The sequence below is a fragment of the Tiliqua scincoides genome, chromosome 5 (genome assembly GCF_035046505.1).
Source record: "Tiliqua scincoides isolate rTilSci1 chromosome 5, rTilSci1.hap2, whole genome shotgun sequence".
NCBI lineage: Eukaryota > Metazoa > Chordata > Lepidosauria > Squamata > Scincidae > Tiliqua > Tiliqua scincoides.
In genome coordinates this window covers 107,812,678-107,883,456 of record NC_089825.1, presented here as the reverse complement: position 1 = coordinate 107,883,456, position 70,779 = coordinate 107,812,678, and the positions used below count along the sequence as shown (strand labels likewise).

The 70,779-nt window shown below is 46.3% G+C and overlaps 7 protein-coding genes and 2 pseudogenes across 7 annotated transcripts in view; 7 read left to right on the top strand and 2 right to left on the bottom strand.

Annotated features, from left to right (window-relative positions):
* LOC136653044 (olfactory receptor 14A16-like) overlaps positions 1-10 on the top strand; it is a 942-nt gene extending 932 nt beyond the window's left edge. Inside the window, exon 1 of the mRNA XM_066629969.1 lies at positions 1-10. This exon is cut by the window's left edge and continues 932 nt beyond it. Within this exon, the coding sequence (XP_066486066.1) occupies positions 1-10 (10 nt within the window).
* A 4,588-nt stretch (positions 11-4,598) lies between these two features.
* LOC136653043 (olfactory receptor 14A16-like) lies at positions 4,599-5,540 on the top strand. The gene has a single exon (XM_066629968.1). The coding sequence runs from the start codon at positions 4,599-4,601 to the stop codon at positions 5,538-5,540; it is 942 nt and encodes a 313-aa protein (XP_066486065.1).
* A 2,579-nt stretch (positions 5,541-8,119) lies between these two features.
* On the top strand, positions 8,120-9,524 carry LOC136653042 (olfactory receptor 14I1-like). Its single transcript, XM_066629967.1, has 2 exons — positions 8,120-8,129; positions 8,554-9,524. Exons 1-2 carry the CDS (start codon positions 8,120-8,122, stop codon positions 9,522-9,524), a joined length of 981 nt encoding a protein of 326 aa, XP_066486064.1.
* An 8,904-nt stretch (positions 9,525-18,428) lies between these two features.
* LOC136653041 (olfactory receptor 14I1-like) lies at positions 18,429-19,364 on the top strand. Its single transcript, XM_066629966.1, has one exon. It carries the CDS (start codon positions 18,429-18,431, stop codon positions 19,362-19,364), a length of 936 nt encoding a protein of 311 aa, XP_066486063.1.
* An 8,561-nt stretch (positions 19,365-27,925) lies between these two features.
* LOC136653040 (olfactory receptor 14C36-like) lies at positions 27,926-33,048 on the top strand. Its single transcript, XM_066629965.1, has 2 exons — positions 27,926-28,112; positions 32,072-33,048. The coding sequence occupies exons 1-2, from the start codon at positions 27,926-27,928 to the stop codon at positions 33,046-33,048; spliced, it is 1,164 nt and encodes a 387-aa protein (XP_066486062.1).
* Positions 33,049-35,846: 2,798 nt separating this feature from the next.
* On the bottom strand, positions 35,847-35,964 carry LOC136654994 (5S ribosomal RNA; annotated as a pseudogene).
* Positions 35,965-43,120: 7,156 nt separating this feature from the next.
* Positions 43,121-44,083, top strand: LOC136653039 (olfactory receptor 14A16-like). Its single transcript, XM_066629964.1, has one exon. The coding sequence runs from the start codon at positions 43,121-43,123 to the stop codon at positions 44,081-44,083; it is 963 nt and encodes a 320-aa protein (XP_066486061.1).
* Positions 44,084-47,616: 3,533 nt separating this feature from the next.
* Positions 47,617-49,029, top strand: LOC136653038 (olfactory receptor 14A16-like; annotated as a pseudogene).
* Positions 49,030-62,011: 12,982 nt separating this feature from the next.
* Positions 62,012-70,159, bottom strand: LOC136653037 (olfactory receptor 14C36-like). The gene is made up of 2 exons (XM_066629962.1): positions 69,538-70,159; positions 62,012-62,988 (listed from the first exon to the last, which is right to left on the bottom strand). The coding sequence occupies exons 1-2, from the start codon at positions 70,157-70,159 to the stop codon at positions 62,012-62,014; spliced, it is 1,599 nt and encodes a 532-aa protein (XP_066486059.1).
* Between the last annotated feature and the right edge of the window lie 620 nt (positions 70,160-70,779).

Genomic DNA, 70,779 nt, shown 5'->3' with positions numbered 1-70,779 from the left:
ACTTCTGTGACCTTTGAACTGTGACTATTCTTTTTTTATTAGCATAGTGGGAAATGTTCTAGAAATTGTGTTATGTTTATAGGGAAATGTTAGTTTGCCACGCATATGCAGATTATTCTCCCACTTTAGCTGCTGTAGAGATCTGCCAGGTTCTTGACAGAGAAGGTAATGTCCCCTTGCACTAAACACAAACTTTAATTGTCATTTAATCTTTTATGTAGTGTTCTAAGTTGTGAATTAAAAGTAGTGCATGTGTTATGCCTTAGTATAACCAAGATGTATGTATTGTTTAAAACGTAAATGTGGGGGACATTGTCAACTAAGACACTCCTGTGACTGAATAAGTCTCAATTCATAAGGCGTGTGTGTGTGTGTGTGTGTGTGAGAGAGAGAGAGAGAGAGAGAGAGAGAGAGAGAGAGAGAGAGAGATTTGGTTTTATAGATTTGGTTTTTTTTTATTATTTAATGGGTATTGCATGGGTAATGACTGTGGCTTTGTCTGGAGCCCACCAGTGGGTTGTGACTCAATTTTTGGTTGGTTACAAAACTGACAGGGCAGATTAGGCTACATGCATCAAGGGTTAAACAAGCTGCTACCTGGGCAGAACACTGCTGCCCAATCACCATTATACCCACACCCCATCTAGGGCTTTTAAAAAGTTTGTGAACCAATGCCATAATCCTTTGCACACTTACCGGGGGGGGGGAGTAAGTTTTACTAAATACATTGGGATTTACTTCTGGTTAACTATGCTGTGAATTCACTCCATGTCATCTAACAGCTCAATCTGATTTCGACCTTGTGGTGCCAGAACTTGTGTTCCAGCAGCACAAGGCCCTTTGTGGTGCTGCAAAAGCTGGACTGCTGTTGTGCACTTCTGGGGCCCTGCAAAAATTGGCATTAAGTGCAGCACATACACCAGTGGCTCCTGGAGGGTCTACCATGAGTTGGAGGTCGGATGAGGTACTGGCAAGGGGAGGGGAGGTTTGAGAGCATTCTAGGGTGGGGAGGGGGAGGGCAGGGAGCAGCCTGGAGGGTTTAGATCTCAGCGGCAAAAGTGTATGCTAGACCCTCTCCTCCATTTTTCAGCCTACCCCACACCCGACTTCATAGGCCATCAGGACACATATGGAAAGGGAAAAAGGGAAAAACTCCTGATTGTCCCCACCCCCACTGGATGCATAAGAACATAAGAACAGCCCCACTGGATCAGGCCATAGGCCCATCTAGTCCAGCTTCCTGTATCTCACAGTGGCCCACCAAATGCCCCAGGGAGCACACCAGATATGCAGCATGCATCCTGTTGATGTGGCCGCTTTGTCACCAAAGATGGGGGATTGGATTGGGCTGCTAACTACTGAACCCACCAATGGCTTTATTTCCTCTGCAACCTGTATAGCTGTTACTAGGAATGCTTGAGGACACATATAAGAACTTGCACACATCAGAACTAAAAATGTTTGCAAGAACCTTTTTATAATTGGCTTGTGGCATACCTCAATCAAACATGGTATTCAACAAGAAAAAAGAAAAATATACATGCAACGGGCAGCACAATCCTAACTTACACTGGAACAGGCAGGCCTGCGGGCCTGCTCTGTATGCAGCACAAGTTTGGGGCTGGCTGAGGCTTGGACCGAGGCATGGGGAAACTTTTCCCCTTACCCCAGGAACAGTCACAGTGGCCCCAATGGATCTACTCAGATCTACGCCACCCAAAGAGGTGATACAGATCTGAGCAGAATGGAGCAGCCTAAAGCTGCCCCATGCCATCTGTGAACAGGACAAGGATCCAGCATAACTGCTAGTGTTTTCCTCCTAGTGTTTTCAGGTGTCAGTCCTTTGATAATACCTTTCATAGTTAAGGGCGAGAGCTGAACTAGTTGAATGTGATCTTAAAGCCTGTTGAAAGAATTTTGTACTCCATGACAACTCCAACCAGAGAAGCCTCTGTTCCTATGCTGAACAACAACAAAGGCTATGAGGATACAGCAGAATGGAAAGAGACAGGAACAATGAAAGGGTCTCACTGCAGGGAACTGGATGGAAGAGGCTGTTTAGAAGGTATTTCCTTGAAGTGGACTCTCCCAAGATCAATGTCCAGGGCACGCAAAGCAGTAGCGGACCTCCCCAGCCCCGCGCCTGGGGTAAAGGCCCATGATGGCGCCCCCCCCCGCAGGCTATCACCGCCCCCGCACAGAAATCCGCCCCCCCTACTCACCAGAGGCTCATGGAGCTTTGCACGACCTCCACCCACATCGGGAAAACCTCTGAGGTTCCCCAACGCTATAAGCTGTGCTTCTGGAAAACCGGAAGCACAGTTTTGGCCCCTGTTGGGAGCCTCAGAGAGGCTTCCGTGGGGCCCTAACGCCTTGCGCCTGGGGCTTTTGCTCCGTCGGACCTTGTGGTAGGTCCGCAACTGATGCAGAGCTCATAACAGGCTTCATAATTTCTGCCTGCACAAGGCACAAAGCCCCTGCTTGGAGCCCCTGCAATTTTGCCATGCCCAGCTGCATGAGGTTAATGTTAGTGCTCTGGGCCCCCGCCCTTACTGAGCAGCCACTTGAGGCAAAATTCTGCTGTTCTCAGCTAAGCAGGTGACCAGTCATATTTATCACTTTGCATAGTTTCCTCCTCTGTGTGTGTGTGTTTCCATGGGGCCAGATCTACCTGTCCAGAGGATGGAATGAGGCTCTCCCCCTCACCCACATGCAGAACAGTTGTACCCATGGCCAAGGCATGCCCCCACCCCCTGCTGTCAGTCATGGCAGAGGAGGCTCTAGAACCCAGGTGTATCTGGCTTCCCAATGTGGAACCCAGGTCTATCCCCCCAGTAGGACTGGTCTCCTGTATGGTGTAGTATGGGAGGAAGTCCATGGGGTGACACCATGAGTTACTCCACAGGGTGATAGCAATTCTAGTTACATGATGCACTTCTGCTGTGATTTTCCATCCACCTCCAGGGAACAAAATCTTAGTGCATGACAAACATGTATGTAGCTCTCATGACAATTAACTTTCTCATGTCCTCAAATGCAGGTTGCTGGTGCCAATGATCTTTTTAGGACTGTTAAGAAAAGAGGGGGGGGGGAAATCAGTCACAAAAAAAGGTCTCAACAATTTTTTCCCCCCAGATTTGCTATTCAAGACTCCTGCGAGCAGGTCTCAAGGGAAACAGATGTTACTACAATTTCCTCCCCATTGCAGAAAATCATTATATTGCCAGTGGAAATAGAAAGAACTACACATGAGGTTATTGGGGGGAAAATGCTTCAAGGAACAGAATTCATCCTGACCAAACAGCTTCTGCAACAGGGATGTCATATACTAAAAGACAATAGCAGAAAGTAAGCAAATTTTTACACACATTCTCAGCTGTCTGTTGGTTTACACTTCTGTCTAATCATCCGTCCATTGATATTCTTTTCTATTTTTTCTCCATTCCATCAGTCTCTCAACAACTAATATCACTCCCAGCACATATTGATTCTGCATGATGAAAATGAATTCTGCCTGACAGAAGCTCCACACTGTAGTGGGAAATTGATGCAAAAGGGGAATATTTGGGTGCACCAGACCTTCTGGTTCTTTCTCTCTCTAGTGCTGCTAAGTCACTCCAGATGAGATGAAAATTTCCCCACTGTTTTTCAGCAAGTGTAGAAGACCCCACCTTTGGCAGAGAGCCAGGGTGGTGTAGGGAGGTAGACTTAGACCTGGAAGATCTGGGTTCAAATCCCCCCTCAAACATGAAGCTTCCTGGTTGACCTTGGACCAGTTACTTTCTCTCAGCCTCACCTACCTCACAGGGTTGTTGAGAGGACAATAGCAGCAGCTGTGTACACTGCCCTGAGCTCTTTGGAGGAAAGGCGGTATAAAAATGTGAAGAATAAATAAATGTCCTGCCCTCTCCTGTTCACACCTGCTTGGGGTAGATAGGAAACCTTTTGCTGTATTATTTAGAGAAGTGGTTATATTGTGTATGATTTCACATTGGATTGGTAGCATAAGGATAAATACAGACAAAATCTTTTTCAGCCTATACACTTATGGAAGCAATCGCTCACATTTAGAGCCTCGCCCTAGGCATATCTACTCAGAAGTAAGTCCCATTATAAGTAATGTAGTTAAAATTCCTGGTAGGTGTGGATAGGATTGTAGCCTTAACAATTTTTTAAAAGCTGAATTCCTGCTGGTTGGTAATTACAGCAGAGGGCTGAACTGAGCCTTCCACTTCAACCCTTCGTGACTGATCAGTGGAGATCACTTTTTTTTTTCCCCCTTCTCTTTGGCTATGTGTGTTCAGTTGCTTCTGCTTCCTCTACGCATCTTGCCAGGATTGTGTTCCAGCTTAAAAAAAGAAAGAAAGAAAAAGAAAAAGTTTGAAACTTGATGAGAAAATGATGTACAAGTTGTGTGTTGTTCTTTCCTTATAAAGAGATGTATCTTGATAGAGGGGGTTTTACTGCTCATTTCACTGTACGTTGAATAAACTGGTGCAAGCACAAATTGATTTCAGTGGACTGAAAATCTGATCTTAATACAATTAAAGTTTGCTCTACTTCCCATAGGTGACATGAAATTTCCAGCTGAAGATAAAATGTCCAATCTTACCTCCAGCTCTGACTTTCTCCTCCTGGAGTTCTCAGAAGCCCGAGACGTACAGATCTTGCATTTCTTTTTGTTCCTAGTTTTGTACTTGACTGCCATAATTGGAAATCTTCTCATCATTACTGTAGTCGTCTTGGATCATCATCTGCACACCCCCATGTACTTCTTCCTAATGAACCTAGCCGTAATGGACTTTGGCTTAATTTCTGTCATTGTACCCAAATCTATGGCTAATTCACTCATGAACAGCAGACTCATTTCTTATTCCGGTTGTGTTGCCCAGGTCTTCTGCTCTATGTTCTTTGCAGGATCAAACATTGTCCTCCTGACCATAATGGCACACGACCGCTATGTTGCCATCTGCAATCCACTACAATATGAAGCTATTATGAACAAAGCGGCCTGCATTCAGATGGCAATCTGTACATGGATTTTTGGTGTTCTCTATGGTATTATACATGTGACTGGCACCTTCGCCATCAGTTTTTGCTCCAATGTTGTTGATCAGTTCTTCTGTGAAATCCCAAAGATAATAAGACTCTCCTGCACTGAACTGTATCTTATTGAAGTTGGGCTTCTTGTGCTTAGTTGTAGTGCAGTATCTGGATGTTTTGTCTTCATCATTACAACCTATGTCTCCATCTTCACTGCTGTGTTCAGAATTCCTTCTGCACAGGGACGTCAGAAAGCCCTCGCCACTTGCCTTCCCCACCTCACTGTTGTCTCTGTGCTCATGTTCACTGGACTCTTTGCCTATACAAAACCTCCCAGGAATAGTTCATCAGATTTGGATCTTAGTTTAGCTGTGATCTATACCGTATTTCCTCCTATGCTGAATCCATTCATTTATAGCATGAGGAATAAAGATATTCAGACTGCATTGTGGAATTTATTACACCAAAGAAACATTTCTAACAAGTTACTTATGTGACTGTTGAAATGTTAATGTTCTTTTTTAACCAGCATAGTGGGAATGTTCTAGAAATTATATGTTATGGTTATAGGAAAATGTTTGCCACACATATGCAGATTATTCTCCCACTTTAGCTGCTGGGGAGATCTGCCAGGCTCCTGACTGAGAAGGTAACATCCCCCTTGCACTATACACAAACTTTAATTGTTATTACACTTTTATGTAGTGTTGTAAGTTCACATGATGCTTCACATAAAACTGAGGCTGTTTCCAGGGTAATTATCCCTGAGTAATTTTATCAGAGAGTACAAAGTTTCCTTTGGGCCCCTTTGCAAAGGGAGAGGGGTGAAACAGAGCAGGGGAGGGTGGTGGGCAAGCAGAAATGGGGTCAGGGTGGGGCAAAACAGGGTGGGAGAGATGAGAGACAGCTGGAAAAGTCTTTGGAGCCCAGGTCTATCTGGAGCCCATGTGGCATCAGTAGTTTCCCCAGCATCACCAGTCGCTGTAGTGTCCCCAGCATCCCATGAAGGCAACAAGTCTGAGTAGATAGGAAATGTAAGAGTCAAGGAAATTTCTGGGCCCCCTGCTTTGGCTCCTGGGCCCCCTTTTGACCCTAGGGCCAGGCACAAATTACCCCCCTCTCCTAGGCCCTGGCTGTTTCTTTCACCCCCCCCCCCCAAAAAAAAATAAAAATAAATGTAGTGATATTTTCTATAGGTGGAGTTGGTGGGATAAGGAAGGAGAATCAACAACAAGAATGCTATTGGACAAGTTAAAAATTAACTTGTGAATTAAACGTAGTGCATGTGTTATGCCTTAGAATAACCACATATTTATGTATTGTCTAAAACTTGGAACGGTTTGGGGCCTCTCCCCACATGATATGTACTCACAGCATTGTTAACTGAGATCTGTTCAAGCCATTCCTGTGACTGAATAAGTCTCAATTTACAAGACTTGTGTGTGTTTGAGTGTGTGTTTGAGTGTGTGTCCCACTTCCTCACTCCCTGCCATTCCCCCCACCGCAGCAAACCTCTCTGCCACCCAGAGCTCTTTCCTTACTGATCTAGTGCTGAGTGTCATTTGTGTGCCTTACCGCACATTTGTGACACCCATTGCCAGCATAGGCCAGTACTTGAAACTAAGGTTTGGACTGTTAATTAACCAGTCTGGAGTACAGAAGAGGAAATAAAAACATGAAAAAAGAGGAAAAACATGAAAAATCAAAAAAGGCCAGGCAAGTTTATTTCATCTTGTCATTGTTTCAAAATCATCACCTAGCCACGAGGGAGATACTGAAAGTCAGTTCTTGGATGTCCATTATTAGAAGAAGAAAAAGCAAATGAGGAGAAATTTGCAGTGGTAGAAGAAAAGAAACACAGTAGCACTACTCAGACTAAGTTATCCAACTCTGATAAATGTTTTCATTTAGTTTCAGGGCTGAATCCTATCTGACATTCCAACACTGATGCAGCCATGCCAAATGGTGTGCGCTGCATTCTGCAGTGGGGGGGGCAGTCATGGAGGCCTCCTCAAGGTAAGAGGCCTTTGTTCCCTTATCTTGAAGCTGCATTCAGCACTGAAAAGTCAGTTAGGATTGAGTTCTCAATCTTGCTCATAATCTTGGCCCTCCCCCCAAACACAAACACACCAGTGTAGGAAAATTTAGGAAGGGGGGAGCCAATCAGTCTTCTTGCCCTGGGCCCAATTCCAGCTCTCAGTGTCCCTGTACAGGGGTTTACAACAGCAGAACAAATTCCCCATGATGGACCTCCTCCCATGCAGTGGGCAGGGCAGTGCCCCGGATGGTGGGCATGGTGATGTACCATTGTCCCACCCCAATTGATTTTTTTGCTATAACTTTTGATAGAATAACACAGCAGAGTTCTACTGTCATAAAAGGGTATCCAACAATGTATCACCACCATGATGGACCTCCTCCCATACAGTGGGCAGGGTAATGTTCTAAGTGGTGGGCGTGGTGATGTACCCGCTGGTGTTCTGGTTATGACTTTTGAGAGAATAAAGATATTTCAACACAGTTTGTTTCATTGCATTCTGCACATAATTATGCATCCAATGATATATGACAGTATTATTTGAAAATGCCAAGATTTAAAAAATTTTGGCCAGAAGTGGTGTCCCCCTCCTGTGCGTGTCACCTGGTGCGGCCTGCACCCCCGCACCTCCCTATTGATGCAACTGATAACATATCCACATCTTATGGTTTGGAGACATAGGTCTCAATCTGCATGTCATGAAGAAATTGTTTCACTGCAATTTTCACATCTTGAAATGCTGCTTTGCTGAGCAATGTAGAAAAAAATCAGCTGGAGGAAAAAATTCTCAACCTCCTCCCCCCCCCCCCCCCGATCTACTGCACTAAACTCTAGGGAGCAAGCTTCCAAGAAGTCAAAAGGATCAGTAATAAATTTCCTTCACATGCAGACAATCTTCATTGTCTATGAGTGAAAGAACTGCAGGCATCATGTCCAATTTCAAAGGATGTAAAATGAGTAAGGGAATACCAGATTGTTCACACGTAATGATGGAAAAGATTCTGGGATAGGAATGTTATCTATTCTTGACAGATCGAGATGGCAAAAAGTAAGTACATGTTTCTCAGTTGTGTGTCATCTTGCCCATCCATCTATTCATCTTGTTTCTTCTCCAAAGACCATTATATCACTTTTCCAAATTCTGTTATATCACTCTCTCAATCCTTGAGGCACTGTTCAAAGAATGCCTCATTTATTTTGCTCAAAACACTGCCTTATCAAAATGCTGTAGCAAAAGACCTCCAATGGAAAAGGCTTGTCTCAGTGAATATCACTCACTAGTTCATTTTTCCACAAGTACTAATTTTGGTGATGCATTAGATTTTCACAGTTCACTCTCCTACACATAATAATTATGACCTAGTAGAAGGGATTATACAGTTCAACTACAGTAGTTTAAGTGCATGTATTCTTCTTTCAGTTGACTTGATGTTCAGTTTGAATAGACTTAAAGTTCATTCTTTCACCCATAGGCAACGTAAGATGTGTGAATGGGGACAGAATTCTCAATCTCACCTCCACTTCTGATTTTCTGCTACATGAATTCTCAGAGGTCCGGGAACTACAGATCTTGCACTCCTTTGCGTTCCTCACTTTGTACTTGACAACCATGATTGGAAATCTTCTCATCATTACTTTAGTGCTTCTTGATCGTAACCTGCACACCCCCATGTACTTCTTCCTGATGAACTTAGCCCTGGTGGACATGGGCACCATTTCTATCATTGTACCCAAATCTATGGCTAATGCGTTTATTAGCAGCAGAAGCATTTCTTATTGTGGATGTGTTGCCCAAGTGTTCTTCTTTCTGTTCTTTGAAGCCACAGATCTCTCTCTCTTAACCATTATGGCGTATGACCGTTATGTCGCCATCTGCAATCCACTACACTATGAAGCTATTATGAGCAAAGGGGCCTGCATTCAGATGGCATCCTGTGCATGGATTAGTGGTTTTCTCTATGGTGCTATACATGCGACTGGCACCTTTGCCATCAGCTTTTGCTGTAATGTTGTTGATCAGTTCTTCTGTGAAATCCCCAAGTTACTAAAACTCTCCTGCACTGATTTGTACTTAATTGAAGTCGGGCTTCTTGTGCTTGGTTCTAGTGCAGCGTTTGGATGCTTTATCTTCATCATCACAACTTATGTGTCGATTTTCACTGTTGTACTCAGAATTCCTTCTGCACGAGGTCGTCAGAAAGCACTCTCCACTTGCCTTCCGCACCTCATTGTTGTCTCTGTGCTTATGTTCACTGGACTTTTTGTCTATGCAAGGCCCCCCAGTAATAGTTCATCAGATTTGGATCTTAGTTTAACTGTCATATATAGCATCTTCCCTCCTATGCTGAATCCATTCATTTACAGCATGAGAAATAAAGAGATCCAGACTGGATTGTGGAATTTATTGCACCGAAGAAACTTTTCTAACAAGTTACTTCTGTGACTGTTGAAATGTTCATGTCCTTTTTTATCAGCATAATGGGAAATATTCTAGAAATTATGTGTTCTGATTATAGGGAAATGTTAGTTTGCCACACATACTCAGATTATTCTCCTACTTCTAGAGATCTGCTGCTCTAGAGAACTGCCAGGCTCTTGACAGAGAAGATAACGTCCCCATTGCACTAAGCACAAACTTTAATTGTTATTGAACCTTTTATGTAGTGTTCTCAGTCCAAATGATGCTTCACATAAAACCAAAGCAGTTTCTTTCATCCCCCTCCCCCCACAAAATGGTTGTGATATATTCTATAGGTGGGGATGGAGGGATGAAGAGGGGGAATCAAAAACTAGAACAAAGTATTGCTATTGAACATGCTAAAGTTTAACTTGTGAATTAAAAGTAGTGCATGTGTTGTGCCTTAGAACAATGTTTCTCAAACTGAGTCGAGACCCACTAGGTGGGTTGCGTGCCAATTTTGGGTGAGTCCCCATTACCATGCATTCCCCAAATAAATACAGCCGACAACAGGTATGGAATTAAAATGGGCCACTTTATTGAATACAAAATATTGCAACAGGGCAACAAAGGGGTAAACAAAACCCAACCCAAGTGTGGGGTTCTACATGGGGAAAACGGTCCTAGCCGTCTTCGTCCCCCAATCTCATAGGGCGTCCACCTGACTCCAGGCGTAACTCAATTGTTATTAAGCCTGCCTCTCAACATCGACCAAAGAGGGTAAGTCAGCCAAACTGCTAAGCCTTCAGTTCACCCCTGCCAGATCCCCAAGTTTGAATAAGAAGCTAGCCAGCCTGCCTCCCTTAGGCAGTCAGGCATCATGGGAGTGGTTCTGGTTCACCCCATGCCCATTGCTGACTTAGATTGGACACCGAGAAAGTCTTCTGCCTACCCACCCCGCACTTCTACCTCCACAAGGGAAGGTCAGCCTAGCGCTTGGCCTTCCCTGCACCCAAAAAAGGTTCTCAAGCCCTGTTGTAAGTCTGTTAAAAGAGGCCATAACTCATAGGGGAAAGATGCACTCCATCGCCACGGTAAAGAGCAGGCTGTCCAAGTCAAATTCCAGGATGATGCTTAGCCACTCTCCCGAGTTCCGTGACAACCCTGCCCAGGTAAGCATTGAATCTTTTGTGGGCAATGTCTATTCTTCAAATGTTGCGCATCCACCTCCCAATCCTCCCAGACAGCATATCAGACCACAGGATAGTAATCTCAGGAAACTGACTAATGAGAGTTGTAAAATACCTGCGGGCCTAGAGCTCAAGGACATAGACGTCCTCTGGCCCAAGTCATTCTCGCCTAAGTGGACAACGATTACCTGGGGCAGGGGGTTGAGTGCAATAAAATCCAGAAAGGCTGGGAAAAAATGACTCCAATGCATACCCCTCTTGGCCAGCCAATCAATGTGCGCAACATCCCCCAGCTCCGGCTGAGAGCCAATGACATGGGTGCTTCCAGGCCCAAAAAACTATGGAATGTCCACAGATCAGGACCCTGGCTGGGCACCTCCCTCGCAGACCTGTTGAAAGAAAAGCACATCGTGAGGCGAACTCACTTAACACCCACTTAGAATAGCTCACGGTTAAAAGTATAACCAATTCCCTCAAACTTGTGAGGAAAACATGTCGCCCCACCCAAATGGGTCTGGGCAAACGCTTGCGTGGCCAGTAACCTGGTCATCACAAACACATCACCCCCATCTGAAAAGGACTGGGGGCAAACACGATCCAGGCCTGAGCCTGATCAACAGGGTTCCTTATAGATCAAAGACGGCACCTACACATTGCGCCAATGAGGCGCAGCACCTTGGGGTTAATGCAACTGCAAATAACTACCCCCCCATGCTCACCCTGGGAGTTATGGCCTATACTAACAGGCCTAGCATTAACAAACATAGTATTTAAAAGCGCCAGAGAGCCATCTGCCAGTGCGCTTGATGTCTTGGGGTGAAAAAACCAATGCGAACCGCTGCTGTTGCTGCCCCAATTCAAAACAAATGAAGCCCAGATAGTTCTGGCCTCAAACCTAAGTGAGCCAACGCCCACTCAAAAAATGGCCTGAAACGGATGAATCGTGAGGGGGGAACGATCCAACTGTCTAAATAGCGGGCCCGCTCCTGAAAGGAGCCAACAAGGAATACTGTTCCATGGCAGATACAAGGCAAATCCACTGCCCATGCCCCGAAGTTCCCCCCCACTCTAAAGGGATAGAGGCAGGGCATCCATTAGGTGGGTTGATAATTTCAAAGACACTAGCCTTGTCAAAGGTCAGCACTTCTGTGCCTCTCTGCACTGGGCTACTACACTTGGTCAATGTGCAGCAGCACTGCCATGCCTGTTAAGCAGGGTACTAAAGGCATCATCCCACTTATGAGGAGTAGGAACAGCCAACTGTCAGGCGGGGTTGGTAACAGAACATAGCCCCACACTCTCAAGGAATAGAGGCGGGATACCTATTAGGTGGGTTAATAAGCAAAGACACTAGCCTTGGCACAGGCCATTACACCTGTGCCTATCTGCACAGGGCTATTGCACCTGGTAAATGCGTGGCTGCACCACCATGCCTGTTAAGCAGGTTACTAAAGGCATCACACTACTTTTGAGGAGTAATTGTGAAGACCCTAGCCTTAACTAAGGCCCTTGCATCCTCGCTGGGGGAAGATGCCCCCACTAGACGGGGCTAAAACTTCATGGTAATCCTTGTACATGACAGTGGTCAATAAGCCTGTGGCGAGCAGCCACCACAGGGGCAGCTTTAATAAATTCCCCTTGCCACATTAATTTGAAAAACCCCTGGTGAAGTCCTGCCATCCTGATGCACCCTACTGGCAGGAACTGATGGCCTGTGTCAGAGACCAGTGACAGTGGGTAGAAGTCCAAGTGCCAATGTGCAGCTATTAGACAAAAGCTGACCTGGCATGGACTAGGCAACTATACTGATAGGGAATACCTCGTCCTCAAGTGCCACCTGTGCACCCTTTACAGTGTGGTGGCACTCCAACTTTGGGACCGGGACCCAATTAAAGTTAAGGCTATACCAAACACGCAAGCCTCCGTGGTTATTTGCTCTTCCCCCAAATAGGCTTGTTTCAATTTTTAATGCATATAACCTAACCACTTGTCAGTTTTATGACCAATCAAAATTGCGTTAGGACCTATTGTGGGTCATGAAGTCATAGTTTGTGGACCATAGTTAAAGAGCATTAATGCCCAACCTGCAACCGTTGTTGTAACACAAGGCAGGTAGGAGCTAGCCCACGGGAGCATCATTCCTCTAACCTGCAAGCATCTTTCCAATCCCAACACCCTTGGTGTAGCCTCTCCACCCTAAGGTTACAAGCAGAAAGGATGTGGAAGCCAGGTGGGCACTATTTGACCAAACTGCCGGTTCCCCTTCCCTTTGTTCAAGTAGGGATGATGATGGTTTGAGGAGTTAAAGCTCCATTTTTTAGTAGGGGAGCAGACTATCAAAAATGTGCTGAAGTCAGTGATTTACTCAGGTAGCTGACTCAGGTGAATGAAACTTGCAATGACCAGGTAGCATCTGGACCCTGTGCGGGCCAGGCTCAGAGAGCAGTAAAGGCATGCACTCAAGACCTTTCATGGGCTTCTGGAGCTAGCAACTAAAAACACTCCTCCTAAAAGTGAGTGTTGGTATTGCTACTATGAATTCCCAGAACAAGCTGGGTTAAAACCTTGAAGACTATAGCCAGGTGGAAGGAGAAACAGGGCTTGGACCAGATTCCTAACTAGGGGGACCCGAAAGTCCAATGATTCATAACATGCCCCATTGCCTAGTTGCTGCACCTGTGTCTGTCCTCTCACTTAACAACTGTCACCCCATGGGAGGGGCAATGCAGGAGCATTGTCAAACTGCAAATTGGGGAATTTAGGGAAACCCGAGATTCCCGGTATTTCCTGAGGGAGGAAATTACTCCTAAGCGCTCATTAACCCATATGATCCAAATCTGTAGGGGGAGGAGGGGATGATACTGTCGACATCTGAACAACTAAGAAAAGGCTCCCGAAGCCCTGAGGCTGCCAATATCACACCCCTTACTGGGAGCAGGCCTCATAGACCAAAACGGGGCCTACTTGCGAGAATACCTGCACAGGATTGGGCTCTTAAGTTCATTCTCCCCAGCAGCTGAGGAAATGGGGGATGAAAAGGGGGGGGGAGGCCGCCACCCCATTGAGAAACGAATCCAAAGTCAACCTCAAAAACTGGTTAGCATGTCAGGATGATCCAACTGAGCTGCCATATGGGATTGATGTGGTTGTGAGATGACTTGCAGCTTGGAGTCAGGATTGGGTTACTCCCCACAAGGGTAAACATAATAGCTGTCTCATCAAAGGAAGGAACCCATAAAAAAAGAGAGTGCAGGGTTTTTGGATAGTTAGGACCTGCTGCAATACAGTTGTGATCCATTTGCAATCCAAATTCCCTGTCTAAAGTCTTATTAGGGTACTTGGTCAGAAACAGGATGCTGAAATGGGAAACACAACTGAAGTGGAAGCAAATATTCCTGATCCTGGTAAACCAGAGAGAGTGGACTAATTACCGCAGATACATTGCAGGATTCCGACATGTTGTAGGCTCAGAGAAATGAACAGCCTGATTTAAATGGCAGTCTCAGGATTATACAGACAGATGGCTTGTATTTGTTATTTGGAAGAAAGAAATATAAAAATGTCAAAAACAGCAAGCAGCAACAGTGACAATCCTGGAAGCCTTGGCACCATTAAATTGGTGTGGGGGATAGGCAGTGGTGGGTGGAACGGAGAGGGGAAGGGCAGAACAGGGCAGAGACCAGAACAGAGAGGGGGTGCATCAAAGGCAGGAAGGGGTGTTTATCAGTGACTGTAGCTCCATCAATATCCTATTCCCCCCCCCCCAGCCTCAACCCACCTCCCCAGGTCTAGTCAGTGTTGCTCCAGTCAAAGTGTAGGTTGGAGTAGACCTATTAAGGATGTGGAGGAACGCACGTTCCTTTACCTTGAGGAGACCTGCAAGACTAAGGGCACAATTCTAACCAGGTCTACTCAGAAGTAACTCCTATTTTATTCAAGGGCTTACTCTCAGGAAAGTGTGGTTAGGATTGCAGCCTAAATCCCCAGAGGATACAGCACTTGGTTGTATTGGCAGGTGGGGATTTTGTAAGCATTGGACTGTGAGTGGCTCTGATCATTTTTGTTAAGAGAGTACTACAATCCTGTGCACATTTACCTGGAAGTAAGCAACAGTGAACACTATGAGACTTGCTTCTCAGTAAACATGCCTAGGATTGTGTAAATGACCAAACATGTTGGAAGCCTGAGCCTGGTTTTCAGATGTAGGTTCAGCATTGGATGACTCCAGCATCTGTTATGTGTATTTGTGAATGAATGCACAATCACAGATACTGAGTATAATGTATGTACAGATAATGTGAATGCTCCTTTGTTATGGAGAGAGCTTTGTGAACTCTTTTTATGGAGGAAGGTATGTCAATATTTTTATAATAACATTCAAGTTCAACATAATGTTCAACTTTTGGTAAGAAGTGATTTTCCAAAACTTGGAGCATTGGTCTTCTATGAGCATGTTAGATAGAGCTTTGTGAAATCCAAGGCAGATTTATGCAATCTGGTACTGTGAAGTTGTGCATTTTGGGTACCATCTGAGGAAAAAAAATGAATTCTGAATAACAACCATTGAAAGCAAGGAGACAGCTTGGATTATTTGTGACCTCGTCCCAGTAATGTCCATATATTGCCACCACAGGTTATGTTGGAGACCTCAGGCTCCATCTGCTACAGAGTCATTTCCTCATGCCATCCAGAACTTGTGTCAATGGTTCCATACATCTCAGTGCAGCTTCTGCTGTGGTATTCCATCTGAGTGCACGGCAAACTTTGATTTAAGTCTCAGGAGCATTAATTTTCTCAGGTTTTCAAATGCAAGTTACTGCCAATGATCTTGTTAGGTTTCTTAGGAAAAGATTGCAGGTCATGGGAAAAACATCTCAGCAGCCTTCTAAAATTGTGGTTAGCTGTGCTGGACTCCTGAGACCAGGTTCAAAGAAGACAAAGGAGACATTGATAAATATTCATGCACAAGCAGAAAGTCTCTCACTGTCAGACCGATGCAAAGGACCACACACATCATGCAACATTGCGAAAGAGAGAACAAGTTTCAAAGAACAAAGGGATCTTGGCACATAATGATCTAAATTCTTTTGCAAAAAGAAAGTTATCTACTATTGGAAGAGACCAATGGGAAAAAGTAAGTAAATGTCCATTCATTGTTTCTACTGTCTCAGCTACCTGTTGATTCTTCTTTCCACCCATCCAACTTTTTTTTGTCAGTTACTATTTTGTGTGATATCACAGTCACAACCCTTGAGGACGGATCCAGCTCATTGACTTATTTATGTGATCTCCAGGAAAAAAAACTGTTTCTATATGAGTGAAGCATCACATTGTAGTGGCAAATTTATTCACGAAAGAAACACCAAACTGCATTGTCGTTCTTCTCACTAGTGCTAAATGACTCCAGATCAGATGTCACTACTTAGTTATAAAATTAGGAAAGTAATTACATTACATGCAATTTTACCATAGATTAGGAGTGTGTGAATGATTAGAGACATGGCCCAATCCTGTGGGCCATCTGCACTGCCATAACTTGTGTTCTGGTGATGCAATGTGCTTTACAGCCATGACAAAACACAATGTGCCACTCGGCACAGCCTGGCCACACAAATGGTCAACAGTGGCAGCCACGCAATAGCAGCCACTACGAGAGCCTCAAGCTCCAGTAAGTTGGTACAGGAGACAGGCAGCTGGCAGAACAGGGGGAGGAGGGGGTGGAACATGGGGAGTGTTGTTGCAGGGATGTTGTAGGTCAAGGGTATGAATGGACGGTTTTTATCTGCAGTGGCTCAGCAGATATCCTATCCATCTACTTGACTCCACTCTGAGTTTCATTAGCAAAATCACTTGCTCAAGTCTAAGTAGAGCCATTTGAGCAGTGGGGGCTTACCTCAAGGCAAGGGAACAAATGTGGCTCACAGCTGTATCGGTGCAGAGGATTTGGATAGGACTGAGCTGACAGTCCTTCCACCGTTGTCTACCAGAAGAAGCAAGTGCTCACATCTAGCTACACTGTAAAAATGCTGAATTCCTGCTGATTTACAGTTGGAGCATAGAGTTGGATTGACCCTCTGTTCTGCCAAATCCCCATCCACTGGGCCTTGTGCCCGCTTAAGGCTAATTAGCTTCCCTTGTTAAACTCACAAGTGCAGCAGGCAAAAGTCAGAGTCTAGTCCCAGTCCAATAAGTGCAGATTGCCAGAGCAGAGTCCAGAAACGATATGCCAGGTCACAGTCCAAGGTCAAACTCCGGTCAGGTCAGGACTCCTCTGGATCAGGTAGCGTCTCTCTCTGGGTCAGGGTAGCCTTTGGTCCTTCTGAAGCTGCCTTTTATCCTTGGATGTCTCATAATCCAAAATGCAGCTCAGCTGTGAGCTACCTTGCTAGCCCCTTGTTAAGTCCAAATTAGGCTCAGCTGAACCATCTCTTCAGTCCATGTCCATTAAAAGTCCCATCAAGGTCAAATGAAGCTCAGGTGTCCATCAAAGTCCCATTGGCCTTGATTGATTACAGCTGTGGAGCCAGCCCTGCCCTTCCCAGAGCTGTCAACCAGCTGTCAAAACATGGAATCGCTGTCAACACCACATCATCCACCTGATGATCTTTTGATCTTCCATTACACCCTCCAACTTCACCCTGTCATGGCTGATCAATGGAAATTCAGAATATTTTTCCCCTATTGGGTCATATGTGTGCAATTGCTTCTGCATTTATCTATTCTAGAATTCATCATATTATATGTTTAAGAAACAATTCAGCTTTAGACTGAAACCTCTGATCCCCTCCTCCCCCACGGTGCAGATTTATAAAATTTAGGAAGGGTGCTCTCTGCTCTTTAGAAGAACCCAGTTGCAACTTGATTCAGTAGGTTTATGGGAGGGTAGCATATCAGGTAGATGACTTGGTTCATAACAATGAGCATGTGTCACTTTTGAATAAACCAAATTCAGATCATGCCCCCCTCCCCCCAAGAATTATGAATCAAACCTTGACCAGTCAATGCAGATTGGAATAGATGGACAAGCCTAGCTTGGGTGCACCAGTCTACTAGCTGATTTAACTTCCAAACTTTTTGCACAGTTCCTTGTATTGATTTAGTATATGTCTGTGAGGTGGTGGACGGGGAGGCAGTATTGCAGTCCAGGGATAAAGAGATGCATTCACAGCCCCTTGACTCTGATTTAATTCTATTTTGCTCAAATCATTACCTTATCCCAACAGTATGTCAAAATACTCATCGTGGAAATAACTTATCTCAATAAATAGGTAGGCCAGTGTGGGAGGCAGAACAGGGTGGGGAGAGGGTGGAATGGGGCAGTGTCAGGGCAGGGAGAAGGCCAGATCGGATCCAGGAAGGGGGTGAGCTCGGCGGCAGTAGTGTTGGCTGGATCCAAAACCTCTTCCTGACCCACATCCATTTTCTTGGCACTCATTCAAGTGGACCCTTCCAAGCTCCAGAAGCTTACCCCCAGATAGGGGAACAAATGTTCCCTATCCAAAGAAGAACTCTAGGACTGCTCCTCAATAGGATGCAATGCAAGCTTTTTCGGTGCAACTGCATTGGCTGAAGGGAAAGGATAGGATGTGGCTGCAAGATTGTCACAGTCTATCCAAGCGACAGAGGTCTCTGGATACAGCTGCGCTATACTATTCATTATACAGGGATGAAAGTGGTCTAAATACAAGCATTCTGGCTTCAACTGACTGAAAATTTAGTTATAACAGAATTAACATTTATTGTTCCTCCTACAGGTGACATGATATTTCCAATTGAGGGCAAGATATCCAATCTTACCTCCGTCACTTACTTTATACTACTGGAATTCTCAGAGGTCCGAGAACTACAGATCTTGCATTTCTTTTTGTTCCTAGCTTTGTACTTGACAGCCATGATTGGAAACATTGTTATCATCACGTTAGTAGTCCTTGATCATCACTTGCACACCCCTATGTATTTTTTTCTAACAAACTTAGCCCTTCTGGACCTGTGCTCCATTTCTGTCACCATACCCAAATCCATGGCTAATTCACTCATGAACAACAGTCTTATTTTTTATTCTGGGTGTGTGGCCCAGATCTTCTTCCTAACATTGTTTGCGTCATCCAATATTGCTATCCTGACCATAATGGCCCACGACCGTTATGTTGCCATCTGCAACCCACTACAATATGAAGCTATTATGAACAAAGGAGCCTGCGTCCAGATGGCAGCCGGAGCATGGCTGTGTGGAATTCTCTATGCATCTGTGCACACAAGTGGGACATTTGCAATCAGCTTTTGCTCTAATGTTGTGGATCAGTTCTTCTGCGAAATCCCCAAGTTACTGAAACTGTCTTGCTCTGAATTGTACCTGGTTGAAGTTGGGTTTCTTGTGCTTAGTGCAAGTGCAGTATTTGGATGCTTTATCTTCATCGTTTCAACCTATGTGGGGATCTTCACCACAGTGCTCCGCATCCCTTCAGAACAAGGGCGCCAGAAAGCCCTCTCTACTTGCCTCCCCCATCTCATTGTTGTTTTTGTGCTTGTGTTCACAGCAGTCTTTGTATATGCAAGCCCTCCCAGCAGTCCTTCATCTGATCTAGGTGTTGCTTTTGCTGTGATCTATACCATCTTCCCCCCAATGCTGAATCCCTTCATTTATAGCATGAGAAATAAAGAGATTCAGACTGCATTTCAGAGGCTTGTATATTGAAAACATTTTTTGAATGGGCTTGCCAGACTTCTCATTTGATTGTTGAGACTGTTTTGTTCTTTCCTGGAAGGAATTTTCTTCAAAATGTTTAACTTTGGAAGGGAGTTCCAAAGTTGCAAAATCACCACAGAGAAGGCTACTGCCTCACCTAAATCATTGCCGAATCCTGCTTAAATTTCACCCTGCCAATACAGCAGTGCCATCCTGTGGGGGAATTTAGCAGGCTGAAAGCCTCCTTGGGCCTCCTTGCCCTGGGAAACCCCCAGCTGCCATGGGTGTTACTCAGACCCACACCAGCGTGCACAATTGATCCATGTTTGCAGATCAGACCCAGGAAAGGGGAAAGAATACAGTGTGCACCAGTGCTGCAGACCCCGCCCCCTCCCAGACCCTATCCATCCACCCCTTGCCTCTTCCCTGCCCTCCCCTGCCTCATTCCACGCCAGCTCTGCCCAGCACACATCATTCCTTGAATGCCTCTCTTTTGGCCTTCCCACTGGTGGATCTTTAGACTGTTTTATGGCCCCTTTGCAAAAGTCTGTGCCAGCAGAGCATGGGTCCTGTCAATGCAGAGATCAGATAGGATTGTGCCATCAGTAGTGGCACACAGTTGGGAAGGCCCCTCAGTTGACTTCAGTTCATCACCAAGTGGTGGAAATGGTCCTTCAGGTGCCCTGGCACCAAGCTGTGAAGGGCTTTAAAGGTCAATTTTATAAGCTTCTGCCAACAAATACTTCTGCTAAAAAAGAGCTAAACATCTGTATCTGTTTAACTGTCCCTGTTCTTCAGAAAATGGAGGCTACAGAAATAAGTAGCTTAAAACTGAGGCAAATGAGCAGTACTATGAAATTAGGAGTCATTAGAAAACATTCCACACATAAAAACTTTGTAACTACTATGGCCAGAAACTTCCAAATTGTATTCTGCTTCACTCTGAACAGATGTCCCTATTAAGTGCAAACATTCTTCTCCCCCTCTCCCTCAGCAGTGTGTCTTTTCACAAACCTCAAGGATAAAAATACAGGGATTTTTCTCCAGCCCAGGTCCATCTGCTCTAAAAGCATCTATTACTTTGTGTGTATGTTGCCTTGTGTGTTCACTGAAGCATTTGGTGAGATACAGGAAGCTGGACTAGATGGGCCTTTGGCCTGATCCAGCAGGGCTTCCAGATAGAAAGAAACTTAGGCAGCTGTTATCAATCCCCTCCCCTCCGTACTTAGCCCTCCCCGTTGCCAGCTATCCTGCTGAGCTTTTAAGAGTCCAGCCCTATGCATTTCTACTCAGAAGTAAGCCCCATTCCAGTCAATGGGGCTTACTCTCAGGAAAGAATTGTAGGCTCAATCGAATGCTTTGCTTACTGGGAAGACTTGCTTGTGTTGGTGATAGCCTGCACCATCTCAGTGGGAGAGGGGGTTGCTTGTGTCAGTGATTGCCTGCACCATCTCAGGGGGGGGTTGCTTATGTTGATGATTGCCTGCACAATGGGGGGGGGGGTGGAATTCAGCAAACACTCCCTGGGTTTTTTAAAGCAATCCCTCTGTTGCTACCACACCTGCCTGGTATGTGTGTGAGTGAGAGACAGCAAGAGCAAGCTCCACCTTGCTGCACCTGTTCTAGCTACAGGGATTTTCTGCCACCCCTTCCCCTCTTCAGCCTCTTTGCTGGCTCAGGGGCTGCAGGAATTTTACTGTTCCTTGCAAGGGGAACCTCTTCCAGGGCTATTTCCCTGCCTGGGTGAGGCAGAGCCTTTTTGCAGTGTTTTGGGCTGCCTGGAAATAGAGTGAGATGCCAGCACAGGGCAAAGGTGTGTGTGACTTTCAGTACCCCCACCCCATACAGGCTGCACCTGTATTTGAGGTCATATGTAACAACAGTTCATCTATCCTGGAGCCTGCCTGGTAACAGCGGCTCAGTGGGAGCTGTAAAGTTTTTGTGTACTTTGATTAGAATAAACTAGTATCTGAATTACTTCTCTAAATGTTGATTCTGTATGTTTGGTGGGTGAATATTGACAGCTGAATGTGGGTGAAGGTATTAGAGAAATCACCTCAGAGGCCACTAGGGCTTACTTTCTCTTTGTTTTAGTCATGGCCCAATCCTATAGGAATGGTCTGATGCATACAGGGTTTTACAACAGCAGAACAGAGTTCTGCTGTCATAAAGTGGCTTCCAACAATGCGTGCAAAAAACTCCCCACCAATGGCCAATAAGGCAGAAATCAAACATTCTTACCTGAGAATAGCTGGTCATCCCTGGGGGTCAGATAGGAAGTTGTGATTTCTTCCTGATTGGGTGGTGATTTTCCACCTACCCCAGACTATCTCATGTGGGAAGCCTCCCAGAATTGGGATGCCAGGACTGTGCTCTGCACACTGTCCATGTCCTGTGTTCGTGCCCATGTGCTGTTCATGTCCTGTCCCTGGCCAGCCTGAAGCTTAATCAGGTTCCCCCTTTTTCCCTGACTTGTCTCATGAAGAGCAGGACCAGGCAAGGAAAACCCTAATCTTAATTGTCTCAGCAGGGTGTGCACTTCTGTTGTCAGGGTAAATGTACAATAAGAAAGGGGGAATCAAAGTTCAAATGCAAATGAATTATGATCTGAAGGTTTCTTAAATGCACAGCTAAATCCCAAGCAGCCTTGATTGCTAGGTACTCGTAGAATAGGAGCAAAGAGGAGATATTCACTTCCCAAGGAAGGAGAGAACATGAAGGCACATCATGAAAGAAGGGAAAGAGATGGGGGGGGAAGAGATGTGGTGACTACCCCTTGGACCATTTCTTCTCCTCCACCAATAAGCAGCAACAATTAGGAATTAGAATGTTTTGATAACCTGTGTCCTACTTCCAGTTGCTTCTGATTAGGAAACATAGTGGGCCTATTAGGAAAAGCAGGTCCTGATAACATACAGTGGTGTTGCTAGGGTTTGAACCACCCGGTGCAGGAGGCCAGTGCGTCACCCTCATGATGGACTTCCTCCCATGCAGTGGGCATGGCACCGCTGACGGTAGAAATGGAGATGTACCATCACCCCACCCTGCTGGTTTTTTTGGTTATAACTTTTGATAGAACAGAGATACTTCAACACTGTTTGTTTCATTGCATTCTGCATAAAATTGCACATTGATCGATATATAACATGATGGAATTTTTCGAAAATGCCAGGATATTAAAAATTTTGGTCATTAGTGGTGTCACCCCCCCCCCATGCACCTCACCCGGTGCTGCCTGCAGAACCCCCTATTGATGCAACTGATGACATATCCACATCTTAAGAACATAAGAACAGCCCCACTGAATCAGGCCATAGGCCCATCTAGTCTAGCTTCCTGTATCTTGCAGCGGCCCACCAAATGCCCCAGGGAGCACACTAGATGACAAGAGACCTGCATCCTGGTGTCTCCCTTGCATCTGGCATTCTGACATAGCCCATTTCTAAAATCAGGAGGTTGCACATACACATCATGGCTTGTAACCCATAATGGATTTTTCCTCCAGAAACTTGTCCAATCCCCTTTTAAAGGCATCCAGGCCAGATGCCGTTATCACATCCTGTGGCAAGGAGTTCCACAGACCAACCACACACTGAGTAAAGAAATATTTTCTTTTGTCTGTCCTAACTCTCCCAACACTCAATTTTAGTGGATGTCCCCTGGTTTTGGTGTTATGTGAGAGTGTAAAGAGCATCTCTCTATCCACTTTATCCTTCCCATGCATAATTTTGTATGTCTCAATCATGACTCCCCTCAGGGTCTCTTTTCTAGGTTAAAGAGGCCCAAATGCCGTAGCCTTTCCTCATAAGGAAGGTGCCCCAGCCCAATAATCATTTTAATCGCTCTCTTTTGCACCTTTTCCATTTCCACGATATCTTTTTTGAGATGTGAGGACCAGAACCGGACACAATACTCCAGGTGTGGCCTCACCATCGATTTGTACAATGGCATTATAATATTAGCTGTTTTGTTCTCAATACATTTTCTAATGATTCCAAGCATAGAACTGGCCTTCTTCACTGCCGCCGCACATTGGGTCGACACTTTCAAATGCTAATCCCCCCATCTATTTTTCTGATAAATACACTTAAAGTTTATTCTTTCTCCCATAGGCAACATAAAATATGTGAATGGGGACAGAATTCTCAATCTTACATCCTCTTCTGATTTTCTGCTACTTGAATTCTCAGAGGTCCGGGAACTACAGATCTTGCACCAATCCTCTGAATGTCCCAGGCTGGGAGGCCAATATCAGCTGCAGCTGATGCAGCCCCAATCCTGAAAGAGTGCAGGTCGTAATCTTCTGCCCTAAACCCAAGGTCCACCACTGCCCTGCGATAAAGGACCCTAAACTGAAAAAACGTAACAGGTGAGGCATCAACATGGCAGAACAAGGCACCCTGAACCGCAGGACGTGCAGCCAAATAAGACCAAAGTGTCCTTCCTAGGCACAAGGCTAGGATCTGTGCCAGGCCCAGTCGCACTTGAAAACCCACCCCCCGCTGGTCGGTTTTCGAACGACGGAGGGTGATAATGACCACATCAGCCTTAATATGTACATTCTGCAGCTGTAAGGCCCTTCCAGACTCGTCACCCGCTGAGGCATATAAAACCTCACTGGGGCGGAAGGCACCAAAAAACATAATGATGCTGATGGTTCTAAACAATAAGGACTCATAAGGAGTCGAGCACAGCACCTCAAAACGATTAATCAACCTGACTAAAATTCCAGGGGTAATGGGCTTACGCCGGTCAGGGGTAGGAGGACAGATCCGCTTCAAACCCTTGACCAACTTGCGTACCCTAAAGTCGTCAGTAGCATCAGCGAAACCTGAGGCCTTGGCAGAAAATGCCAATGCCGCCAAGTACACCGATAAAGACCTACAAGCTACATTAATGCTATGCAGATATAACAGGAACCGCACCAGGTGTTCCAGAGAAACAGGCCAGACTTGGGGTAAGGCCAGGGCTGCCCCAAAGGCCTCAAATTTCCTTGCCTTACTTTGATAGCTGTGACGGGTAGAAGGCGCGAGTGCAAACCAAATTACATGTTGCGCTCTGCACAGCCAAGGGTCCAAAGCCAAAGTGGCATCGGGTCGGGCTCCCGCAGTGCCCCTAGTGCCAGCTGATGGAAACGCTCCACCTGAAAGTGAGATAGGGCGTCGGCTATGCCGTTGTCAAGACCCAGGACATGCTTAGCCAAAAACAAGGTGTTATTTTTAAGGCAGTGCAAAACGGACACCCTCACCAGCCTCATAACCCATGGGGACCGGGACATCTGCTGGTTAATGACAAACACCACAGCTTGGTTGTCACACCAGAAACGCACGGTGGAGTTGGCAAATTCCTCTGCCCATAAATGAACTGCCACCACAAGGGGGAACAGCTCCAAAAAAGTCATGTCTGCTGTAACCCCCTCTGAAACCCATGCATCCAGCCAAGGGGTGGAACACCATCTCCCTCTAAAATAAACTCCAAACTCCAAACCACCCACAGCATCAGAGTGATGCTGCAGCTCCGCCTCAAGTAAACACTCCTGCCACCAAAAGGATACACCATTTTAAAATTCCAAAAACTGTAACCAGGTTACCAAATCTGCCTTCATGTCCTGTGTGATCCGCAGGCAGTGGTGAGGCTTCTTGATACCCGCCATGCAATCACACAGCCTCCTCAAAAAGGCTCGACCAGGGGCAACTACCCTGCAGGCGAAATTCAAATGCCCCACCAGAACCTGCAAATGCCTCAAGGACAATTTCCGAGCCTGGAGGCCAGCACAAATTAACTGCTGCATCCTAACCAACTTATCACCAGGCAGCCTACTGCACTGCTGTACCATGTCCAATTCAATACCCAAAAACGTAAGGGTAGTCGCGGGGCCCTCAGTCTTTTCCTGGGCAAGGGGTACCCCCAACTCCTTGCACACAGCCACAAAGGTATGTAGCAGGTGCAGGCACTGATCAGATCCACCCGCGCCTACGAAAAGAAAATCATCAAGATAATGGACCACTAAGGCGAGTTGTGCTCTGCTCACCACTACCCACTCCAAAAAGCAGCTAAATTTCTCAAAAAGGGCACAGGAGATTGCACATCCCATTGGCAGTGCTTTATCCAGGTATAGGGAACCATTAAATTGAAAACCAAGCAAACAAAAATCATCAGGGTGGACGAGCAGGAGTCTGAATGCAGACTCAATATCCATCTTGGCTATGAGGGCACCACAGCCACAGCCATGTACCACCCCGATAACTTGGTCCAAAGAAGTGTATCGTACTGATCAAAGGTGCGCAGGGATCCTATCATTAACTGAGTTCCCTTAAGGATAGGACAGATGGTGAATGAGACAGAAGGTCCCAGGGACCTTCTTGGGAACTACACCTAAAGGGGACACCTGAACCTTGGGAAATGGAGGAGACTTAAAGGGGCCTGCCAAATTGCCGGCTCCCAGTTCCTTATCTATCTTAGCTTGAACTATCCCCTCCATACCCTTGACCGATGGGAGATTCCTGGTCCAGGTAGATCTGGAGGGAGGGGGCGCAGGAATCCGAAATCCTTTATCAAAACCTTCCAATAACATTTGAGCATCCTGAAACTTCAGCTTCCCCTTCAAAAATGAAGCCAACACCTCTACTCTAATCTGGGTGGGCCACCTTTCCAGCTTGAGGGGGCTGACCGCCTCCTCTCTTGGCCTGCCCAGCTTGGGGCCTGGGACCCCTCCTAAAACCTGCCAGCTTGGGGCACATGGACACTGAGTGCTGGCTGTTGCACTGCCCACAGACATGTGCAAAAGTGCAGCCTGCCTTACCGCACCGCCCTGTGGAGTTAAACTCATAGCAGGAGTGGGGGGGTTTGAACCCAACACACTCCTGACATCCCTGCCACTGGCCCGGTGGTGCTCCAAGCAATCAAATGCCCACTATCAGATCAGTTACGCAAATTAGACCAGGCCAGCAGGACAATTTAGATCCACAATTCCCACTGTGGAACCCGCCAGTCAAGGGCGGGGTCGTGCGAAGCACGTAAACAAAAATGTTCATCATATGCAAGCCAGGCCGTGCCTGCATATTCGCGGAAAGCCCTGTGGATAATATCCAGGTACTTAAAAAGCGCAGTTGCCCATGCTGGCAGCATCTGAATAAATACTGCAGCATAAATCATGTATCCATTTAACCAGTTATTCCAATTCTTATCAATTTTCCGCCTTCGTGCCACTTGGGGATCAGGCGCTGGGTCACCCACCTTCAGGGCTGGCTCAGTTTCCTTAAGTAATAAACTAAAAACATCAACAAACTCACCCCTCAAAATTTTCTCTTTAACCGCCAAGGCAAGGTGACCACCCAAAGGCAGGGCCACATCCCCATAAGCTACTCGTGGATGCTCACCTGACCCTTCCATGGCTCCCTGAGAAAAAACCCCATATGGGACATTGACATAAGGGGCAAAGCTATAAGGGACACCGGAGACCGGGGAAACCCCCGTAAACGGCAGAGCAGCAGCTATGGTCTGTCCCGCCTGGGATGCCGGTGCCCCTGGGGAGATCCCAGGTTGCTGCCATATTCCTGGTGAATATGGAAAGGGGGGGGCTTGCGGCACCTGAGAATAACCCCAAGCCGGCCAATACAGCAATGGAGCTGAAGGTGCCAACACTGAGGAATTCACACCTTCACGCTCATCCCATACACCAGCCCAGGCTGAGCTATCCATCTGCCCGCTCTCACCCGTTGGAGGCATGGGTATTGTCTGGCAGGATGCTCCTTGCGAATGCTGCTGTTCCTCAGGGTCTGATGCCTGCACCTGAAAAACTGGAGGTCCAGGTGGAGCCTGCCGCTCAGTGGGTTTCTCCAAAGCGGTTAACCTGGAAGAGAAGATTTCCATGAGCTTCGCACCACGCCCTTTTCTGATAGACCTCTGACTGGGGGGGGGACAGCACCTGATGTGCTACCACCATCTCCCAAACCAGCATCACGCATTGCTTTCTCCTTCTCAAGCGCCTCCACCCGTGCAACTAGGGCCCGCAGCTCAGCTGTATCATTCTCCTCATCTGAGGAAGAAGCTGGTGCGGGATTGGGGGGGACACTTCGGGGCCTTCCCCCCAGATTTCTTGTTTCTCTTAGGCATAGCAACGATTGAACAACTGTGGGGGGGGGGGAAGCAGTGTTAACTAACCTATCACCCTTACAATACTTACCACTAAATTACTCTAATGTTCCCACTCACTTGATCTTATTTTTATTTAATTTTTAATTTCAATTTTTTTTTTATTAATTTATATTTAAATTAAAACTTCCTTAAATATGGGGAAATTTTTTTTAAATTTTGTTTTATCTCATCTTTTTATTTATTTATCCAATTAACTTCTAGTTTTCTTTCCCTTCCTTCCTTTTCCCCCCCTTAAATTTATTATGCAAAGGACACTGCAAAACTGCTACCAACTTTGAGGTCTCCCATCTAATTCAGGACCACAGCCAACTCTGCTTAGCGTTAGCCACTGTTGAGTGTAAACACCACTTAGCCATCAGGCCTCACACGCAAGTGAAGGAAGCAAACTGAAGAAAAAAACACGCGTCCCCACTATGCACTGGGAGGAGGAATGCCCAGCGCAGACCCAAAAGCCCCAAACACAAGCAGGAGGGAGCGCAGGGAAGAAACCTCCTAGTGCTTCTGCCGGCAGGCTCAACAGGCAGCCAGCAGGAGCCCAGGCAGGGCGACTCCAAGGGCAGCAGGCACCAGCCCAAAAACACGCAGCCCAAGGGAAGCCAGGTACGTGCCCAAACACACCCCCATGGAGCACCTGCAAACCAAGCAGGCGAACCCGCTCCACACAGGCACCCCAAAAACCGGCAGGGCAGAGGGCAGGCTGAAGCATGGACCTGACTATGCAGAGCTGCCAGGCGCCCAAGCACTGGCTGCCCAAACTGCCCTGGGGAGGTGGGGGGGAGGTCAGGCGCTCAGCGAGGGGGGTGGGGGGGAGATCAGGCGCTCAGTGGCTCCCGCTGCGTGCAGCCAGCAGCCGCGAGCAGGAAGACGAAGAGTAGCCAAGCACGCCCAAAATCGGGAATTCAAGTAGTTAAGCTCAGCCCCAGGTCGGAAAATCCTGAGTAGACAAGCACCCAGCCCCAAAGCACACCCAGCCCACCAGAGGCATGGGCACACCAGCAGCTCACACGCGGCCAAAGAGGGGCGCAGCTGGACCGCTGCACCTGCAAGGCAGCTCCCCACAACCTAGCCAAGAAGCCCAACCCAGGCACCACCGCCAACAGTCGCTCGCTGCCCAAAGGTAAGCCAAGAGGGCAGGTGGGCAGGCGGGCGCCCACAGCCAAGTCTGCTGGGCTCAGGGCCCCAGCAAAGTGGCCTGAGTCGGGGAGCAGCGTGAAGGAGCCCTGACCGCTGCCTGGTCCCGACTGCGCGGGCTTCTCTGAGCAGCCTGCACGTGGCCCCAGACTAATTAACCCCCAGCCAATGGGCTGCGAGGCTAGTCCCTCCTGTGCCTCGTGCGGAGGCAGGGTAAACGCCGGTGGCGCGCTAATACACGTGCCACCGGAATTCTTATGAAGCCATTTGTGTGGAATTATCAGTCCACATGAAGCTTCTCATGATGTCTTTTATAGTCTCCCCTCAGAAGCTTCTGTCCACTTGTCCAAATATGTGTACAGTTGGTTTTAGGTTGGAAACTATCATGAAGCAAATTAACCCTTTTAAAACCAGTATCCTCTGTACTCTAATCTTTCACATGGTTTTTGAGGAGAATTTAACCACCAATACTTCTGAACCTATAGATAACACATATAACATCACATTTTCTCTTCTGTTACATTTTTACTGCAGGTGTCCTTCACCAAGGGAGCTCTAAATCCTCTAGTAACCTCAGCATAGTGAGAAACATTATAGAAATTGTGAGAAATTGGAAAATGTCAATTTGCTTCACAAACTCAGATTATCCTCCCACTTCAGTGACTGCAGATCTGCTCGGCCCCTGAGAGAGAAGATAACATTCCTTTTGAACTTCTCTCTTGTACTACACACACACTTTAATTGTTATTAAACCATTTTTGTAGCATTATCAGTCTGTAGGATACTTCACAGAGTCACAGAAAACTAAGGCAGTTTCTTCCATTTCCCTCCAAGCAGTTCAGGAAATATGTTCTATAGGTGGGGTTGGTGGGATGAGGAAGGAGGAAGCACAATAAGAATGAAAGTCCTGCTCATGTCAGTGCTGGAAAGCACAGATTTAAGAGGTTAGGATTGCGCCCTCTGTTACATCTGTTGCAGAAGTAAAAAATCTGAGAACACAGCAGACACAAATCTAGCTATCAGGGCAATGAGGTTTTCATGTCTTCAAGTGTAGCATCCTGGTGCCAAGAATCTTGCTAGGTTTGTTTTTAAAAGGGACAAAAAATAAGTTCAAGGTAAAAAGCCCCAAAAGCGCTGTTTGTGTGTGTGTGTGTGTGTGTGTGTGTGCGCGTGCGTGCGTGCGTGCGTGCGTGTGTGTGTTTCATCAGCTGCTATGCTGGACTCTTGGGAGCAGGTCTCAAAGAAGTCAAAGGAGACATTGGGAGAACCTCTTTCACAAAGTTCTGCAGAAAGCCTTTTATTTCCAGTGATGATGGATGATCCACCTTTATAGTGCCAAGTTTCAATGGAAGTAAATGTTTCAAGGAACAGAGCAATGATGACACACCATGACCTAAAAGCTTCTGGAATTGGAATGTAACCTGCTATTGAATGAAAGCAACGGCAAAAAGTAAGTAAATGTTTCCCCTTTTTTTCCTACATTCTCAGCTGCCTGTCAGCCCAGCCACCCACCCATCATTTTCTTTCCCAAATACTATTTTGCCTTCTACCATTCTCTGAACCATTCAGGCCAGTTTCATATCCAGCCTAGTTCATGTGATAGGAAAAAAAAAAATGCCTTCATGGGACTGAAACATCACATTCTAGTTGCAAACTTATGCAAAAGCAAACTAGTGGCAGCCACTAGACTTCATGTTTTTTCCTCTCCCCAGTGTTAAGTGACTCCAGGTGATATATCAATTTCCCCCCACTGTTTCCTCTGCAAATGTAGGGGGTTACATATTAGTTAGAGATCTTCTTCTCTCCTGTCCACAACCAGCTCGGGCAACCTTGTCATATGTTTTGGGAAGTGATGGTGTTATATACAAATTAGATTAGCAACTCAGGGACAGGATTGTGTCAAGAATAGACACAATCCTTCCCAGGCTGTACACTTGCAGAAGCCAGTTGTTCACATTTCACTACAGTTTTTAAAACAAAATGCTGAATTCTTGCAGGTTGGTGTGTGGAACAGATGGCTGGTTGGAGCCCTCTGTCTGATTCCTTTGTGGCTGAAGAGTAGAAATAGTATCTTTTTTTTCAGAAGTACAATGTATGTGTAACTGCTTGTGCTTCTCCACTCATCTGTCCTGGGAAAGATCATGTTCTGTATTTCTTTTGATAAGTTGGAACTTAAAAGAAAATGATTTCAGTTTGTAGGAAAAGCTATATTCCCACCTAACGCATCAGGCTTATATAATCTAGCAAGGGTGCTTTCTGCTGTGTGGCTGATATTAGAACAGATGCAATGTCTAAATAGGTGTTCTGTAAGATAGCAGAGTATCTGGTGACTCACTTTATTCATTCAGATAAGTTACAACTAATATGAGTCACTTCGGAGTCAAACAGAAGCCATACAGACCACATTTTCTCCAACCATTTTGGACCAAACCATGGTCAGTTGAGACAGACTGGAAAGGATGGACTAGCCTAACTTGGGCAGATGACTTGATTAGATTTTTCATCCTGTCCGTGCCTTTGCAGTAACTGTATTGTATAGAACAACCATTTTCAACCACTGTGCTGTGGCACGTTGGTGTATCGCGAATGGTCTGCAGGTGTGCCGAGGGAGTTTGAGGGAGGGTCATTTATTAGTAGGGCTATTGGGGATGTTAGCCCCCCAGCAGCAGTATGGTGTGCCTTGTCAATTGTCAAAAAACCGATGGTGTGCCTTGACAATTTTAGCACCTTTTCAGTGTGCCACGAGATAAAAAAGGTTGAAAATCACTGGTATGAATAGTGTAGCAGTTATACAGGAGATAGCATAGCAGTTCACGGGTGAAAAAAAACACAACCACAGTCTTTTCTCACTGCTTTAATTCAATTTTAGTCAAACTATTGCCTTCTCCAAATGCAATACCAAAAATTCCAATGGAAAGGACTTATCTCAATCAATAAATTTCAACCACACTCACTACATGAGGGACCTAATTTGGTATAGATCAAGGCAATGGCCTAGCTGGACTGAGACCAGGGGTCCATGCCGGTTTGGTGGTTTTCCACCATCACTGTGGGGGTGACAGTGCCTACCTGGTGGTGCATGGAGGTTTCATGAAATTGGCATGCCCCATCTCTGCCCTAACAGGGCATACTGCAAATGCAGCCATTTCCAGGGCCACAGCCATGCATGGAGGGAGGGTGTCTGTGCAGGCATGGGGGTGACACAATGACACAAAGGTATCATTGTGTCACCAGGCCCTGGGTCCCCCCCCCAGCTATGCTGCTGGATCAAGATTATCCTGGTCCATCTCAGAAGTGTACTGAAAGAGTGAATGGAATTCCACCTTTCATTGTACATGGACTAAAAGTGATATAATAGAAATGCATGTTTCAGTTGTCTTGCATATATCAGTTTGAATAAAACTAACTCTCCTGTTTCTTCCCCACAGGTAGCATGAAATTTCCTGTTTGGGATAAAATGCCCACTCTTAACTCTAGCTCTGACTTTCTGCTTCTGCAGTTCTCAGAAGTCCGTGAATGGCAGCTCATCCACTTCTTTGTGTTCTTAGCTCTGTATTTGGCAGGCGTGTCCGGAAATCTTCTCATTGTTACTGCAGTCATCCTTGACCACCACCTACACACGCCCATGTATTTCTTCCTCATGAACTTAGCCCTGATGGACTTGGGCTCCCTTTCTGTCATTGTTCCTAAATCTATGGTTAATTCACTTTTGAACAGCATAGCCATTTCTTATTCTGAATGTGTGGCTCAAATTTTCTTCTTTGCATTCTTTGAAGGCACAGGCTTGGCTATCTTAACCATCATGGCACATGACCGCTATGTTGCCATCTGCAAACCACTTCAATATGAAACAATTATGAACAAAGGAGCCTGCATTCAGATGGCAACTGGTGCATTGATTTGTGGTGTTCTCTATGGAGTTATGCACACGAGTGGCACATTTTCAATCACCTTCTGCTGTAATGTTGTTGATCAATTTTTCTGTGAGATCCCAAAGTTACTGAAACTATCTTGCTCTGACTTGTACCTAGTTGAAATTGGATTTCTTGTGCTTAGTTTTGGTATGGGGTCTGGATGCTTTATTTTCATCATTACAACCTACGTGTGGATCTTCATTGCTTTGCTCAGAATCCCTTCTGAGAAGGGACGTCAGAAGGCCCTCTCCACATGCCTCCCCCACCTCATTGTTGTCTCTATGCTGATATTCACTGCACTCTTTGTCTATGCAAAGCCCCCTGGCAAAATTTCTTCTTACCTGAATCTTGGATTTGCTGTCATATATGCCATCTTCCCTCCTATGCTGAATCCATTCATTTATAGCATGAGAAATAAAGAGATCCAGACTGCATTGTGGAGGTTATTAAATCAGCAGTTTTTGAATGGGTTTTCCAGACTTCTTATGTGATTCCTGAGATTGTGACCTCTTTGAAATAATGAACATTTTCCTATAAGTTCATAGCTCTTGTTGAATGAAATTTTACTCTGCCACACCAAGACATCAGCCAGGCTCATAACAGAGAAGCAAACAGTCTTGTTTTGCTTTTCCCTTGAACTACATACATTTTGTCATTGTTGCTATTAAACAATTTGTGTGTGTAGCTTTATCTGTGCACATCATACTTTATCAAATAAAATGAACTCAGGCAGATCCCTCTCTGTGCCCCAAGAGTACAGGAAATATATTCTTTTTGTATGATGGGAAGGGAAGATTCACAACAAGAATATCAGTGCTAACTTCTGCATATATTGACAATTAACTTTTGAAATATTTATTTAAAAAATTCCCCATCCCCCACACTTTACTCTTCCATTTCCAGCAGTGATACTGCATATGCTCGTGAGAAATAATATGTTAGCTAAATCTTGAAATATTGTGGCGGGGAACTGTCCTCTCATCATGTGGTATGTCTGCAGACCTCTGATGCATTAGAACCAGTGCTTTTTTGTAAAAGAAATAAAGTGCAGGAACTCACAACCTGTTAATCTTTTATTTATTTATTTATTTATTTATTTATTTATTTATTTATTTATTTATTTATTTATTTATTTTTAAACCATTTTTTATTGGAGAAATAAGTAATAAGATACAACTAGACAACATGTGATTAGCACGTACAGAAAGGATAACAAAAAGGCATTCAACACTATTGAGACATATAGCTCATAAAAAAACAAAATACATGGTGCGTATTCATAATATTAATACACTAAATATATAAAAAGACATATATTAACTGAATGCATAAGAACACAATTAGCATAACAATGTACTATAAAACTTCTTTGGGTGTATCCGGAGCCAAATAAAAAATCTGTTAACATCTGTTCAAGGGAAAAGAAAGCATAACATATCATAGCCAATCATATCATGGTCGCAACTGTAGCAATGATGTGGGAAGCAAGCAAGACTCAGGAGTCAAGTTGCTTGATGTAGGGCAGGAGCAGAAATGAAGAGACGGCAGGCAGGTTTCAAAAAAAAAGATTCAGTTCTTAAAATGAATCAATGCATCACTCCTGGAGAGAGAGCGAGAGCGAGAGCGAGAGCGAGAGAGAGAGAGAGAGAGAGAGAGAGAGAGAGAGAGAGAGAGAGAGAGAGCAGGATGGGGTGAACAAGATATTTCTCAGAATGCCAAAGATGACAGTGCTGCTCCTGGAGATGGGGATCAAAGGAAGACCCTGGTGCCCTAAGGTGGTTGACATATCCTATATTTTCCTATGTTTTGGGGTGCCTGGTCCTCCTTGGTGGTCGAGACATCTGGCCACCCTGTGACTGCAAGGAGCTGAGGAACCAGTGACAGTCCGTGGAATAACAAATGAAGATGAGCAGCCTTTCCCACCAAAATCCTTGAAAGGCGAAGGACTCATCCTTGAACAAGAGGCTGCTTCTTTCTTGTACTCCCAACCGATCTGCTTTTCCCACAAGGAAAGAGTAACCCGCATGCTCCGCCACGCAGTCTTCTCCTTGGTGATCTGGATGAGGAAACTCCAGAGCCAGCTCTTTCCCCAAAAAAAGTGACTGAGCTTTGGAGCCAGCCCTGGTGGAAGGAAAACAAGGACAGGTGTCCTGGTGGAAGGACACCTTTTCAGTAGGAGTTGGACCCACCCCAGAGCCCTGGATGGAGCCATCTGTGAGCCTAATCCTGTGCCTGTCTACTTAGAAGTAAGTCCCATTATAGTCAATGGGACTTTCTCCCAGGAAAGTGTGGTTAGGACTGCAGCCTCAGAGCCCAATCCTATGCATGTCTACTCAGACGTAAGTCCCACTGTGTTCTCTACGGCTTACTCCGGGGAAAGTGTGTACAGTACAGGACTGCAGTTTACTCAACTGCAGGCGAGTGGAGCTGCGAGGGCATTGCAAGAGTTCACATGGGCTCTTTCTTTTTGAATGAACAGGGACTGGCTCGAAATGCACTGAGCATCCAGCTCATTTTTAGAAGCAGGGGGTGGAAGGGGAAAAACACAGACCGAGAAAGCCCTGGCCAAGAAGGGCACATGCACAGAAAGCCCCTTCCAGCCTGTCCCATGCAGAGCAAATGAGTGGCACTGACGTCACAGTGACTTTCCTTCTCAAGCTGTTTTCTTTTCCTTTGAGTTGCCAGCACGTGGTCCGCAGGGGAGGAGAAATCTCAACCCCCAACAATCAAACTGCTTCCTGCTACTGACCTACTCCACAATCTGAAACCGTCTAGGAGCCTTTGTCCTTATAGAAAGGTCCCTTGAAGGCAGTGGTGCTGGGCACAGTGACACTAGAAAGAAGCCCCCCCACTTACTTATGAGTAAAGGTTGCTTGGGATCAGGCTCCGTCTCCTGTGTTGTCAGACACTACTTTATGCAAGACACTTAGGCTGCAATCCTATCCACACTTTCCTGGGAGTAAGCCCTACTGATTATAATGGGACTTACTTCTGAGTAGACATACATAGGGTTAGGCTGCAATCCTGTTCACACTTTCCCCCCACTGAACACAATAGGACTTACTTCTGAGTAGACAGGCATAGGAGCAGGCTCTCAGGCTGCAGTCCTATCCACACTTTCCTGGGTGTAAGCCCCACTGCCTCTAATGGGACTTACTTCTGAGTAGACAGGCAAAGGTCTGTTAGGCTAAAAGCTGTTAGGCTGCAATCCTATTCACACTTTCCCCCATTGAACACAAAAGGTCTTATTTCTGAGTAGACATGTATAGACTTGAGCAGAGCCTCAGTCTGCTCAAGCACCCGGTATTCCCAGGCGGTCTTCCTTCCAAGTACTAACCAGGCCTGACCCTGCTTAGCTTCCGAGATCAGACGAGATCGGACACATTCAGGGTAGTATGGCCATAGACATGTTCAATTCTATTAACAGGGCCATGTTGTGGTACAAACTGGCCAGTTGCCAGTTCGTTGCCAGAGATGCCAGATGCCAGTTGCCAAAGATGTTCGATTCTATTAATAGGGCCATGTTGTGGAACAAACTGGCCAGTTGCGGGATAGATCCCCGTCTACTTTTTCTAATTCACCACCTCCACTCATCTAATTCCTGTAGGGTTCGCCCTAATGGCCGAGGTACTACATTGGATAAAATTTCCATCAATAAAGGAGTTCGCCAAGGCTGCATACTCGCTCCTCTCCTTTTTAATTTATTTCAGGCAGATTTACCTCCTTATCTATCTAGCTGTAAGAACTCCCCTCCCTTCCTCAATGATGTCCCCCTTTCTATCCATCTTTATGCAGATGACACAGTCCTGCTGTCTGTTACAAGATCTGGCCTACGTCACTCATTATCCTCCTTCCAAAATTACTGTCTATCCAACGATTTAATAATTAATTCTGAGAAAACCAAAATTTTGGTTTTCGTTAAATCTTGGGCCCCGCTCCCCTGGAAGATAGGTAATCTCTCTTTCCAACTAGTCCAAACTTTCAAATATCTGGGGATTACCTTTCACTTCCGCCGCAGCTGGCTCCCTCACAGAAAAACTTTTATCTCTTCATCCTCACTCCACCTAAATGCAATTACCCGTTTTCATTACTCTAGTGGCAATCAGTACGTCCCCGCTGCCCTTCACATATTCAAAACCAAAATTTTTTCCCACCTACTGTATGGTGCCCCCATCTGGATAGAGGCTGCAAATCAAGATCTGGATCAAGTGGCAGCCTCTTTCCTCAGACGAATTCTGGGGGTTCCCAACTTAATTAGACTATCTACTATTATGCTCGAACAGGGCTCCACCTCCCTTCTACCATAGCGTGGTCCCTTACTTTTAAGTTCTGGCTTCATTTACATCTAAGTATTCACTGAGTCCCTCTTAAATGATCTATTAAAGGACTCTTACCTTTCTAAGTGGTTTAAACTTATCGATTCCAAGCTTCTTTCATTAGGCCTCTCTCCTGAATCCCTTTCTGATATCAACCTTCACAGGGCCCACTCAATTATCAAATCCAAACTTTGGGAATCTCAAATCTTGATCCCACTTGTTCTCCCCAACTTTTTGGCCTTTCCCCCTCACTTGGTCGCCCTTGCAACTACTTTAGTAAGTTGATTAACCCTTTCAAGAGGAGAGCCTTCATGCTCGCGAGATTCAATATCTTCCCCTCAGCTGTTCATTTTGGCAGATTCTCCAATATCCCGCGTGATCGTAGATTATGTCCTTTTTGTTCCTTAGAACCGGACACAGTGGATCATGTATTACTCTGTTGCCTGGCCCACCAATCTCTTCGAGATATACACTTGGAACCCTTGCTGTCCTCTTTTTCAGGTAATTCTTCTGATCCTTTATTTGTCCTCTTGAGTGACAACTCTGTGGTTATTACCAATACAGTAGCAGAATTTATTTTTCTCAGTTTCTAAGCTAAAACCCTCACCTTGATCCTATACCCCCCCATTTCCCCTCCCTCCTCCCTCATTAGTCTCCTGCTGCGACGGTCCCTTTTGGCAACACAGCCACTGTGTTGGCTACTGTTATTGTTATCTATTGTTTTAATGCCAATAAAGGTCTATATATGTGACTTGAGCATAGTAAAAAAAATCTTGGGGGTTTTAGTGGGATCCTAATTAGAAACTACTCTGGAGTAAAGTTGTAGTACAGCCCAGTGGCACATTATGCGACTGGGGGGAAATACAAACTTAGCTAATACACAGAAGAAGTTGTCGTAGCAAACTAGTTCGAGGATCGCCCCGGGGCACTGTGGGTTGAGTCACCACAGCCATTTCTATTGGAGCCATAAGTTGCAGTGATCTCCAACGAAAACAGGATCTGGAGCAGCTGTCACTGCCATTGCTGCTTCACACACTCACTCACTCACTTCTCACTCCCAGTGATGGTTAAGTTTTTTTGGAAGTATGACAGCGTTTGACTTTCCACGGTGTGCCAGGACTTCTCGAAACGGGGTCACTGACAGCAAGAGGCTCAGGCAACTCCTGCAGGAAAAACTCCCTCCTAGCTACCCTGCCTGGAATCCTCGCCACCCCTGCCACCCAAGGATCTGGGAAGGGAGGGCAGGAGGGAGCGCATGCAAACCAGGAGGTTTGCAGTTCTGAAACATGGAGCACCCGGGCTATGGAGCAAGCCCCGCTGACCTCATTGACTTGGAGCCCAATCCCATGCATGGGACTCAGAAGGAAGTCCCACCATAGTCAGTGGGGCTTGCTCCCAGGAAAGGTTGGTTAGGATTCTAGCCTTACTCCTGAGTAGACGAGTTTTGGATTGGGCACCAAGCCTTTTCTTTCTTTCTTTACAGCTCCCCCTCAGTTCAGGCTGCAACCCTACCCACACTTACCTGGGAGTAAGCCCCATTGACTCTAATGGTACTTACTTCTGAGTAGATAGGCAGAAGCTTGGGCTCTAAGGCTGCAACCTTACCCACGCTTACCCGGAAGTAAGCCCCATTGACTCTAATGGGACTTACTTCTGAGTAGACAGACAGAGGCTTGGGCTCTCACTCCCAACAGGCAGTGGGGAAACCCTAGGAAAAGACCACGTAGGAGCTTTCTGAGATTTGTGAAACAGAACTAACGGTATCCTACTCAGAAGGAGTTAACCTGCAAGTGGGAACGAGGAGACTTGCAGCGTCATTTAAGCTGGCACTGTTCAGGAGTGTGAGCGCTTCTGACCCCCTGGAGTGCCACCTGTGCCAGAGACTGGAGCGCTGCAGGGGCAGCAGGCAGCCCCCTTCCCAGTCCCACCCACCTTAAAAGGTGCCGGAATGCCGTTCCGGTGTGTTCTAGTAGGAAAAAAAGCCCTGATTAGAACCATTTGAAAGGATGGTTTTGTGATTATGTCTCAACCCTTTCCCATGTACAGTATACATTTTGTAAAAATCTGTGTGTTTCTTTTGCATCTTGAATTTGGCCATTTATATCATGCAATTTCTAGCATTATAAAGAATACTCATATCCTGCTTTTTAACCAGACAATTTCACTAAGCATTTGATATAGCAAAACACATTAATAAATGATTCCCTGTTCTACAAGGACTCAGTATCTAAACTGAACACTGATTTTTTAAAAAAATGCCATTTGTTCAACCATTGATTAGACTAATTAGACCCATTAGATGATAATGGGTGGTTGTGTTTTTGTTTTATTGTTTGTATAGACCTTAAGGAACCATGCACACTACCCTGAGCTGCTTAGAAGAAAGATGGTATAAAAATGTGAATGAATGAATGAATGATGTCGTATGGGGTGACAAAAATTTATGGGCCCCGGGAGTCAAATGACCTAGCTACACTACTGGCTGTGGGCTCAGGAATGTTAGATGATGCCTTTGCTCAAGTCATAAAGAGCTTCAAGATACAAGGACATCTGCAAGAGGGATCTGAAGGCCTTAGGGATGGACCTCAACAAGTGGGAAACCCTGGCCTCTGAGCGGCCCGCTTGGAGGCAGGCTGTGCAGCATGGCCTTTCCCAGTTTGAAGAGACACTTTGCCAACAGTCTGAGGCTAAGAGGCAAAGAAGGAAGGCCCATAGTCAGGGAGACAGACCAGGGACAGACTGCACTTGCTCCCGGTGTGGAAGGGATTGTCACTCCCGGATTGGCCTTTTCAGCCACACTAGACGCTGTGCCAGAACCACCATTCAGAGTGCGATACCATAGTCTTTCGAGACTGAAGGTTGCCAATAAAGAGCTTCTGTAACTGGTACTAAATATCTTAGGCAGGTTCTGCTCCACCTGTTGCAGGAGGAAAAATCTGAGCATACAGCAGACGCAGATCTAGTTCTAAGGACAGTGAAGTTTTCATGTCTTCAGATGTAGCTTGCTGGTGCCAAGAATCTTGTTAGGTTTGTTAAAGGGGGGAGGGGCACAAATCAGTTCAAGGAAAAAGTCTCAGCATCTCTCTCTCTCTCTCTCTCTCTCTCTCTCTCTCTCTCTCTCTCTCTCTCTCTCTCTCTGTGTGTGTTTCATCAGCTGCTATGCTGGGCTCATGGGAGCAGGTCTCAAAGAATTCAAAGGAGACATTAGAAGAAGTTTTACAAAGTTTTGCTGAATGCAGAAGGTCTTTTATTATGTATAATGACAGGATGAACTACCTACATAGAGCCAAGCTTCAATGCTTCAAGGAACAGAGCAGAGCAATGCTGACATTCCATGACCTAAAAGCTTCTGTAATGGGAATATTACCTGCTACTGAATGAAAGCAATGGCAAAATTAAGTAAGGCTTTTCCTTTCCCCCCCCCCATTCTCAGTTGCTTGTCTGTTCACCCTTTCTTCCATCCATCCATCTTCTTCTTTCCCAAATACTATTTTGCCTTCTACAATTCTCTGAACCATTCCAGCCAGTTCTGTATACAGCCTCATTTATAGGGTAGCCAGTAAAAACTGCCTCCACAGCACTGACTGTGCAGTCCTAACCCCCACCCAGCCACCACAGTTGTCCCTGCACCAACTCAGAGTGTTTGCAAACAAGTTGTAAAGCACATTTGTGACTACATCTGAGCTACCAGTGATGTAGCTGGCAAGGATCTGGGAACCCCATAGGGTGACTGAGGCTTTACCTGGGGTGAGGGGGGATATATCCCTTTAAAACAAGGAGACCTCCAGCCACCTCCTAACCTGTGCTGGATACACACAGCACATAGTTTATGTGATAGTCAGAAAAAATTGCCTTCATGGGACTGAAACATCACATTCTAGTTGCAAACTTATTCCAAACAAAATAGTGGCGGCCACCAGACTTCATGTTTTCTCCTCAGTGTTAAGTGATTCCAGGTGAGACACCAATTACCCCCACTGTTTCTTTTGCAGATCTAGAGGGCTATATATTAGTAGATATCTGCTTCTCTACTGCCCACACCCAGCTAGGACACATGGGCAACATTTTCATAAGTTTTGAGAAGTGATGACATAACATACAAATTCACCTTAGGGCACAATCCTTACCGTGTCTACTCAGAAGTAAGTCCCATTTTGTTCAATGGGGCTTACTCTCCGGAAAGTGTGGTTAGGATTGTAGCCTTCGATTGGCAGCTCAGAGAGCAACTCACTACATATACACTACAGCAATTCACTACTGCATTTCACTACACTGATTTTTTAATGCTGAATTCCTGCAGATTGGCATTTGGAACAGACGGCTGGCTTGAACCTCCCGACTGAGCCGTTTGTGACTGAACTGTAGAAATAATGACTTCTTTTTTTCTGTTGTACAATGTGTGTGCAACTGTTTGTGCTTCTACAGCATGTGTGTAACTGCTTAAGATTTTCCACTCCCTGGGACAGGACAGGCTCTGTGTGTCTAAGAACTTGAATGGTTGCAATGTGAAAGAAAATGATTTCAGCGTTGTAGTAAACACGATATTCTCTCCAAGCACATCAAGTCTCATACTCTGGTCAGGATGCTTTCTGTTGTGTGGCAGACCGATATTGGAACTTGATGCAATGTCAAGGTGGGACATTTGGGAGACTTCAGAGTATCTGGATGAGATACTCAGAGATGAGCTGAGTGTTATTGTGTTTATTTTGTTCAATAAATTGTGTTATTTATTTTACTCTGAAGATGTAAGTCCATTGTGTTAAGTCAGTGGTATTCAAACTGGGGTGTCACGGGTCCTGGCCTCTGCCCCCTTAAGGGGTGTGGGCAGCCAGGAAATAGGGGGAAGGCAGCAGTGCGATCTGCAAGATCGCGCCGCTCAGGGGGGCTGCAGGGGCTTGGGTGCACTTGCGCAAACTTCGGCAGGGCTCCCCAGGTCAGGAAAAGTGAAAGTGGAGCAATCGTGCCCCGCTCCGCAAAACCAGAAGCAGAGCACGATCGCTCCACTTTCCCTTCTGACGGGGCTGCAGGGACTGGGGTGCACCCTCCAGTCCCTGCAGCAGCTGCCCCTGTGTGCGTGGAGACCTGTGCTAGCGCCTGCAGGGCTCCCCAGGTCAGAGGAAGGGAGAGTGGGGTGATCGTGGTCCGCTTCCGCTTTTGTGGAGGCAGAGCAGATCGCTCCACTCTCCCTTTCCCTGACCTGGGGTGCCCTGCAGGCGCTCATGCAGGGCTCCCCGCACGCAGGGACGGCTGCTGCAGGGACTGGTGAGTGCATCCCAGTCCCTGCAGCCCCCTGAGCGAAGCAATCCTGGGGATCACGTCACTGCCTTCCCCCTGTTACTGCTGCCTCCCCCCACCCCCACAAAGACTTACTGCAGGTTCCAAACTCTCAGGGAGTTTGAAAACCGCAGAGTTAAGTCATAGGCTGTAAAGCTATCTTACTAGAAAGACCTCTAACTGTAGCTAGTATGAATTGCTTTGGAGTCCACTAGAAGCCATTCAGATCAAATTTGGGATCAAAATGTAGTCAAGGCAGTCTGAACAGTCAAGGCAGAGTGCAAAAAGGTGGACTGGTCTTGATTTGGGTGTATCATTGTACCCAATTCCTCATCTTGTTTGCCGTTGTTCATGGAATTCAGTGAGCCAAGCACATGTCTCTCTGTGTGGTGGTAGTGAGGAAATGCAAAAGTGAAGAATCACAGTCTCCATCTCCCCTACAGTGTTTTAGGCCCAAATCCTAACCCACTTCCCAGCACTGGCATAGCTGTGCCAATGGGATGTGTGCTGCATTCTGCAGTTGGGGGGCACTCACGGAGGACTCCTCAAAGTAAGGGAATGTTTGTTTCCTAACCTAGGAACTGCATTGCGCTTAAGTCAGTACTGGAAAGTGGGTTAGGTTTGCGTCCTTAATTCATTCTGTTCAAAACATTCCCTGATGCAAAGCTATCAGTGCAAAGGTGGATAGCAATATAGTATTCATTCACTTAATAGCACTTCATACCATGAACACTATGTTGGGATTGTAGGGTAGAACTGCCATAGTACATTTCCCTTAATGCAACAGAAGCTTCCTGGGAGAGTGACTTGTACTGCTTATTCTCTTATATTTGGAATAAAGTGATCTAAATGCAGGCATTCTTGTTCAATTAATGGGAAAATCAGTTTTTAATGGAAATTATTCTTTGAAAAGTGGGATATAAATACTGTTAATAATGATAATGATAATGATATTCTTCCTCCCACAGGTGGCATGAAATTTCCAAATCGAGACACAATATATAATCTCACCACCACCTCTGACTTTCTACTCCTCGGATTCTCAGAGGTTCAAGAACTACAGATTTTACATTTCTTTCTCTTCCTAGCTTTGTATTTGACAACCTTCATTGGAAATCTTCTCATCATCACTGTAATAGCCCTTGATCATCACCTGCACACTCCCATGTACTTCTTCCTGATGAACTTGGCCCTGATGGACATGGGCACCATTTCTGTCATTGTACCCAAATCCATGGTGAATTCACTCATGAGTACCCAGCTCATTTCTTATTCTGGCTGTGTTGCTCAAGTTTTCTTATTTATGTTTTTTGATGCCACAGACTTGGCTATCTTAACCATTATGGCACATGACCGTTATGTTGCCATCTGCAATCCACTGCACTATGAAGCTATTATGAACAAAGGGGCCTGCATTCAGATGGCAACCAGTGCATGGATTTGTGGTGTTCTATATGCTGTTATGCAGACAAGTGGCACTTTTGCAATTACCTTTTGCTCCAATGTGGTTGATCAGTTCTTCTGTGAAATCCCCAAGTTACTAAAACTCTCTTGCACTGATTTGTACTTAATTGAGGTTGGTCTTATTGTGCTTGGTTCTAGTGCAGGGTTTGGATGCTTTATCTTCACCATTTCAACTTATGTGTCTATCTTCACTGCTGTGCTCAAGATCCCTTCTGTACAGGGACATCAGAAAGCCCTTTCCACTTGCCTCCCCCACCTCATTGTCGTCTCTGTACTTATATTCACTACAGTCTTCGTCTATGCAAAACCTGCCAGTGTTATTTCATCTGATTTTGATCTTGGGTTTGCTGTCATTTATGTCATATTTCCTCCCATGCTGAATCCATTCATTTATAGTATGAGAAATAAGGAGATTCAGACTGCATTGTGGAAGCTATTACATCAGAGGAGGTTTTCTAACAGATTTTGCTGACTTACAGCTCAATCCTGTGAGGGCCTTACATTGCCAGAACTAGTGTTATGGTAGCATAAAGTGCTTTATGGCTGTGGCAAAACATGATACCACCCCATTTGGTGAGTAATGGTGGCAGTGTGACAACCGTCCATCCATGTCCCCCAGATCCAATAAATGCATGCAGGGGACAGGTGGAAGGCAGGGGGTGAGCAGAATGGGGCTGATATGCGAGGAATCGGGAGGAGATTTGGCTGGAGAGGAGGGCAAATTAAGGTTGTGAAGGGTGCAATTTCAGCAGTACCACCATTCTCATAACTCCCTGCCTGGTTTCAGTCCACTTTCCCAGTCCAGGTAAATCACTGGCACAATTCCATTAAGACAAATATAGGCAATGGAGGCTTCCCCCAGATAAGAGATAAATGTTACCTTACCCAGATCAGACTCGGGAACTGTTCCCCACAGGATGCAGCACACACTCTAATTTGATAGGATTGGACTGAATGATTGAATAATTCCTGAGGTTGTACTGTACTTTTTATTATAATAATGGGGAGTATTTTTGAAAATATTAACTCTGTATGAAATTTTAGTTTGCCACACCTTCTTGGACTGCCTTTACTCTTCACCCACTGTACAGATCCACTAGGCCAGTGGTTCTCAAACTCTCCAGGAGAGTTTGAGCCACTGTAAGTTCTTGCAGGAGTGGGTGGGAAGCAGCGGCACGATCCCCAGGGTTGCGCTGCTCAGGGGGCTGCAGGGGCTTGGGTGCACTTATCCAAGCCTTCTGCAGCCTGCCCAGGGTGCGGGGAGCCATTGCAAACCTTTGTTAGGGCGCAATTGCTCTGCTTTTACATTCACTGCTGCAGGGTGCCCTAACAAAGGTTTGCACCAGCTCCCCACACCCTGGGCAGGCTGCAGAAGGCTTGGGTAAATGCACCCAAGCCCCTGCAGCTCTCTGAGCGGCGAAATCCTGGGGATCGCGCCACTGCCTCTTCCCTGCCTCCAGGCTGCACCGCCCCTTAAGGGGGCAGAGGCCAGGGCCCACAGGCTGCGGCGTCGTGACACCTCAGTTTGAAAAGCCCTGCACTAGGCTACAGCAGAGAGGTTAACATTCCTGTTTGACACTCACCTTGCACCTCACTCACGGTTTTATTGTTTATACGTATTTATTTATGCTGTGTTATCAGTCCAGAAGATATTTGACAGAGAATATAAAATAACCAAAAGCAAATCCATGTCTCGCCCCAAGCATTTTAGGAAATCTGTTTTATTGGCAATGTTGGTGGGATGAGGATAGACGTTTCACAAGAAGAATGAATGACTTTGTCTTCTTCAAGATTAACTTGCAAAATACTGTGGAGGACATTTGTTGTGCCTTATACCAGTGTTTCTTAAACTGCAGGTTGGGACCCACTAGCTGGGTCACGAGCCAATTTCAGGTGGGTCCCCATTCAATTCAATATTTTATTTTTAATATATTAGACTTAATGCTACCAAGGTATGTGACTGCATTTGGGGAAATGTCACAGATCTGTACTTTTAACAGGCTACTATGAAGATGCTTTTAACAATGATAGTAATTGGGACTTACTCCTGGGTAAGTGTGAGTAAGACTGAAGCCTAGGATTGCTAAAAATTTTCCTGCTTGATGATGTCACTCCTGGTCATGACATCATTTCCAGACAGATTCTCCTGACAGATTCTCATTCGTCCTGACAGATTCTCCTTCTAAAAAGTGGGTCCCTGGTGCTAAAGGAGTGAGAACCACCACTGCCTTATACCATAGGCGTTCCTGCAAAATAACTACACAATCTCTAAAACTTGACAGTTGGGGGCTGGCAATGAAAGGGCTCTCTCCTTATGGCCTGGCTGCACTGTGTTGGCATGTCAAGGCTACTTATAAGGACATCCTTGTAAATGAAATTCACAATTCACAACACTTTTCATGTAAATATTTTTTTTTCTTTTGAGTTTCTTTTGTATCTTGAATATAGTCATTTGTAGCATGATCAATTGTAGGAAATGGTATGATATGTAATATGATCATTTATCATGACATAAATCATTAAATGATTTCCATCAAAAAAAAAAAAAGTGCACAATTAAAGTGGTAGGCTGCTTAGGGAAAGCTTTAAAGTTTTTCGTATTTTAACCGGAAGAATGTCTCCAATCCTCTGCATTGTTTACTCAGAAGTAAACATTCAATGAGGCTTACTCCCAGGAAAGTTTATACAGGAGAGTTGTTGGGCAACCAAATCCTATGCCAGCCTCTGCTGGTGGGACGAGTACATACACTGTCATAAACATGCCATAAGGCACATTGTGCTAACATTGATGCCTGTCCCACTGGTGGAAAGGCCTGCACCAGCCTCCCAACAGCAGTTGAAGGCCATTGCCCTCTGGAGCATGGGTGGGGAGGGGGTGTAATGAGGCATGGGGAAGGTGGGGAGGAGGCTTGATCAGGCCTGGAAAGGGGCAGGAAGAAGGCCTCTGACATATTCTACCCCCCTCCTGACCCTGAAAGCCCATTATGGGGCAGCCCAGCTTTGTGCCTGCTATAGAGCTGGTGTGGATCTGAGTAGCCCCATAGAGGCTGTTGACACTTTGCGCAGAGTAAGGAAACAAAGGCCCCCTTATCTCAAGGAGACCTTCAGCAGCCACAATTCCTATGCTGGAGGCAGCAGAGGTTGCATTAGCCCCACTGCAGTGCAACACAGTTATTTGGTTATGATTAGACTCTTAATTACAATCCTGTGGGCTCTTGCAGACATGGGTGGATCCAAGAGTGCTGTGGGTGTATGTTCCCCCCCCCCCCAAACTGTTGCACCAATGGAGAGAAAAGTCAGGAGCCAGGGTGAACACATGGAGAACCCTGTGAACACTCACTGGGCAGGGCATTAGTGGCTGATAGAGCTGAGCTGGAATGGGAGCCCAGGTCTACCTGTGCAGTAAATGGCCACAGGGCCATCAGCTCAACCGGGAGCCCAGGTCTACCCAGCAGGTTGATCTGGGTTCCAAATCCAGGTGGAGCCCTAATCTACCGACCTAGCATGGATGCCAAAAGCTCAGTCTGGAGCCCAAGTCTACCTAGCACGTCTATCAAGTCTGGGCAGGAGCCCTGGACTACCCATCTGTTTGACCTGGGCTCTGGAGTTAAGGTAGTGCTCATGGCCCCCCACAACACAAACACTGGATCTGCCCCTGCTTGCAGAACATGTGTTCTGCCAATGTGAAGATGTGTTTTCACATCTTGAAATGCTGCTTTGCTGAGCAAAGTAGAAAAAAATCAGCTTGAGGAAAATAGTCTCAACCTTTTTCCCCCCCTGATCTACTGCACTAAACTCTAGGGAACAAGCTTCCAAGAAGTCAAAAGGATCAGTAATAAATTTCCTTCACATGCAGACAATCTTCCTTGTCTATGAGTGAAAGTACTGCACACACCATGTTCAATTTCAAAGGATATAAAATGAGTAAGGGAACACCAGAATGTTCACACATAATGACGGAAAAGATTCTGGGATAGGAATGTTATCTATTCTTGACAGATCAAGATGGCAAAAAGTAAGTACATGTTTCTCAGTTGTGTGTCATCTTGCTCGCCCATCTATTCATCTTGTTTCTTCTCCAAAGACCATTCTATCACTTCTCCAAATTCCGTTATATCACTCTCTCAATCCTTGAAGCACGGTTCAAAGAATGCCTCATTTGTTTTGCTCAAAACACTGCCTTATCAAAATGCTGTAATAAAATACCTCCGATGGAAAAGGCTTGTCTCAGTGAATATCACTCACTAGTTCATTTTTCCACAAGAACTAATTTTGTTGACATCTTAGATTTTCACAGTTCACTCTCCTACACGTAATAATTATGACCTAGTAGAAGGGATTATACAGTTCAACTACAGTAGTTTAAGTGCATGTATTCTTCTTTCAGTTGACTTGATGTTCAGCTCGAATAGACTTAAAGTTCATTCTTTCTCCCACAGGCAACGTAAGATGTGTAAATGGGGACAGAATTCTCAATCTCACCTCCACTTCTGATTTTCTGCTACGTGAATTCTCAGAGGTCCGGGAACTACAGATCTTGCACTCCTTTGCGTTCCTCACTTTGTACTTGACAACCATGATTGGAAATCTTCTCATCATTACTTTAGTGGTTCTTGACCGTAACCTGCACACCCCCATGTACTTCTTCCTGATGAACTTAGCCCTGGTGGACATGGGGACCATTTCTGTCATTGTACCCAAATCTATGGCTAATGCGTTTATTAGCAGCAGAAGCATTTCTTATTGTGGATGTGTTGCCCAAGTGTTCTTCTTTCTGTTCTTTGAAGCCACAGATCTCTCTCTCTTAACCATTATGGCGCATGACCGTTATGTTGCCATCTGCAATCCACTACACTATGAAGCTATTATGAACAAAGGGGCCTGCATTCAGATGGCAACAGGTGCATGGATTTGTGGTGTTCTCTGTGGTGCTATACATGCGACTGGCACCTTTGCCATCAGCTTTTGCTGTAATGTTCAGTTTTTGCTGATCAGTTCTTCTGTGAAATCCCCAAGTTACTAAAACTCTCTTGCACTGATCTGTACATAATTGAAGTCGGGCTTCTTGTGCTTGGTTCTAGTGCAGGGTTTGGATGCTTTATCTTCATCATCACAACTTATGTGTCAATTTTCACTGTTGTGCTCAGAATTCCTTCTGCAAGTGGTCGTCAGAAAGCACTCTCCACTTGCCTTCCGCATCTCATTGTTGTCTCTTTGCTTATGTTCACTGGACTTTTTGTCTATGCAAGGCCCCCCAGTAATAGTTCCTCAGATTTGGATCTTAGTTTAACTGTCATATATAGCATCTTCCCTCCTATGCTGAATCCATTCATTTATAGCATGAGAAATAAAGAGATCCAGACTGCATTGTGGAATTTATTGCACAGAAGAAACTTTTCTAAGAAGTTACTTCTGTGACTGTTGAAATGTTCATGTCCTTTTTTATCAGCATAATGGGAAATATTCTAGAAATTATGTGTTCTGATTATAGGAAAATGTTAGTTTGCCACACATACTCAAATTATTCTCCCACTTCGAGAGATCTGCTGCTCTAGAGTTCTGCCAGGCTCTTGACAGATAACGTCCCCCTTGCACTAAGCACAATCTTAATTGTTATTGAACCTTTTTATGTAGTGTTCTCAGTCGACATGATGCTTCACATAAAAGAAAGGCAGTTTCTTTCATCACCCCCCCCCCCAAAATGGTTTTGATATATACTATAGGTGGGGTTGGTGGGATGAAGAAGGGGAATCAAAAACTAGAACAAAGTCTTGCTATTGAATATGCTAAAGTTTAACTTGTGAATTAAAAGTAGTGCATGTGTTAAGCCTTAGAACAATGTTTCTCAAACTGTGCGTCGAGACCCACTAAGTGGGTTGTGCTCCAATTTTGGGTGAGTCCCCATTGCCATGCATTTCCCAAATAAATACAGCCGACAACAGGTATGGAATTAAAATGTGCCACTTTATTGAATACAAAACATTGCAACAGGGCAGCAAAAAGGGTAAACAAAACCCATCCCAAGTGCGGGGTTCTACGTGGGGGAAACAGTTCTAGCTGTCTTCGTTCCCCAAACTCATAGGGCGTTCACCAACTCCAGGCATAACTCAATTGTTATTAAGCCCGCCTCTCAACGTCGCCCAAAGAGGGTGAGTCAGCCAAACTGCTATGCCTTCAGGTCAGCCCTGCAAGGCCCCCAAGTTCGAACAAGGGGCTAGCCAGCCTGCCTCCTCGAGTTGGTCAGGCATCATGGGAGCGGTTCTAGTTCACCCCCTGTCCTTGTTGACTTAGATTGGACACCGAGGAGGTCTTCTGCCTACCCACCCCGCACTTCTACCACCACAAGGGGAGGTCAGCCTAGCGCTTGGCCTTCCCTGCACCCAAAAAGGTTCTCAAGCCCTGTTGCAAGTCTGTTAAAAGAGGCCATAACCCATAGGGGAAAGATGCACTCCATCATCATGGTAAAGAACAGGCTGCCCAAAACAAAGTCCAGGATGAGTTCCCCTGAGTTCCATGACGACCTTGCCCAGGTAAGCATTGACTCTTTTTCAGGCAACATCTATCCTTCAAATGTTGCACGTCCACCTCCCAATCCTCCTAGGGAGCATACCAGACCACTGGATAGTAATCCCAGGGAACTGACTAACGAGCGTTGCAAAATCCCTGCAGATCTGGAGCCTTAAGGACATACGAGGTTCGCCCAGAAAGTAATGCACCACATTTTTTTTTCTCAGCCTACAGTAATGGTACAAATGCGAAACTTTAGATATACATTATTTGCATTTTCAGGAGTGCGCACACAAATTTTTGTTTTCTTCTGACAGATAGCGTAGCTGCAGCAGTGTTTCGAAATGGCGTCTGTAAGTGATGTACGTTACAAGCAGCATGTCATCATTGAATTTCTCACTGCGGAGAAAGAAACTATTGGGAACATTCACAAACGTTTGTGTACAGTTTATGGAGAATCTGCAGTCGACAGAAGTATGGTTAGTCGCTGGGCACAGAGGGTGAGGCCATTAGAAGACGGTTTGGCATAGCTCCAAGATTTGCAGCATTCGGGGTAGCCATCCACGGCTGTCACACCTGACAAGACGCAGCTTGCTGATGTGCTCATTCGCAAGGACTGACGCATAATGACTAGGCAGTTGGCGCTGAAGCTGTCAATCAGCAAAGGAAGTGTGGATGCAATCATCTGTGCTCTTGATTACTCAAAAGTGTGTGCATGATGGGTTCCGCGCTATCTTACGGTGGACCACAAATCTCTCAGAAAAAGACATTTCTTCTGAGTTGCTGAAATGTTTTGAACATGAGGGGGAAGCGTTCTTGTCCAGGATTGTGACAGGTGATGAAACCTGGGTTCACCATTTTGAGCCCAAAACAAAACGACAGTCGATGGAATGGCGTCATCCTCAATCTCCACAGAAGAAAAAATTCAAAGCAACTGCTTCCGCCGGTAAGGTCATGATCACTGTGTTTTGGGACTGTGAGGGTGCCATACTCATTGATGTGATGCCAAGAGGCAGCACCATTAATTCTGAAGCTTATGTGAAGACATTAACCAAACTCAAGAAGCGCTTCCAGTGACTTCAGCGCCATAACAACCCAGGTGAATGTTTGATTCAACATAATAACGCTTGGCCTCACACAAGTTTGAGGACTTCGGAACACATCACTAAACAGGGTTGGACTGTGTTACCCCATCCACCCTACAGCCCTGACCTAGCTCCCTCAGACTTCCACTTGTTTGGGCCATTAAAGGATGCCATTCGCGGAAGACATTTTGAGGATGACGAAGAGGTGATTCGCACAGTGCAGAAATGGCTTTGTGACCAGAACAAGGAGTGGTACCGACAGGGCATAGACGCCCTTGTGTCTCACTGGAGGAAGGCCATAGAACTGGATGGAGATTAGGTGGAAAAATAGGGAGTATAGAAAAAACATCATTCTTTCTTGTGTGTAAGTTTCATTGTGTTCAATAAATAATTGTTGAAGAAAAAAAATGTGGTGCATTACTTTCTGGGCGACCCTCGTAGATGTCCTCTGGACCAAGTCATTCTCACCTAAGTAAACGATTACCTGGGGCAGGGGGTTGAGTGCGATAAAATCCAGAAAGGCTGGGAAAAAATGACACCAACATATACCCCTCTTGGCCAGCCAATCAATGTGAGCAACATCACCCAGCTCCGGCTGAGAGCTGATGACATGTCGTGCTTCCAGACCCAAAAAACTATGGGATGTCCACAGATCAGGACCCTGGCTGGGCACCTCCCTCACGGACTTGTTGACAGAAAAGCACATCATGAGGCAAACTCACTTAACACCCACTTAGAATAGCTCACGTTTAAAAGTATAACCAATTCCCTCAACCCTGTGAGGAATACACATCGCCCCACCTAAATGGATCTGGGCAAACACTTGCGTGGCCAGTAACCTGGTCATCACAAACACATTGTCCCCATCTGAAAAGGACTGGGGTCAAACACAATCCAGGCCAGAGCTTAATCAACAGGAGACCTTATAGACCAAAGACAGCACCTACACATCGTGCCAACGTGGGGCAGCACCTTGGGGTAAATGCAACTGCAAATAACTACCCCCATGCTCACCCAGGGAATCACGGCCTATACTAACAGGCCTAGTGTTAATGAACATAGTATTTAAGAGTGCCAGAGAGCCGTCTGACAGTCCACTTGATGTCCTGGGGCAAAAAAAACCAATGCGAGCCGCTGCTGATGCTGCCCCAATTCAAAACAAATGAAGCATGGTTAGTTCTGGCCTCAAACCTAAGTGGGCCAATACCCTCTCAAAAAATGGCCCAAAACGGATGAATCGTGAGGGGAGAACAATCCAACTGTCTAAATAGTGGGCCCGCTCCTGAAAGGAGCCAACAAGGAATACTGTTCCATGGCAGATACAGGGCAAGGGTTCCACATAGGAGCCCGTTTAAGCTGAATTCACTGCCCACGCCCCAAAATCCCCCCTACTCTCAAGGGATAAAGGCAGGACACCCATTAGGTGGGTTGATAATTGCAAAGACACAAGTCATGGGAAAAACCATTACATTTGCGCCTATCTGCACAGGGCTACTGCACCTGGTCAATGTGCAGCAGCACTGCCATGCCTGTTAAGCAGGGTACTAAAGGCATCACCCCACTTATGAGGAGTAGGGACATCCCACCGTCAGGCGGGGTTGGTAACAGAACATTGCCCCACACTCTCAAGGAATAGAGGTGGGGCACCCATTAGGTGGGTTAATAAGCAAAGACACTAGCCTTGGCACAGGCCATTACATCTGTGCTTATCTGCACAGGGCTACTGCACCTGGGAAATGTGCAGCTGCACCGCCACGCCTGTTAAGCAGGTTACTAAAGGCAACACACCAATTTCGAGGAGTAATTGCGAAGACCCTAGCCTTAACTAAGGCCCTTGCACCCTTGCTGGGGGAGATACCCCCCACTACAGGGGGCTAAATCGTCATGACAAACCCCGTACATGATATTGGTCAATAAGCCTGTGGCAATCAGCCACCACAGGGGCAGTTTTATAAATTCCCCTTGCCACATTAATTTGAAAAACCCCTAGTGAAGTCCGGCAATCCTGATGCTCCCTTCTGGCAGGAACTGATGACTGTGTCAGAGACCAGTGACAGTGGGTAGAAGTCCAAGTGCCAATGTGCAGCTATCAGACAAAAACTGACCTGGCATGGTCTAGGCAACTATACTGATAGGGAATACCTCTCCCTCAAGTGCCACCTGTGCTCCCTTTACAGCGCGGTGGCACCCCAACTTTGGGACCGGGACCTAATTAAAATTAAGGCTAAACCAAACACGCAAGCCTCTGTGGTTATAATGGTTATTTGCTCTTCCCCCAAATAGGTTTGTTTCAAATGTTAATGCATATAACCTAGCCACTTGTCAGTTTTATGATCAATCAAAATTGGGTTAGGACCTATTGTGGGTCATGAAGTCATAGTTTGTGGACCATAGTTAAAGAGCATTAATGCCCAATCTGCAACCATTGTTGTAACAAAAGGCAGGTAGGAGCTAGTCCATGGGAGCATCTTTCCTCTAGCCTTCAAGCATCTTTCCAATCCCAACACCCTTGGTGTAGCCTCTCGACCCTAAGGTTAGAAGCAGAAACGACATGGAAGTCATGTGGGCACTATTTGACCAAACTGCCAGTTCCCCTTCCCTTTGCTCAAGTAGGGATGATGATGGTTTGAGGAGTTAAAGCTCCATTTTTTAGTAGGGGAGCAGACTATCAAAAATGTGCTGAAGTCAGCGATTTACTCAGATAGCTGACTCAGGTGAATGAAACTTGAAATGACCAGGTAGCATCTGGACCCTGCGCGGGCCAGGCTCAGAGAGCTGTAAAGGCACACACTGAAGACCTTTTGTGGGCTTCTGGAGCTAGCAACTAAAAAACGCTCTTCCTAAAAGTGAGTGTTGGTATTGCTACTATGAATTCCCAGAACAAGCTGGGTTAAAACCTTGAAGACTATAGCCAGGTGGAAGGAGAAACAGGGCTTGGACCAGATTCCTAACTAGGGGGACCCGAAAGTCCAATGATTCATAACATGCACCATTGCCTAGTTGCCACACCTGTGTCTGTCCTCTTACTTAACAACTGTCACCCCCACGGGAGGGGCAATGCAGGAACATTGCCAACCTGCAAATTGGGGGATTAAGGGGAACCGAGGTTCCCGGTATTTCCTGAGGGAGGAAATTACTCCTAAGCACTCATTAACCCATCTGATCCAAATCTGTAGGGGGAGGAGGGGATGATACCGGCGACATCTGAACAACTAAGAAAAGGCTCCCAAAGCCCTGAGGCTTCCAATATCACACCCCTTACTGGGAGCAGGCCTTATAGACCAAAACGGAGCCTACTTCCGAGAATACCTGTGCAGGATTGGGCTCTTAAGTTCATTCTCCCCAGCAAGTGAGGAAATGGGGGTGAAAAGGGGAGGGGAGGCCGGCAAAAAGAGGTGGGCCACAACACTCCAGCATGCACCTCTTCCTAGACATTACCCATTGTGCTAAAGTTCCTTTAAAAGCTGTGCGTTGGCAGGAGCCCACCTCCCCCATACGGTGTTTTAATTTTAACTGGAAGGATACAGAGACCTTAAAACTGTCAACCAAATCTAGGTCCCCCATCCAAGCCAGGACTGCAGCTGACCCTGCTTAGCTACATTAATGCCTGAGCATCAGCACCACACAGCCACCAGCCCTCACAATAGGCTCCTGGGCCAGATGCTACAGCTGTGCTCAAGTCCTCAATGCTTCTACCGGGCTGTGGGTGATGTCACTCCAAGTGTTCTTGTTTTGACAGGTAAGATAAATCAGCCCTTTGAGGGACACGAGAAACTCTGGCAGTCAGGAACTCTTCGAACTCGCGTCTCCATCACCCTGCCCAGCTTTCGGAGTGCTTTCCTTTTGTCTGGCATCATAGCAGGCCATAAAGGCACAAAAACTCTGCCATCTGATCCTCCTTATCTAAGGAAAAGGAAAAAGGGGAGGGGTTGGGGGCGCACCAGAGTAGCCCTATTGGCAGCCTTACTGCCTGACATCTGCGTCTTTTTACCCATGTGTACACCCCCAAGGTAGTGTATGATACCAGGGGCCCACCACCCCCATGTTCTAGTTTTAACCAGTAGGATACAGCAGCCCCCGGAGAGGGGCATGATAGCCTGACGACTGGAACTCTCTGCTGTCACTGATGCTTGGGATCACACTGCTGCCACCTTCTTGTGCCTGCTCCCAGGGGCCCCTGGGCAGAGCACCTGAGCACGGCAGGGGAGGGGTATGAGGCACCTATCCTGCTCCCAGAGATACCCCCACTGAAGTTGCCCATAATTCCCCAGAAGAAAACAGCGTGGGAGGGCAATCATCAAATTGACAAGGCACGGGGGGGGGTGAAGTTGGTCCCTCCCAAAGCCCCCTTAAAGCAACAGCGGGGGGGTACAGCAATGGCTGATAGGCACCAGGGGGGTCTGTAATCAACACCCTCCAAAAGCCCCCCTTTGCAGCCTCCCAATCAGGGAGACTGCCTGCCCACTGGGCCCTAGTCGCAGATCTGGACTGGGGGGGGGAATGTGAGGCAGGAAATGGTGCCGGGCTGTCATGCTATGCAGCACCATGCAGCACCAAAAATGGCCGCCACAGTCTCGCCTGCCCGCCACTGGCCGTCCTGCTGCCTGAAGCGACTGAAAAGAGGCTCCTTGGGCTCCCACCACTGCACGAGCAGCTTGCCAGTGCCCTGAGCCTGCAGCCTCGGCTGCGAGAGGCGCCCGCCACCCGCTCTCCCTCCATGGGGGAGCTCCCAGCCCCACATGTGGGGCTGAAGGCAGAGACAGGGCTTGGAAGAGCGCCTTGCGCTGCTCAAGTCCCATCCCAAGGGCAGCCTCCCTCCCGCTCCAGGCAAAGCGACTGATTGGGTCACTTGCCAGGAACAGACTGAGCTCCTGCAGGCGCATGTGCACCTGAGGAGCTCTCCCGTCCCACCCCCCTTTCAGCTAACCAGCCAATCAGCTGGCAGCAGGTCCCTGTTGCCAGCTGGGGGTGGGGAGCCTGGCAATAACTGCTAGTGCACCAGGGAGGCATGCTAGCAGCCCTACTGGAGAGAAGGGGCAGGCCTTTACCACCTTTATGCATCTACTTGAATCTGCACCAGCTACTTTGCTGGTACATGTCCAAGTGGATATGGGTCACTGGATCGAGGTTGGGGAAAAAGGATAGGATACTGCCCATCTTCCTGGACTTGACACACACTCCTCCCTGCCATATTCTGCCCATCCACTGCCCATCAGCTACCACCTGTCCTGATTTAATTCTCCAGTTGCTCTTGCTACATCTACCAGGGCAAAGCTTCCCATTCTCCTGAACTATGCAGCTAGATCAAAACTTGAGCGTGCACCTCCATTTCCTCCATTTGGTGGGCCACTGTGAGATACAGGAAGCTGGACAAGATGGGCCTATGGCCTGATCCAGCGAGGCTGTTCTTTTGTTCCCTTGTTCTAAGCACAGTGCGAGTCATTTCCCCTCAGTAATTCACCTCACTCCATATAGCTCTCCAGTACACAGGCAATGGTCTTGAGCCTCAGCTTGGAAATTGCCCTTAGTTCTCAGAGAGTTTTTATTCTCAGTCACATGACCTAGCATTTTGTTTCTTCCTTTCTACAGCCACTTTCTAGCCTGCAAGGAAAAGTTGCCTGTGCAGATTAAAGTGAGGTAGACTTGGCCATTAATCCTCCTTTCTGTCTTTGAGATTTCCACATATGGGCAATGTGATTTGTTGCTCTTCAATCCCATCTCCCTAAAAACTACATGCAAAGTCTACATTCCAACAGCCCAATCCTATGGGCTAGATATGCTGGTGGATCTTGTGATCCTGCAACCTGTTGACTGGGCAGCAGCTCTATAGAGCTCCTATCAGCACAAAGTCCAGGAGTCCGCCCTCCATGCCTCATGGAAGGAACAGGGCAGTTCAGGGCTGGGATGTGAGAGAGGTAGAAGCAGTGGCACCCAATATCCCATGCCCCCTTGAACATCCCAGCCCTGAACTGCCCTGTTCCATCCATGAGGTGGACACCTGGACTTTGTGCTGATAGGAGCTGACAGGACGGGGTACAAGCCATGATGTGTATGCGCAACCTCCTGATTTTAGAAATGGGTTATGTCAGAATGCCAGATGCAAGGGAAGGCACCAGGATGAGGTCCCTTGTTATCTGGTGTGCTCCCTGGGGCATTTGGTGGACCACTGTGAGATACAGGAAGCTGGACTAGATGAGCCTATGGCCTGATCCAGTGGGGCTGTTCTTATGTTCTTATGAGCTCTATAGAGCTGCTGCCCAGTCAACAAATTGCAGGATATGCTGGCAGATCACAAGATAGTGTTTACTACAACGCTGAAATAATTTTCTTTCACATTGCAACCCTTCAAGTGTTTAGGCACACAGAGCATGACCTTTCCCAGGGAGTGGAAAACCTTAAGCAGTTACACACCTGCTGGAGAAGCACAAACAGTTGCACACACGTTGTACAACAGAAAAAAAGAAGTCATTATTTCTACAGTTCAGTCACAAACGGCTCAGTCTGGAGGTTCAAGCCAGCCGTCTGTTCCAAATGCCAATCTGCAGGAATTCAGCATTAAAAAATCAGTGTAGTGAAATGCAGTAGTGAATTGCTGTAGTGTACATGTAGTGAGTTGCTATCTGAGCTGCCAATCAAAGGCTACAGTCCTAACCACACTTTCCTGACAGCAAGCCCCATTGAACAAAATGGGACGACTTACTTCTGAGTAGACATGGTTAGGATTGTGCCCTAAGGTGAATTTGTATGTTATCATTTCTCAGAACTTATGAAAAGGTTGCTCATGTGTCCTAGCTGGGTGTGGGCAGTAGAGAAGCAGATATCTACTAATATATAGCCCTCTAGATCTGCAAAAGAAACAGTGGGGGTAATTGGTGTCTCACCTGGAATCACTTAAGACTGAGGAGAAAACATGAAGTCTGGTGGACGCCACTATTTTGTTTGGAATAAGTTTGCAACTAGAATGTGATGTTTCAGTCCCATGAAGGCAATTTTTTCTATCACATAAACTATGCACTGTGTGTATCCAGCACAGGTTAGGAGGCAGCTGGAGGTCTCCTTGTGGTAAAGGGATATATTCCCCCCTCACCCCAGGTAAAGCCTCAGTCACCCTATGGGGTTCCCAGATCCTTGCCAGCTACATCACTGGTAGCTCAGATGTAGTCACAAATGTGCTTTACAACTTGTTTGCAAACACTCTGAGTTGGTGCAGGGACAACTGTGGTGGCTGGGTGGGGGTTAGGACTGCACAGTCAGTGCTATGGAGGCAATTTTTACTGGCTACCCTATAAATGAGGCTGTGTATAGAACTGGCTGGAATGGTTCAGAGAATTGTAGAAGGCAAAATAGTATTTGGGAAAGAAGAAGATGGATGGATGGAAGGAAGGGTGAACAGACAGGCAACTGAGAATGTGGGGGGGGGGGAAGGAAAAGCCTTACTTACTTTTTGCCATTGCTTTCATTCAGTAGCAGGTAGTATTCCCATTACAAAAGCTTTTAGGTCATGGAATGTCAGCATTGCTCTGCTCTGTCCCTTGAAGCATTGAAGCTTGGCTCTATGTAGATAGTTCATCCTGTCATCATACATAATAAAAGATCTTCTGCATTCAGCAAAACTTTGTAAAAGTTCTTCTAATGTCTCCTTTGAATTCTTTGAGACCTGCTCCCATGAGCCCAGCATAGCAGCTGATGACACACACACACACACACACACACACACACACACACACACACACACACACACACACACACGAAGAGAGAGAGAGAGAGCGAGAGAGAGAGAGAGAGAGAGAGAGAGAGAGAGATGCTGAGACTTTTTCCTTGAATTGATTTGTGCCCCTCCCCCTTTAACAAACCTAACAAGATTCTTGGCACCAGCAAGCTACATCTGAAGACATGAAAACTTCACTGTCCTTAGAACTAGATCAGCGTCTGCTGTATGCTCAGATTTTTCCTCCTGCAACAGGTGGAGCAGAACCTGCCTAAGATATTTACTACCAGTTACAGAAGTTCTTTATGACTTGAGCAAAGGCATCACCTAACATTACTGAGCCCACAGCCAGTGGTGTAGCTAGGTCATTTGACACTCAGGGCCCATAAATTTTTGTCACCCCATACGACATAATTATTCATTAATTAATTAATTAATTCATTCATTCATTCACGTTCTTATACCATCCTTCCTCTAAGCTGCTCAGGATGGTGTGCATGGTTCCTTAAGGTCTATACAAACAATAAAAGAAAAACACAACCACCCCATCATCATCATCAGAAGAAGATAGACATACAGTATCAAGCTTATATAAGTGATCTTTAGTCTAATCAATGGTTGAACAGATGGCATTTTTTAAGAAATCAGTGTTCAGTTTAAATAGTGAGTCCTTGTAGAACAGGGAACCATTTATTAATGTGTTTTGTTATATCAAATGCTTAGTGAAATTGTCTGGTTAAAAAGCAGGATATGAGGATTCTTTATAATGCTAGACGTTGCATGATATAAATGGCCAAATTCAAGATGCAAAAGAAACACACAGATTTTTACAAAATGTATACTGTACATAGAAAAGGGTTGAGACATAATCACAAAACCATCCTTACAAATGGTTCTAATCAGGGCTTTTTTTCTAATGGAATGCAGGGGGGATGGAGTTCCGGCACCTTTTGCAGGGGCCCCTCCCTTTCGGAGGCATTCCAGGGGGGGAGCAAAACAGAGGCATTTGCTGGGTGGGTGCTGGGGGGTGCAGGGTGGGTGGGTGACTGGCCCCTTCCTGAACACACAACGACCCCCTCCTGTCCCCATCTCCAAGCTCTCGCCTGAGCCCAGCCTGCCTCCCCTCTCCCCGCACTCTGCTTCCCCACACAGCTTCCAAGCTGGTGGAGGGTGCGGGGGACACGCACCGATGCCGAGGAGGAGGACAGACAGCCAGCCAGCCAGGGAGACAGGCTGTGGCACCCATGGAACTCCCAGGTACTGGCTTGGCGGAGGAGGAGGGGAAGGAAGCTGGCTGTTGCAGCCCCCATGCCAATCTGCATGAGCCTAGGCGTGTCTACTCAGAAGTAAGTTTCATTGTGCTCAGTGGGGCTTGCTCCTGGGAAAGGGTGCATAGCCTTGCAGCCTGAGAGCCCAAGCTTATGCATGTCTACTCAGAAGTAAGTTCCATTGTGTTCAATGGGGCTTACTTCCAGGAAAGGGTCATAGCCTTGCAGCCTGAGTAGACAGGTAGAGGAAGGGCTCTGAGGCTGTAGTCCTCTCCACACTTTCCTGGTAGGAAGCCCCACTGCCTCTACTGGGACTGACTTCTGAGGAGACAGCCACAGGCTTTGGCTCTGAGGCTGCAGTCCTCTCCACACCTTCCTGGGAGGAAGCCCCATTGACTCTAATGGGACTGACTTCTGAGTAGACAAGCACAGGATTGGGCCCTGAGGCTGCCATCCTATCCACAGTAAGCCCCATTCACTAAAGTAGACTTCTGAGTAGACATGCATAGGATTGGGCTCTTAGGCTGCAATCCTAGGCACTTTCCTGGAGGTAAGCTCCATTGACTAGAACGAGACTTACTTCATACCTAGGATTGGACTCTTAATCCTGGTAGAGATATATATCTGCACCCATTTTCACATGCTAAGGGCAGGTGAAAAGGGATTCTACAAGTGTACAACATGCTGTCCAGCCTTGCCAGAGATCCTCCTCATCCTTCCCCCACAAGCATGCCCTCTGCCAGCCAGTGTTTGCAGCTCCTCTCCAGCAATGCACAGCAGCTGCTCAGGGCAGCAGAGAACATACAATTGCATGCCAAGCACCTTCCCAAAGACACAGAGTATTCTGATACCTGAATTAAACCATATTTAATTGCTTGTTTGCAAACATAGCTGTTTCTATGTGCACCTAAGGACCCCTCTCATGTAAGAATTCCTTTTTTGTTCTTATTCCCACAGTTGCTTAGAGTAATTTTACTACATGGAACTCATGTAAGCCATTTTTTGGAATCCATCCATTGCTTCCTCGCCTCGAAATAGTGCTACACTACATACTACACGCTATAAGTGCATTTGTACAGTATTTTTTCCCATGTGTAGAAAAAGTAGCTAGAAGGAAGGGGATGTGGAGATTGACAGCCCGATCCTATGCATGTCTACACAGAAGTAAGTTCATCTTTAGGGGGAAACACATAAAAAAAAATTTTATTTCTCCAATAAAAAATGCTTTATAAATAAATAAATAAATAAATAAATCAACAAGTTGTGAGTTCCTGCACCTTTTTTTTTTTTACAAAAAAAGCACTGGTTCTAATGCATCAGAGGTTTGCAGACATACCACATGATGAGAGGACAGTTCCCCTCCACGACATTTCAAGATTTAGCTAACATATTATTTCTCAAGAGCATATGTAGTATCACTGCTGGAAATGGGAGAGTAAAGTGTGGGGGATGGGGAAATTTTTTAAATAAATATTTCAAAAGTTAATGGTCAATATATGCAAAAGTTAGGACTGTTATTGTTGTTGTGAATCTTCCCTTCCCACCATACCAAAAGAATAGACTTCCTGTACTCTTGGGGCACAGAGAGGGATCTGCCTGAGTTCATTTTATTTGATAAAATATCATGTGCACAGATAAAGCTACACACACAAATTGTTTAATAGCAACAACGGCAAAATGTACAGTTCAAGAGAAAAGCAAAACAAGATTGTTTGCTTCTCTGTTATGAGCCTGGCTGATCTCTTGGTGTGGCAGAGTAAAATTTCATTCAACAAGAGCTAAGAACTTATAGGAAAATGTTCATTATTTCAAAGAGGTCACAATCTCAGGAATCACATAAGAAGTCTGGAAAACCCATTCAAAAACTGCTGATTTAATAACCTCCACAATGCAGTCTGAAGCTCTTTATTTCTCATGCTATAAATGAATGGATTCAGCATAGGAGGGAAGATGGCATATATGACAGCAAATCCAAGATTCAGGTAAGAAGAAATTTTGCCAGGGGGCTTTGCATAGACAAAGAGTGCAGTGAATATCAGCATAGAGACAACAATGAGGTGGGGGAGGCATGTGGAGAGAGCCTTCTGACGTCCCTTCTCAGAAGGGATTCTGAGCAAAGCAATGAAGATCCACACGTAGGTTGTAATGATGAAAATAAAGCATCCAGACCCCATACCAGCACTAAGCACAAGAAATCCAATTTCTACTAGGTACAAGTCAGAGCAAGAGAGTTTTAGTAACTTTGGGATCTCACAGAAGAATTGATCAACAACATTAGAGCAGAAGGTGATTGAAAATGTGCCACTCGTGTGCATAACTCCATAGAGAACACCACAAATTGATGCACCAGTTGCCATCTGAATGCAGGCTCCTTTGTTCATAATTGTTTCATATTGAAGTGGTTTGCAGATGGCAACATAGCGGTCATGTGCCATGATGGTTAAGATAGCCAAGCCTGTGCCTTCAAAGAATGCAAAGAAGAAAACTTGAGCCACACATTCAGAATAAGAAATGGCTATGCTGTTCACAAGTGAATTAACCATAGATTTAGGAACAATGACAGAAATGGAGCCAAAGTCCATCAGGGCTAAGTTCATGAGGAAGAAATGCATGGGAGTGTGTAGGTGGTGGTCAAGGATGACTGCAGTAACAATGAGAAGATTTCCGGACATGCCTGCCAAATATAGAGCTAAGAACACAAAGAAATGGATGAGCTGCCATTCACGGACTTCTGAGAACTGCAGAAGCAGAAAGTCAGAGCTAGAGTTAAGAGTGGGCATTTTATCCCAAACAGGAAATTTCATGCTACCTGTGGGGAAGAAACAGGAGAGTTAGTTTTATTCAAACTGATATATGCAAGACAACTGAAACATGCATTTCTATTATATCACTTTTAGTCCATGTACAATGAAAGGTGGAATTCCATTCACTCTTCCAGTACACTTCTGTGAATGAGCCGAGATGGACCAGGATAATCTTGATCCAACAGCATAGGTGGGGGGGAGACCCAGGGCCTGGTGATACAATGATACCTTTGTGTCATTGTGCCACCCCCATGCCTGCGCAGACACCCTCCCTCCATGCATGGCTGTGGCCCTGGAAATGGCTGCATTTGCAGTATTATTATGCATTTGCACTTTTCCCTGTTAGGGCAGGGATGGTGTGTGCCAATTTCATGATACCTCCATGCACCACCAGGTAGGCACTGTCACCCCCACAGTGATGGTGGAAAACCACCAAACCGGCATGGACCCCTGGTCTCAGCCCAGCTATGCCATTGTCTTGATCTATACCAAATTAGGTCCCTCATGTAGAAAGTGTGGTTGAAATTTATTGATTGAGATAAGTCCTTTCCATTGGGAATATTTGGTATTGCATATGGAGAAGGCAATAGTTTGACTAAAATTGAATTAAACCAGTGAGAAAAGACTGTGGTTGTCTTTTTTCACACCTGAACTGCTATACTATCTCCTGTAGAGTATAGTATAACTGCTACATTATTCATACCACTGATTTTCAACCTTTTTTTGTCTCACGGCACACTGGAAAGGTGCTAAAATTGTCAAGGCACACCATCGGTTTTTTGACAATTGACAAGGCACACCATACTGCTGCTGGGGGGCTGACATCCCCAATAGCCCTACTAAATAAATGACCCTCCCTCAAACTCCCTCGGCACACCTGCAGACCATTCGCGACACACCAACGTGCCACAGCACAGTGGTTGAAAATGGTTGATCTATACAATACAGTTACTGCAAAGGCACGGACATGATGAAAAATCTAATCAAGTCATCTGCACAAGTTAGGCTAGTCCATCCTTTCCAGTCTGTCTCAACTGACCATGGTTTGGTCCAAAATGGTTGGTCTGTATGTGGCTGTATGGAAAATGTGGTCTGTATGTGGCTTCTGTTTGACTCCAAAGTAACTCATCTTAGTTGTAACTTATCTGAATGAATAAAGTGAATCACCAGATACTCTGCTATCTTACAGAACACCTATTTAGACATTGCATCTGTTCTAAAATCAGCCACACAGCAGAAAGCACCCTTGCTAGATTATATAAGCCTGATGCGTTAGGTGGGAATATAGCTTTTCCTACAAACTGAAATCATTTTCTTTTAAGTTCCAACTTAGCAGAAGAAATATAGAACATGATCTTTCCCAGGACAGATGAGTGGAGAAGCACAAGCAGTTGCACATACATTGTGCTTCTGAAAAAAAGATATTAGCATTTTGTGTACAGCCTGGGAAGGATTGTGTCTGTTCTTGACACAATCCTATCCCTGAGTTGCTAATCTAATTTGTATATAACACCATCACTTCCCAAAACGTGACAAGGTTGCCGGAGCTGGATGTGGACAGGAGAGAAGATCTCTAACTAATATGTAACCCCCTACATTTGCAGAGGAAACAGTGGGGGGAAACTAATATATCACCTGGAGTCACTTCACACTGGGGAGAGGAAAAAACATGAAGTCTGGTGGCCGCCACTGTTTTGCTTTTGCAAAACTTTTGCAACTAAAATGTGATGTTTCAGTCTCATGAAGGCAATTTTTTGTCTGGCTATCACCTAAACGAGGCTGGATATGAAACTGGCCTGAACAGTTCAGAGAATGGTAGAAGGCAAAATACTATTTGGGAAAGAAAATGATGGGTGGGTGGCTGGGCTGACAGGCAGCTGAGAATGTAGGAAAAAATGGGGAAACATTTACTTACTTTTTGCCGTTGCTTTCATTCAATAGCAGGTTACATTCCAATTCCAGAAGCTTTTAGGTCATGGTGTGTCATCATTGCTCTGTTCCTTGAAACATTTATGTCCATTGAAACTTGGCACTATAGAGATGGTTCATCCATCATCACTGGAAATAAAAGGCTTTCTGCAGAACTTTGTGAAAGGGGTTCTCCCAATGTCTCCTTTGACTTCTTTGAGACCTGCTCCCAAGAGTCCAGCAAAGCAGCTGATGAAACACACACACACACACACACGCATGCATGCACACAGCGCTGTTGGGGCTTTTTACCTTGAACTTATTTTTTGTCCCTTTTTAAAACAAACCTAAGAAGATTCTTGGCACCAGCATGCTGCACTTGAAGACATGAAAACCTCATTGCCCTGATAGCTAGATCTGTGTCTGCTGTGTGCTCAGATTTTTTACTTCTGCAACAGATGTAACAGAGGGCGCAATCCTAACCCCTTAAGTCTGTGCTTTCCAGCACGGACATGAGGACAATGCAGCTCTGAGGTAACGGAACAAACATTCCCTTCTTTGAGGAGGCCTCCGTGGGCGACACCCAACTGCAGGGTGCAGCACATGTCCCACTGGCATCGCTGTGCCAGTGCTGGAAAGCACTGACATAAGGGGTTTGGACTGCACCCACAGATGTTTAAGACCCATGAAAAAAATTCTTCATGGCATGAGCAAGTTCCCAGCCAGCATCCCTGAGCCAAACAGCCCATGGAGATCAGTTCTGTGCCCCCCCCCCCTTGAACTTACCTCAGGATGCACAGCAATCTTTACTTTCTCAATAGCTGTTTCAAGCTGTCAGGCCAGTCCTAACAAAATCCCTGTGTGGTGATGCAGCAGGTTTGGTGTGGGCTATGCTGCATCCTGTGGGGAATTTTGGGTGCTGGATGTTTCCTTGGAAAGGGCTCATTTGTCCCCTTGCCCAAGGATAAGGGGATTCATTTTAATGGTAATGTTAGTAGTAATGGCCACAAAAGTCTCAATATGTGTACAGAACATGACTCTTTCCAGGAAAGATGAGTACAGAAGCAAAATCAGTTGCACACACATAGCTTAATTGTGTGCTATGAAAAAAATCCACATTTTCATCCATCCGTCATTCATCAATCAGTCCTGCCAATCAACAGGAATTCCACTCTAAAAAAAGACATATAGTTGGTGCAAGGAGAGCCAGCAGCCATGTGAACAGAAAAATGGAGCAAAAGATCTAGTATGCATAACTGTTCCCCAATCCACCCATCTCTTCCCCAACACTACCACAAGTTCATCCTCTGAAACACTCTGTTATGCCCCTATGCCCATACCCACAACCAATGTACCTCCTCCAGGATAGTCTGGGTGCTCTGGTGACATGTGTGGTGCATCTGCAGCGCTCATTCCATCACTGGAAGACACTCATAGAATTAGGGTGCAATTCAAACCAAATTTTCAGCACTGACCTAACGGCAATGCAGCCCCAAGGTAAGGTAACAAACATGCCCTTACCTTGAGGAGGCCCCCTTGACTGTCTCCCTGCTGGGGGATGCACTGCATGCCACATTGGCACAGCTATGTCAGTGCTGGAATGTTAGTTAGGGATTGTGCCCTTAGGGCAGGGGTGCTCAATACGTCAGTCGCGATCTCAATACATAGATCTACCAGATTGATCGCAAGGCAAAATGAGTCGATTGCAGGCTTCTCTCCCATCCACGCCATCCCTGGGAGTGAGCTCTGTGGAGTGACGCATTCCTGGGAGTGAGCTCCTGTCCACAAATCCCTAGGAGTGAGCCCCGAGCTCCCTGGGAGTGACGCATCTCTGGGAGTGAGCTCCTGTCCACGCATCCCTGGGAGTGAGCTCCTGTCCACGCATCCCTGGGAGTGAGCCCCATCCTGGGAGTGAGCTCCCTGGGAGTGACGCATCCCTGAGAGTGAGCTCCTGTCCATGCATCCCTGGGAGTGAGCCCTGTTGACTCTACTGGGGCTGACTCGTAAGTAGACCTGGAGAGGAGCCGCTGGCAGGCTTCTCTCCCATCCATGCATCCCTGGGAGTGAGCCCCGTTGACTCTACTGGGGCTGACTTACCTTTCCCCTGCTTTTGCACTGGTATGTATGGAGAACTGCCCCCCCAACTTCCATCTGTTGGTTCTGTGTGCAAGCGGTTTTGCACCGGTCTTGCTGTGATGTCTATATAGAGATCTTCCCTCCCCCACACCTTTCCCCTGTTTTTGCACTGGTCTGTATAGACATCTGCTCCCCCCCTCCCCACTTGTATTGGAATCACAGAAGAACTGTTGAGGAGTTAGATGTGGTGTCAGCAGTGGCCCCTTTAAGGGTAAGGCCTGGGCATCCAGCAGAGTGTGCTGCACAGCTGCAGCCACTTGAAGGCAATAGGGCCCTCAGGGATATAAGAGCACCTGAGGCAGGAAGGGCTGCACTTATTTATGTGAGTCAGCCTTTTCCTACAGGAAGATCATTAAGCACAAGTACCGGTCCACCATGACTGATGAACATTTGGAAGTGTGCTTGAGGCTGGCTGTCAGCAGCTACTGTCCGGACTATGCATCCTTGGCTGATTCACTTCAGTGCAACTCAACAAAGTAAACTCAAGTAATTACAAAAAATGTTTATAGTTAATTATGTTGTGTTGTGCAATATTGGCTCATGCGGTTATGCAAGGTACACCAACATACATTGTACACATAAATGTTATATGTTATGATGGCACGAACATTGTAAAAAAAACTCTGGTAGATCTCTGGGCCTTGCTGGGTTTCAAAGTAGCACTCGAGCCAAAAAAGTGTGAGCACCCCTGCCTTAGGGCCTGAACATAAGAAGAGCCCTGCTGGATCAGGCCAAAGGTGCATCTAGTCCAGCTTCCTGTATCGCATAGTGGCCCACCAGATGCTTCAGGAAGCACACAAGACAACAAGATACCTGTATCCTATCGCCACTCCCTTGCACCTGGAATTCAGAGGACTTCTAAAACCAGGATGATGCATATAACCATAATGGTTTGTAACCTGTGGTGGATATTTCCACCAGAAATCTGTCAAATTCTGTATTAAAGCATCTAGGCCAGGTGCCATCACTACATCCTGTGGTAAGGAGATCCACTAATGACTCACATGCTGGGTAAAGAAATATTTTCTTTTGTCTGTTCTAACTCTCCCAACTCTCAGTTTTAGTGGATATCCCTTGTTTCTGGCGTTTAGCAGATTATTAACGCAAAGACATGCAGTAGCAAAGTTTAAAAAGGAGAAGACACTATGTAATCAAAGTTCATAAGAGTTTACACCTTCCATCAAGCATCATTTGTTTATCATGAGTTAAATGTGCACACTCAAGATACAAGAAAAACATAAAGGAACACACATACGCACATGCAAAATGGATGGTCAAACCTTGTAAATTGAGACTTACTGTGTCACAGGAATGTCTTGAACAGACCTAAGCTGACAATGCTGAGTGACCATATCATGTGGGGAGAGAACAGAGCCCCTTTCATGTTTTTGACTATCTTGCTATTCTAAGGCATAAGACACACACACTACTTTATAATTCACAAGTTAAACTTTTACTAGTCCGTGAGCAGGACTTTCATTCTTATTGTGCTTCCTCCTTCCTCATCCCACCAACCCCACCTATAGAACATATTTCCTGAACTGCCTGGAGGGAAATGAAAGAAGCTGCCTTATTTTTCTGTTACTCTGTGAAGTATCCTACAGACTGATAATGCTACAAAAATGGTTTAATAACAATTCAAGTTATTCAAGTGTACTTGAATAACAATTCAAGTACAAGAGAGAAGTTCAAAAGGTATGTTTTCTTCTCTCTCAGGGGCCAAGCAGATCTGCAGTCGCTGAAGTTGGAGGATAATCTGAGTTTGTGAAGCAAATTAACATTTTCCTACAACCATAACTCACAATTTGTATAATGTTTCTCACTGTGCTGAGGTTACTAGAGAATTTAGAGCTCCCTTGGTGAAGGACACCTGTGGTAAAAATGCAACAGGAGAGAAAATGTGATGTTATACATGTTATCTATAGGTTCAGAAGTGTTCATGGTTAAAATCTCCTCAAAAACCATGTGAAAGATTAGAGTACAGAGGATACTGGTTTTAAAAGGGTTAATTTGCTTCATGATAGTTTCCAACCTAAAACCAACTATACACATATTTGGACAAGTGGACAGAAGCTTCTGAGGGTAGACTATAAAAGACATCATGAGAAGCTTCATGTGGACTGATAATTCCACACAAATGGCTTCATAAGAATTCCGGTGGCACATGTATTAGTGCGCCACTGGTGTTTACCCTGCCCCCACATGAGGCACAGGAGGACCAGCCTCGCAGCCCATTGGCTCTAACAAAGAATGCCATATTAGTGTCAGGACTAACATTTCGCGGTAAGCCCCATTGCACACAGTGATGCTTACTTCCTGAGACCAAGGGCTGTAAACCTTTCCACATTTTCCTGGGAGTAAACCCCATTGACTATAATGGTGCTTATTTATGAGTAGACGTGCCTAGGATGGGGCTCTAGATGTCCTTAATCACCTGCCAGCCAAGGGACACCTCCTGAAAGGTACCCCACCACTAGCACCTCACCTGGTTGCTGCGACCCTTTCCACACTGTCCTGGGAGTAAGCCCCATTGACTGTGATGCTGATGGCTTCTGAGTAGATGTGCCTAGGATGTAGAAGCCCTGCGTGGCCTACCAGCCGAGGGACCCTTCCGGAAAGGTCTACCGGCACATCATCTCCAGGGCGCACCTGGGAGCCAGCCAGGCTGCATCTCGGGGGCCGGATGTGGCAGCGGGAAGGCGGGAGGACAGGCTGGATGCTGCTGCTGGTGCCGTCACCCCCTCCCTGTGCAGCAGGTGGCATGCACGTCCCCGTGCTGCGGGAGGTGAAGCTCCAGCGCCGGAGCGCCTCCTCCTGCCTGCGCCGTTGCGCGCGGGATTGGAGGGGACCACCGGCCAGCCAGCCAGGCAAGCCTTCCCCGGCCAGCCTCCCTCTTATCCCCCACGCGGCTCTTCCCTCGGCAAGGTGGTGCTGCTGCTGCTGGCAGTGCTGGCAGGGCATGGATGGGGCTCCTCGGCAGCTGGATTCGGGGCTGCGGCAGCTGCGGGAGACCGACGCATGCCCTGGAAGCGGCCGCGGGAGCACCCCTCTGGGTGGCGACAGGGCATAGCAGGCAGCAGGAGGCGGGGGGCTGCACGCTGCTCTCCACTGTGGCTCAGCCTCCTCCCCCATGCGCCCAGGCAGCAGGGGGCGGCAGCAGCTGCCTGGGCATCCCTGGGGCGCACTGCCTGAGTGCTGCCGCAGAAGGGGGGAAGGCAGGCAGGCAGGTAGGTGCCTGCTCTAGCCCCCTGGGTGCCTCGCCACTCAGCCCCCGCCCACCCACACTGACTGCTCCTCCTGCAGACTTTCCCTGCTGCTGCTGCTGCTCAAGACCCCCCACTTCCAATCTCCCCCCAACTCTAGCAGCCAGTCAAGTTGTTTGCACATGTGCAGTGACCTAAAGGTCAGAAAAAATCTGGCTCCGTGATCAACTCATTTTGCCTTGTGATCGACTGGTCGATCGAGATTGACGTATTGAGCACCCTGGGTCTAGGGCCATGTGCAGGCTGCTCAGAGAAGTCCGTGCAGTTGGGACCAGGCAGCAGTCAGGGAAGGACCTCCTTCGCGCTGCTCCCCGACTCAGGCCACTTTGCTGGGGCCTCGAGCCCCGCAGACTTGGCTGTGGTTGCCCGCCTGCCCACCTGCCCTCTTGGCTTACCTTTGGGCAGCATGCGGCTGTTGGCAGTGGTGCCTGGGTTGGGCTTCTTGGCTGGGTTGCGGGGGGCTGCCTTGCAGGGGCAGCGGTCCAGCTG

What these genes read in the sequence shown, in the direction of transcription:
- LOC136653043 (XM_066629968.1), top strand. Translation starts at nt 4,599, where the DNA reads ATGTCCAATCTTACCTCCAGCTCTGACTTTCTCCTCCTGGAGTTCTCA.
- LOC136653041 (XM_066629966.1), top strand. Translation starts at nt 18,429, where the DNA reads ATGATATTTCCAATTGAGGGCAAGATATCCAATCTTACCTCCGTCACT.
- LOC136653040 (XM_066629965.1), top strand. Translation starts at nt 27,926, where the DNA reads ATGCACTGGGAGGAGGAATGCCCAGCGCAGACCCAAAAGCCCCAAACA. An exon ending in CGCAGCCCAAGGGAAGCCAG is followed by an intron (nt 28,113 to 32,071) that starts GTACGTGCCCAA and finishes TCTTCCCCACAG; the next exon opens with GTAGCATGAAATTTCCTGTT.
- LOC136653039 (XM_066629964.1), top strand. Translation starts at nt 43,121, where the DNA reads ATGAAATTTCCAAATCGAGACACAATATATAATCTCACCACCACCTCT.
- LOC136653037 (XM_066629962.1), bottom strand. Translation starts at nt 70,159, where the DNA reads ATGGGGGAGGAGGCTGAGCCACAGTGGAGAGCAGCGTGCAGCCCCCCG. An exon ending in TGGGGCTTACTCCCAGGACA is followed by an intron (nt 62,989 to 69,537) that starts GTGTGGAAAGGG and finishes TCTTCCCCACAG; the next exon opens with GTAGCATGAAATTTCCTGTT.